The following is a 72089-nucleotide window of genomic DNA, read 5'->3' on the forward strand; positions in this document are numbered from 1 at the left end:
CTCATGATGGTTGCGGATTTATCAATCGATTGGTGCTGCTGCTACATAGAAACAGCACACAATCCAGCCTGTATGTGCCTACAAGGCAGTCCACAGGCATTTCTCTCCCTCACATACATATTCACATACATTCAGTGTGCTGATATTGAATTTTACTGACTGAAATCTGCAACGCATATTTTCTGCCTGCATTTCACAGAGAAAAAGAGAGAGATGAAGACTGCTCGATTAGTATTCAAATGCTAATATCACTCACATTCACATTTAGTATTCAAAAGCTCATTTTTAGCCATGCATAATCCTCTATCTGTGGTAGCATTTACAGAATCATTTCAGCTGTGCGTGATTGTTTACAGCTGGAACGGGATGAGAAGACCTTCGGGGTCCTGCAGAAACAAACAGGTTCATGTAAACGTAACATGCTTTATTTTACTGAATGATGTTCTGTTATTGACGATGTGAAACATGTTTTTAACAGCAGAAATTCCCAGGATTACCACACTGTTTGAGGCCGTCAATATCAGGAAAACAAAAGTCACAATTACAGATTCCTGTTGCATGTCGGACACTAATGATGCTGAGTCTGAACGGTTGAGCTTGCCCCTGAATTTCTTACACAGTGAGTAGATGTCATGACATCTCAGCTGAGACCTTCAGTGTATGTGAACATGATTGTAGCTTTAGACTCACTTGTGCTGCAGATGGTTACCAAGCTACAGTCTACTCCATGTAGGGGAGTAACTAGTTACATGTAATGCCGTTATGTAATTAAATTAAACACAGTTACTGAGAAAACATAATGTAATTAAATTACAATTACTAATCAAAATGTTGGTGGTTACAAAGAGGGTTGCATCGGTACATATTCAGATTTGTGTGTGTGTGTGAAAAGCTTAAAGTATAACATACATGATGTTGCTTTGCATCTTTTGAGAAGATGAGAGAGAAGGCAGAGATGCCTTCTGTTGGCACATGTCTTGACAATGTGGGTCAGCAAAACCACTGGGACAAATTAGGTTGGCTCTCAAGGCTCCACAATTCAAATCAATGTGCATTGCTCCAGGTATCTGGAGTCCAGATGTCTGCGACCACCCGGCCACATCAAGGCGGGGGGCCACGTCGTTGGACAGAACACCTTTTAGTGCTGAACATTCAACAATGTTTTGCATGCGACACCAGAAAAGGGCTCTAACATTAGTGAAAATGCTGTCAACATGGAAATGTTCAATGTCAAACCTGTGTAAACATCTATAGGTAATGAGATTGTTCAAATAGGTATATTACTTACTACATTTTTACTACATTTAAGGTAGCTGGTAACTGTAACCTATTACATTTCAAAAGTAACCCCCCAATACTGAGTACTGGGCTTCTCAAAGTCCAGGCCGAATGGTAAGTCAATCTGGACCCAGCTCATATCATCACCTGGTGGCCTGTGGGTCACATCCAGCCCACAGAAATGTTAATGAGTTCAGACAATGTGTGGATCTGACGCTGCTCACCAGAGGACAAGAGGTCCAGTCTGTCCTGAGAGTGGTCATCTTTTAGCTTGCCAACCCCTGGCACAGGCCCAAAAGTTTGCAACTGCTGTTGTATTTGAGCCTGTAACTGAGTATTTGTGTTTGCTTCTGGAGATCCTGAATAGGAGTTTTTGTTGGGATCAGGACTCATTCATCGGTAGTTGAACTGGGGGGGTTTGTATCGAGCACTGACTACCTCCTTGGTGGAGGCCTGAGAGCATTTTCTAGTTCAGTATCTAGTTATCATTATGGATTTTCAGTGTTTGTCTGTTCACACTGATCCCACCTTATAAAAAAACATTAATTGTGCAAGACTAAAATTATGATACAATGATGCAAATAAAAATAAATGCATTTATTTCGGCCTTGCGTAGGTCCGGCCCCCACACTGTCTGCTTATAAAAATCCTGGCCCTTGGTCAAATGCGGCTGAGTGGCCCTGCCACAGTGTCATGAATAGGCTACGATACAGTTTCTATTTTGAAATCAGTTGTCTAGTGATCAATAAATGGTCAGTGACATTGAATACTCAGTGTCCCTGTACCCAGATGAATGTGGCTTATTCCCCTATAGTTGACACGGTTGTCATGGTGACTTTAACTGCTGGAGAGAATGTTGTGTGTTGTTGCTGTTGAGTTCACACATTAACGTTACACCAGAGATATTTGCTCCTAAATCACAGATGCATGTCTCCTTTTCTCCACTGCAGAGTTTCTACAACTAGTATAAATGTAGCTGTAAGAATCTGAGTCAGAAATAAATCTGTCTGACTGTCTGAGCCTCGTCTGCGCCAGTTTCATGCTGCCCAATCACAAGAGATGTGACATTAATTCACTGATGAAATATCGTTATCTTATCACCAATCATTACAGACCTCTGACCTCAGATAATAATCAGATGCGAGTCCTTCAGTAATAACTGAGAATCCCTGGTGTACATAGTGCATGTGTGTCTTTTTGTTTGACTGTCATAACCCATTGTAACACAGCGCGTGTTTGCTGTCACAATAAAAAAATAAACCCATATTTTTCTGTCACCCTGTGAAAATGAGAGCATTGTATCAAAACATAAACAGAGCTTGTGGGTGGATGTCAGTGCTTCAGCAGCACAAAGCATGCTGCAATTCAGATGGCTTATTTTCAGAGTCTTGACTCTGATACAAACATGGCTTATTTCGTTGTGTCTGTCTGACCCTCACAAAACCAGATGTAACTGACCAACAGTCCTGGCCAGTTACATTTGGTATGTTTATTCCGTTCAAACCTCGAAGCCCGGATCTGAGAAACCTGAGGACAGTTTGACGTTTGTTGTTACTTGAATGATGATCGCTCCAGGACCAGATGATGAACCATTTTCATGAATCACATTTTTGGATGTTGCAGAGCCGCAACTATCATTTTTAAAATCTGTGATAATGTGTCATTGCATTTATCATCACAACATTCACAGCGCTCCATCATAACGACTTGTTTGCTTTGTTTTGTATGTCACATTGAGGGACTACAGCTTGCATTTATACAACCCTGTCTTGTAGATTGATGAGTTAATGAACCTTGAACTACCACTTGGCCAATTATTCTAACCATTTCATTACATCTGAGCAGCGGGGGCAGTGTGGATGCTTGTTCCCTACCCCTGAGCTTTGAGTAGAAAAACCCAGAACTTATATTTTTTCTGAGTTGCTTTGACTAAATTCTTGAACGACAGTTGAAGTCATCAGAAAGTATGATGTCATCACATGCAGAATAGTCCACCTATTGTCAAAATGCAGAGGCCACTAATTCATTCAGTGGAGTGACCATGAAGTCTGCTAAAATGATGAATCTGTTGTCAGGTGAAACTCAAACATGACTAACGAATGGAGAGTTCTCACATCTTAGATCAACGAGTGACACTTTATTATTAATTTATCATTTTGCTGTGGCCCGTGCAACCTAAAAAATAAAGAAAACAGCACTTGTGGATAAAACTTCTGAAAGTGATAGCATTATTGTCACGCCCTCCACCTCTGCCCTCTCCTCATTTCCCTCACACTCCTCCCTCAGGTGGGTGTGTACAGACAGGTGCAGACAATCCGCTGATGATCAACTCAACTCACCTGCATGTGGGCGTGGTCTACCCCAGCTCCACTGTTCTCCCTCTGCCATAAATACCGGCGTCAGTCCACAGCTCGATGCCGGACTGTAAACTACCCTCAGTTAGTTTATGTCCAGCTGCTTGAAATCTTTAAGTCTGCTCTTTGTCTTTTTGGTGCTTGAAACAAATTGTGTTTTGCTCCACCTCAGTTTGGACCACCCCGCTACCTTCTGCCTGGTTCGCCTCTGGTTTCTGATGATTCTGCTTCCCAAATCCCCTGCTCCTTCTCCAGTCGATCCACATCTTCTGCCTCACTGTCCCAGCCTTTCCCCTCAGTCTCCGTCAGTAACCCTTCGCTCTAGTTGTTCCTGTAGTGTTAGTTTTGTTTGTAGCTTTAGTTTGTGCCTGTCACAACTTGATACTGAGTTCTGCTCCTGTAGTAATCTGTCTAGTCTGCAATTAGTTCCCCGAACCCTTTGTGTCCTAGTCAGCATTTAGTGCTCATTTGTCTTATTCCCTGCTTTTGTTCCTGCCCAGTAACGTTGCTATTGAGCCTAGACTTTGGATTTTGTGTAAATATTTGCCCAGAGTATTTGGTTAATTGGTTGCACTTCACTGTATATACTATAGCACTCGTGGGTTTTTGTACATACACTTTATTGTAAAATAATTCTGGTGTGAACTTGAGTTGTGTACTGTGACCTTCATCTGCACTTGGGCCTCTGCCCTCTGAATCATGACAATTATATCCGGCTCCATTTTAGCTTATACTATGGTTTGTAATAGTAACGCTATAGTAAGGCATAAGCTGGTCTCTGTGACACTGTTTGCTTACCTTGTGATTGGTTTTGACAGCATTTTTATCACATGCAGGTTTCCTTCTTACAGATATACGGTCATTTTAACCTATGCAGCTGTCTGCACCGGCCCTGTGCAGGCTCATGTTTCTGTAGTGTCTCATGGGCGAAAACGCGACCTCGAGTGTTTATTTACGCTTCAGGTCTATTTTTAAGTGCAATGCAAGGTCTGCGCCCAATAAGAAGGCACTGAATAAATATATTTATCTACATTTTGCAACCTAGGTGGAGCAGAGTGTTCTGGTCTCGGGACAGAGCCATTCACACACACACACACACACACACAAACATGTTAAATTTGCATTTGCAACATTAGTGTTTGTACAATATTTCTTTGCGCTGCAGCACAATTTGCCTTTGCTCTCATTCCAGTTTTCTTCTGCACATTGATGCTTTCTGACGCCTTACGGTTTTCATCTTTATTCATTGTATTTCCTCTATCACTGAAAGTCTAATCTCAAAGCGAGCTCATCCGTCAGAGCGCAAACCACAACACAACTGTTATGTCCGTATTAAAAGATCACATTCATGTGATGGTTCCTAACTTTTTGTTTACCCACTCCAGTTATATTCAGTCCAGCTGAGGCACGGATAGAGGACTGCCTTTCCACACATGTGAGGTGAGGGTTGTGAAAATGATGCTGCAGCTCAGCATCAGGAACATGTCCTTACTGTTCTGTTCCTTCCATAAATTGGGCCTTTCACAAAGCGGCCACCGACAGGTCATTTGGCAGAGAAAATAGACTGGTGGTTGTCCAAGCATGGCTGCGCACACACTGGTCACATTATGGAACTGTGTCCTTTTTGTTTAGGTTTCTCAGCTGTCTGTTCTGTAGCATAATGGCAGAGCGGAGAGTCTATTTCCTGTGCAAGAGAATGCAGTTTAAAAATTCCCACAAAACACACCTTCAGCTGCTTGAAAAGATGTGGGAGCAGAGCATCCTTGCCACACTTCTTATTTTCTCCTCCTCTTATTACCTTTTCTCTTCCCTATCATTCACATCTCTTCTCCATTCCCTCGCTCCCTTCCCCTCTCGCCTTCTTATCTCTCATGCTCTCTCTTATTTTTCATCATTGCTCCCGCTCTCTCTTTCTTTACTTCTCTCTCTAAGGAACCAGATGTGTTCCTTGTATGATTTATTCAGATGCAGAGATTGGGGCTGAGAGAGTGTGCTGCAGGCAGAATGCACTCTGCCTGAGTTCAAACGGTTGAGTATACTTCCTACCCTCATTCCTGATGCAAATGAGTTTTCCTCATTTATGTGAGTCATGCTGTTTACTTTTTTTTTTTTTTGGCTGAAGAAATTGCATCATCAGTGTGGATATGACATAATTTTCCTGCATTTGCTGGCTTATGCCGAAAAAAGGCAAACAATGCAGTAACCAAGGTGATGGTGAAATTGAGAAAACTGACTTTTACACATGGAGATGTGAATATATTGTTTTTGACATAACAGTGTGCAGTGATTTTTAGGCTCACAGTATCACAGTCAGACCACAGCCACTATCTTTATGCATTTCTATAGTGAAATCATGCTGCTGCTCTTAATGGCCCCTTGCATTAAATATTTTACAAGTAATGGCAAGTCTGCAGTCATTTGAACTCTCAAAGATGTCTCAAAATATAACTAATGTGCTTTAAGAGCCCCAAATGAATAAGCTTGTAATGCACAAATTCTACAAGTGCTTTAGGTTAGCTTATAATTGCACAGTTTAGGTACTCTTTGAGAGCTAGAATGGGACATGGAATGGAAAAGGAAAGATGAACATAAATATAATGTCTTGGCTTAAAAAAAAACATGTAGCTTTTAAGGTTAAAGGGACTTTGAATTCCAACCAACATTAGACATGTGTCCCTGATTTGTAGATTGCATTTAGATTGAAAATGTTTCTGTAGTGCACTGTTCTACTGTGAACTGTCACCTGCCCAAATATGACCTTCATGAAAGAGTCATGAGGAGAAAACCTTTCCTGTGTCACGCAGCATCAGAAGTTTGCAGAGGAACATCTAAACAAGCCTGATGCGTTTTGGAAACAAGTCATGTGGGCTAAAGTTAAAACAGTACTTTCTGACTGCAATGAGAAAAGGTATGTTTGGAAAGAACACCTCTCCCCAACTGTCAAGCACGGGGGTGAATCGATCGTGCTTTGGGCTTCTGTTGCAGCCAGTGGTACGAACATTTGACTTGTGGAGGGAAGAGTGGATTCAAGTACATACCAGCAAATTCTGTAATCAAGCACCACACCGTCTGTTGATGGCTTCGACAACAGGATAATGATCCCAAACACACCTCAAAATCCACAATGGACTACCTCAGGAGCCACAGTCCCCCAACAGGAAAATCATGGAACACCTGTGGATAGACCTCAACAGAGCATCACCTGCAAGAGGGCCCAAGAATCTCACAGAACTGGAAACCTTTTAAAAGGAAAAATGAGCAAAAAATCCTCCAAACAGGAACTGAAAGACTCTCAGCTGGCTAAAAAAAAAAAAGGTTTACAAGCTGTGGTAGTTGCCAAAGGGGGTGTACTACGTACTAACCATGCAGGGTGCCCAAACTATTGCTTCAGGCCCTTTTCCTTTGTTTTGTTTTAATTTTTTAAACTTAAAAAGATAGAAATAAACAAGTAATCTTGTTTAAAACATTAACCATGGCTCATCTGTAATGTAGTGACTTTACTTGTAGTCACTGAGGTGGCAGTTAGGTTGACTTGAATCTGATGCGGTCCACTCCCTATGGAGGACAACCCACACAGTCATACCGACTCTCACAATAATCAAAACAAAGAAATCATATTTTGGCTCCAACATGTAACTTAATCGGAAATTATTTTACTTGCTTAATTATTCACAGAAAGAGACATTTTCTCCAGGAGTACCTTAACATTTGCATTTGTATGAATGTTGACACCTCATGCAGGTGCACAGGGTTCCCTTCAGACCCCCCGAGCAGCTGCTCCTGTCATCTCACACGCTCTCATCGCTTTCTTGCCAGAAAGCCTTTCTCTTTCTGACCCCTGGTTAATGTTGTGAAACAGTCACAGTTTGCTTAGGTTTTGGCACCAAAAGTACTCTCAGATTGCTGACCGACACTGCAGTAAAGGAGTAAAAAGAGTGTGGAGACCTCTGATTCTTGTTTTTTCATTCTTAATTTGTAGCCTATTATTATTATCAACTGGGCTATACTCTCCATTTTTTTAATATTCCATTAATTAATTCATAAATTAATTCAATCCTTGTTATTATGTCCATGCTGTCTTTTTTTTTTTTATCTGGTGCATGTGGTTTCTTTGTTGTCAAACACATTGAGCTGCATTTCTTGGAAATAAGGTGCTATACAAAAAAAATGTATTATTATTATCTTCATTTTTACTTTTGGTTTCTCACAGGACACAAACCCCCAGTTTGAAAGCTGTGTGTTTGTTTGACTCATCCATCTACCCCACCTTCCTCCATGTGTGGACTTTCTTGCTATTTATACTGTGTCACCTTGCTCTGAGTGTATCATATTGCTGCGGGGTCAGGTGAAAGCCTGGTGTGTCTCATACAGACCTTAAAGGATACCTTGTGTGTCTGTATGACACGCTGAGGGGCGTAACAAAGTGATGTGTTTGACGCTCTGGGAATGAGAACTGGCTAATGTGTACGAGTCGTCGATGCCACAAGTAGGATTTTTAGAGGGTGATGAAGATGAGATTTTACAGGCTGTAAAGAAACACATTAGTGAGCCTCACAGCGACTCTGTTTGATATGTTGCTTCATTCCCCCCCCAAAAAAAACACACACTGTAGTTTATTTTGACTCATTCTCACACACTGTCCTACTGCCCCAAATACTCACTAGAACACTGAATTTGTATCTGTGGCTAAAAATAGTCTCTTACACAAGCTGGGAATAAAACTAGCCTTAAAAAAAATGATGGTATATATTTATGACATTTGCAGCAGCATCAATAGACTCTGTTTGACTTACGATGGACAGTATTTAGCAGAGATGTCATCTAGTCTTATTCCATCCACTCTTCTTCCTTCTGCCTTCATTACCCACAATGCAACTTCTGGTCTGGTCATTTCTTTCAAACCAACTGATTTTTTCTGACTTCACTCAGCCCCCATCTGGACCCATGAAAGGTTTGATACATCTATCCACACTTCTCATATGCAGCAGGACTCCCTGACACTGAAACCAGACCTGGATGTGTCGAACAGAGTTCCCCTTTAGCATCATCTGATACTGATCAGCCAATATCCCCGATTTTAGTTCTCTTACTGAAATAAAATGATGCTCCATTTCTTTCATTTAATCCATTGAATGAATTAGACGGATAAAACTTACAGCCTGACGTCTCTTATCAGTCTAGTTGTGTTGTCGGATGTCACCGGTGCACCTGAAGGTACCACGCACCGATGGCAATCATTTGAGAAAGATTTGAAGCATTTTGACTTCTTCTGTCGCCATTCCCCCTCCTGTGCTCAGAAAGATAGTTTGACATTTGGGTTTATTCACAAAATTCTTACTTTTCACACAAGCTTGATAAAGAAATCTGGGAATTTTCAAAATGCTAATTGTTCATTACTATAGAATCTCAACAGTTTTTAGTGTTTAAAGCTTCTGCAGCATGTTGCACTGGACCCAGACTTTGTTGCTTCTTGATTATTAATAAGGATAGCTGTGAAACAATTAGTGTAATTCAGTAAATACAACAGTGGATTTAAAATTGTGGCAGTTTTCAGAGCTATTCATATTTTCCGTTTGTATTTTGTTTTGTTGTGTTTGGGTTGACATTGAACCCGTCTCAGGGTGTGCTCTTCAGCTCGCCTTGTGTGAAAGGAGGCACAGAAGCACCGTCAAGAATAATTGCCCCTTTTCAGGATGAGTTCCCCAATCTAAGAATGTGTGTTCAGGTCCTCTACATGTCCTCCAGCTCAATGTAAACAGCGCAGCAGTCCTTGGTTATGTGCTAATGTGGTGACATCTGCTGAACCCCACGGAGACAAACGGATATCCAGACTCTCAATAAACTGTCACCTTGATCAGTGACAAAATAAAGATGTGAACAGAATAGCAAGAGCACAAGCCCGAAATGAAAATGACCATGACTCCCTCTGTAATGAGAGGAGTTTCTCCTTGTGCGACTGTGACACTGCAACAATTATGTAGAGCCAATATCAATTTCTACAAGCCAGTTTGGAGGAGTGATGTCAGACCCTTTGCTATGTGAACAGGCTCAGCTTTTGAATTTTTGAAAAGCAGAAGAGGAAAGTGCTGAATGCAGGGATAACAATCACTGTGCCAGATGTTTTAGAGAGCGTTGTTTATTGAGCAGCTTTATTTCTGTACAGTACAAACACTTTTGAACGTCAAACAAAGTGGCTACATCTGTCCCTGTTGCCTCTCCTGACACTCTGTCTACATCCCAGTCTTTGAATTCTGGGTTGATGATTTAGAAAGTCTTTGAACTGCAAGTTGTAATTCCAACAACGCACATTTTACAGTGCTATTAAAACACATGTTTAAGATGAATAAACAATTTGAAATTTGGTCTCTTTTATCCTCTCTATCGACCGTATAAGCACATACTTAAAATTATTACAATTTTCTCTGAAATGTTTAACAGAAGTTGATATGATCATGCAGAAACCTCTGTAATTGGGAAGTCACAAGCTAAGGTTTTATCCAATCCGAATGAAATGTCCGAGCAAGCGTTCTGGATCACATGCAGAGAGATACACTGTTCAAAGCTTGCCTCTGAAGAGGCACAAAGGAACAGCACACTGATGATGTCAGAGGGCTGTGATTGGCGGATTGCAGAGCTGATCCAGGAACATGTCCTACTTGGCAAAATCATGTTCACCCAAAGCAAGCCCAATAACATAATGCTCAACAATCACATTTTGGTGGCTTATATATAGTATCGCAGTATTACAAACATTTTTTTTTTTTTTTTTACTGTTTATTGAATAATGCCTCTGCAGTCCACTCAGGGGTTAAACTCTGCTCTGTCAGCCCACAGTAGTGCTACGCATATGTGTTTGGTTTGGTTTTTATCTTCTTTACTGAGCAAACTAGCCTATTTTCTGCTTGCTCCCAACACATCACTATCAAATATTATAGCTCCGTCAGTCTACGGACTCGCCAAGGCATTAATGAAGCTATGAGTTGACCTGGCATTAAAATATACTGACTCCTTGTTCACAGGATGGTGAGAGAAGATCGGGAAGCTGGACAGCTGGAGCAGCTTTTTCACAGGGCAGGCCTTCTGGTTATCATTTCCTTCCAAAAATCAGCTTTTAGATGTTTTCCTGAAGCTGTTAAGATTTGTTTGTCAGCTGAAACCAGACAAGTTGCATGACAGCAGACAGGTGATGTCAGGATGGTGTGGACTAAGGGAGGACTATGGGGAGAACCCAGATGCAGACACACAAGGGGGCGCTTGACCCAAATTAATAAATTTATTAAACACAACGAAAAAACCACAACTAAGGAAACTATGATTAAACACAGACACACTAGGGGCAAGGGCTATGCATACAACGACGCAACACAGGGAAACAATGAATAAACACAGAGCAGGGGAAAGACTAAGACAACACAAGAAACTCACTTACATAAACAGTGGCAGGACTATAGACAAAGACAAGACTAACTAGAACAAATTATCAATGACTAAAATAAGGAATAGAAAATGCTCCGGTAGGAGGAAGAAACTATGAAAGTTGGATGAACTTGGACTTAACAAAACAACAGAAGCAAAATTCACTTCTGGAAACTAGGAGGAAAATAACACTACTATTAAATAAAACAAAACCAAAGAGCAATCTAACAAAGAACTGAAAATTGGCAATAACTAGCGAAAACAAAACAAGGCTTGACTATACAAATTATATGAAAGGAAAACCGAGGGACAACTCAGACCTGAACAGAAACACAGACATGAACAAAGACAAAGTAACAAAAAACACTCACTGAGGGACTATGGTAATGGCTATGGCAAGGGAATGCAGACAGCAATGAATCACAGACACGGACATGAACAAAGGTAACGCAACAAGAAACACTTACATGAAACACGACAAACACTCACTATGGCTAGCACTATGGCTGTGGCTGTGGCTGTGGCTAACGGCAAGGAAACAAGACAACGAGATAGCGCAGACAACAACCTGACCAAGACAGTGGAGACGACACGGACTTGAATACACAAGGAGGAAACACTAATGACACACAGGTGGAAACAATCAGACAATCACAAGGAAGGGAAAACACAGGAAGTAAAGTAAACCAAAACACATAAGATCAACCTTCAAAATAAAACAGGATGTGAGAAAACCCTTACAAAGACAACACACAATGGGATACTTAACAAAAACCGGCATGCAGAGCACGGGTCATGACAGGTGACATATTAATACAACACTGATTAAATGTTGTTATTTCAGTGTTTAACACATCTCGATTCAGTGATATTTTTTTCTACAGTTAAACTGTGACTGCTGCTGAAAATGTTGATTTAAAGATTTTTCAACTATACATCATATAGCAACCTTTCTGACCATGACTTAATGTTAAAACAACTACATTTGATATCAGATGTCCCCTTTGCACAGCACTGAATATTCTCTATAGCTATATTGTGTTCAGGCTTGGTGGTGGCACAGCCATGGGTAGCTTAGCTAAAGCTAAATTTACTTCCTTTTTCTTTTTGAATAATATCAATTTAACTGATCCAACAAATGGATAATTGAGAAATCAGGTCAAACCATTAGTGAATCTTTGAAGTGGAACTGCTCATTACACTTTGACTCCAGTGGATTTCATGCAGTTTGTTGTGGTTCTCATATTTAAATCTATTAAATTGTTGATCCATTATTTATTCCCATTTCAGTATGAATATTAATGATGGTTGGCGGACAAACAAACACAAAAAACACTGATTGATTAAATGTGATTATTTATTAGATTACAGATGTTTTTATTGAACGTATAGGTGTCTCTGAGCTTCTTGGCTTCTCAGAAACTGAAAACAGGTTTCCAAAGCAGAAAAAATTCTCTTCAGTTGCAGAAGCTGTACAATCATGCGATGTTGTATTGAGGCAAGGATCTTAGGCTGCGTTATCAGAAAGACACAGCAGTTCCTCTCTGCGATGGAGCAACAGGGCGAGGGCAGCAAAGCGTAGCGTGTAAACAGTGGAACTTGTGCGATGACATTAAGTTAAAAAGAAATCTGATTTGGCCTGCTGGTGTAAATCTGAGCACGGCTCCTATTTTTCTGTTATCTGACTGCAGTTTCTGGCTTTTGTTATCAGACGAGACCTACCCTATTTTAGGCTTCAGAGCCCCCGTGTCGTTTCCCACAGGCTGTTAGAGCACATATGGCACTACAGAAACACTGCTGAGGGCGAGATTATCAATTCATTGCTTTGTTGCTAAGGCTTCCCTTTGGGACACATGGCTTCCTCCCTCCTCTGCACAGGTATGTGTTTAAAAGAGGAACGCAGTCATGGAATACATGGCTGGTTTGGGGTTAATAATTCACCGCGTTGTTAAACTGTCTCCTTCAACGTTGCACAGCCGCCATGGAGCCTGGAATCAGGCCAGTCAGATGCAGTCGGTTAATGGATGACTGTCAAACACTCAACAGGGCGCCCGTGGAGTCCCCTTGGCAATCAGCTGAGCCAGTGAGTGACACACAGACATAATTGTTACACAGTTAACAGCAGGTGTGCCGGTGGGTTTATCAACTCTGTGCTTTCCATTATGAAGGAAACACGAGAGAGGCTCAATTATAAAATCATTGAACCTCTGGGAAGATTCTCACAACGTGACTCATCCTCTGTGCTCAGAGGAGCTGGCTGAGAAACATCACTGGAGGGAAGAGCTGATAGTCGGGGGCTAAGATTGTTAAAGCCGCATTAGGTACAGTAAATTGCACACTGGCGGCTGCAAAATGGCAGAACGACAACTATTTCCCCCCATGTTAGCCAAAATGTTACATCCTGCTATTGATTAGAGCCAAAACGAGTGAATCAGTTTGGCTTATTTATAGCATCTGCAGGATGAAGAGGGTCCAATTATGTATTGGAGGGGTGATCTGGGGGATCTGAAGAGGTCTGGTCTGGCTCTCATATTTCAGACTGAAGGCTGAGCACCTCAAACACACAGTAATCCTGTTACAGTCCATACCATGTTTGAGCAGGGAAATCAATCAATTCTCAAATATTATTGTTCATTCCTGTCACTTACTTACCTTTGCATACTTGTTATGAATGATCATAAAATATTTCATATCATACTTGTCATGAATATTATATCTCCCATTTTTCTATTCTTTATTAGTCTCCCCTTCACTCACTCAACATTTTTTATTTATTTCATTGTTTCATAGTTGTTCTATGTATTTTTCTTTCTCTCCCTCTCTGACACTCGTCCACACCATAATATTGTTAAGTTACATAAGAGCTGACGGGCCATGCTCCGTCCTGTGCCTGGCAGCTGGAGCTCCACCCGTGGAGCTGATGGCTCTCTTTGGAGCTGGCAGACTAGGTCAACTTTTTCCTCACTTCATCCAATTCCTCATGCAAATAAATTGACTGTCAGTCCTTAATAAGCTGGCACCTTCTTTAGAGTCTTGGGTTAGTTTGTTTTAAGGGATTCTCGCGAGATATAGTCATGACTAATAGGTATTTGGGTGTGTTTTGTGAAAGTTATTTATCGTAATTGCTGAATATACGGATCATGTACAAGTTGAAGAAGAATCATAATGTTTCAGTCATGAGTTTTTGCTTTTTGTTGTTGTTGTTTTATTTTTTTTTTCTCGATAAAACTGTAATAGTACTTTAGGAGTAGGGTTTAATAAGTTTACACTTCTTCCTACTCCCTTTCGCTCATGTAATCTGAGATCAGCATGCACTGAAGAAGGTGATTATTATTTTTTTTGTTTAATTAATTAATTAGTTAATTATTTTTTTCTCTTTCTTTTCTTCTTTATTCACTTTTGTCTGTTTGCTCTGTCTTTCTTTGTTTTTTTACATGTTCGAAATAAAGGAATCAATCAATCAATCAATCAAGGGATCAAGCCCACAGTGGGCCAACCCTGTTCTGTTAGTCCCTGATGACATTTTGTGAACTGGCCTGTATTCACTGTTCATGTCTTCCTCCTGTTGTTTGTCAGTGTTTGGTCTTTTGTCTTGCAATGAAACATAAAAAGAGTCCCATGTCATAGTCCTGTTGACAGCTACTGCCCACACTAGCACTTGAATAAATGTACTTAGTGAACTGAGTTTTTGTCCACTGGAATATAACTGATTTCAGGCTTTTTTTTTCTTTTCTTTTTTTTATGACGGTGTTTTCCTTAACCTCCCTTCAGCCTCCAAGATCAGTCATGGCTGTTGATGATCAAGTAGAGGTCAAACTCCCAAATGATGAGGTTGCTCCTGCTGGTAGGCCCTGCGCTGCACCAATATGTCATAAAAGCAAATTCAAAAATCAGCCCAAAATCTTGTGTGAGAACGGTATCAAAGCTGTTGTGTAGGAAAGCCTTGAGATGGTTGATAGAACTTTTATGTATGACACCGAAAGTCGATAAAGAAATGTTCCCAGTTTGGACCTCTAGCAGTTGGACAGCAAAATGCTTCCCACACAGCACAGGATGCTAGCTAATATGAACAGAATGACAGTCCCAACTTAACAGCCTTGTTTAATGCTTCTGCTTCTGTGGCGGATCTCAGAACAGAGGCAGCAGAGTTTGCTCTCTAACTGAATGATGGCGTTGATGTAAATGGATCAGGATTCACTGTGAGGAGTGGGGGCGAGCGTCACTCGGGCTCACAATGGTCATTATTTCAGGCTTCAACGGCAAAATTAGTTCATCAGTGACGCGGCCTGTGAGAAATCAGAAAGCAGCCTCCCTACTTCCTGCCATAACATTTGGAGCTCACTGCTGTTCTCTCTCTCCACCTATCGTACAAACATGGGGCTCTTCCTGATGGTGTGCGGTCGTGTCTAAATAAAGCTGAAAACAGCATTAACCAGAAAAGACAGTTATTATGTCTGAATGAGAAAAAGCCATCCAGAAATATACATCTGTTCATCTTATAGCAGTGATGCTGCTGAGATGTTTGGTACTGATGTATGTCATTGCTCTGGTGAGTTTAAAAAAGGCTTAAAAACAGTGGATCGAACAAAGAACTGAAGGAAGGTAGAGGATGAATAAAGGAAGGTTACCCTGACATGTCTGTGTTCATCTTAGCCTTTGGTGTCACCTTTAGACTGTCACCCTGTCCATAGGTGGCTTATTTCAGGTCTACAGCGAATAATTAGTCCTTTATCCACTTAAAGGTAGCACACTTTTATTCATTCATTGAAATATATAATATTATATTGTTTTAGTATGTCTATTTGTATATATATATATATATATATCATATTTGCACACAGAAAAAGGAGCGTTTATTTTTACTTGGTTGAAACTCACTTTTTTTTCCGACAGATTATTCAAATTACAATTGAGAGCAAAAACGTGTGAGTAAGTCCATTTAAAAGGTATCTGGCAATGAAACCCAGATGAACAGACAAATGATTGCACCTTCCAAAGCTTTCTTTACATCAGGCAGTTTTAGATCTCTTTTAATATTATCCTACAAGACAGATGCCAGTTTAGCCTTGTTGCTTCATGTACCTCGATCAAAGGTTCAATCTGATTATGGAGATATGGGTCAGATAAGTTTCAGGTTGTGAGGGTAATTATAGATAGTTATACAACAGGCTAGTTAATGCAGCTCAATTGCCAAATGCATAATACACGACCTCTTAAACCAGCTTGGGTTTATTTATTTTTTATTATGTATTTTTTTAGTTTTTTCTAACTTGTACGGCAATCTGTCAAATCAAAGTGGTCACATGACTGAATAAACCACTCAAGGAGAGTTTGCTGCAAATGTCATGTCAAGTGTTTCAGTTAAGATAACTGCAAGATTGACACATGCATAGGAGCTTCTGTGTCAGACATGACATAAGTAATGTAAAGCACTGCAGGATAAGATGTAAAAGACTAAAACTGTCCCTATGAGGCGCCTGGACTTTGACATGAAAGGAAGAGGCGGTTGACAGCAGGTATTCCCGTGTTCATACAAGAAAACTCCATCTAGAACAATGTTCACTGGGGCTGAGACACCCCCTCAGACTTGTTTGGGTTATCAGGAGAGCCACTGTTATCGCAGAGGCAGCACCAAGGTTTGCTCTCCTCTCACAGCCTTCCTCAGGAATTCATAACTGGTTTCAAAAGCCTGGACACGGTCACAGTATCCATGAACCGTGCCTTTTATCTGCAGCGGGACTGCGCTGCCAGGTGTAAAGGGGGCCATAATCACACATGATTGTGTCGTTAACTTAAAACCCTCAGACAGATGTTAAAGGAAATGAGGTTAAGAGCAGGTGCGTCTCTGGCATAATCGAGTAGGCAGCTTCCCACAAACGCAGCACCAGAGGCAAGATTATAAAATCCTCCCATCCGCGCTCCTCTGGGGCACTTTCCGCTCTTTCAGAACCGTGGATTGGGCACCGAGAAACAGAAAAAAAAAAGCAGCGAGCTGAGGGATGGATAGATGGTACGCAGGGTGAGGTTATTAATTCAGAGCTTTGTTGAAGCCGGCTCCCTCAGGACCACCTGGCTTCTTTTCAAAATGCCACAACCGAGGTACAGTCAAATATATTAAGTTGTTGAAGGACTAATGCAAAACAGCTCCGAGGATAGGCCCTCAGAAGTGGGCTAACTCACAAACCTGTTCAGGATGAAAGGGTCAAGTGCATGCTGTTCAGGGTTGTCGAATGGGCAACCTCCATTACACAGATAGCATCGGGGGCCCGATCATCAATTTATCACAGTGTTGAAAAAAGTTTCCCATGGGCGTACATGTTTTCCCTTCACAAGATAACTATTCAGCTGCAGTGGGGAAACGCAGTGACACAGAGAGCTGAATCCCCCTCAGGAATTATTGGTTGCATTTCAAAACCCTCGAGCCAGGTAAACACATCCAGCACGATCCTGCTGCCGAACCTCAGGTGTGCACTAACATACGAATAGGAATCAGAGATAATGCATTTACACGTATCTGGAAGGACACATTTGTATTGCGTTGCACACACCCCCGGAGAAGTTCAGGGGCCCTGGAAATCTGCCGTCTCCACTGGGATGCTGGTTTGTCTATGTACAGAGTCCTACAGCTTTACTGTAAATACACACATAAACCATATGGGAACAAAGTATGATTTTATGAATTCATCTGTTTATCCCTGCCTATAAAAATAAGTGGTGTCATGTTTAAGTGATCACAAGCTTGCCCTTTGGGATTCTGAGGATGACTGATGTAAAAATGTTCATTAGCTGTACTGAGTTTACTGAATAAAAGCTTTTTAAGAAATCTCTTGTATGGTTTTGCAGCAGAAACTGTGCAGCCGTGAACACAACACTGACCTCACCTCTAAAGCTGATGTGGCCAACTTTTCGACATGCAGTTGCTTATTTACACATCCAGCAGCTACATGCAACAAAATCAATCCTTTGGAGTTGTGTTGGTGTGCAGAATGTGTTGCCGAGCAGGTGTGGTATACAGTGGACTTTAAGAGCTTTTTCTCTGAAAACAGCTGCCCAGTGTGGCTGAAAATGACACTGTGAGAGCAGTGAGAGCGAACCAAAACAATAAAGTTGCAGCTCAACAGAGCTGAAACTCACTATAAAGCTCCATAAAGCAGAGGGGAGCTGCTGATTCAGGCGATAATTCTCTGCAGGTTCATCACTGTGTTTGACCCCTTTCACACTGTCACACTGTTCATTTGATTGATTGTCATTTGATGCATTAGAACGTGTCTGATGATCTACTGGTTAAGAGGCATGTAATATATGGCATTATATATATTCCATATCACACCATCCCCTCAACATCTCTCCTACATATATAACTGAAAACAAACAAACATCACTGCTAACATTTTGGTGGTGCTCGTTCAGTACACCACTATAAACTAGCATCAACATTTATTTTACTACAGAATTGCTACTTCCCAAAAAGGGATTAGTCCTGCTTTCAGCAAATAAATACACAATTTCCACTTTTATTCTTTAGCATTACATGAAAATATACAGCCCTGTCTGCAAGCATTTATGCTGATGTACGTGCCACTGAGATGCAGGGGTTAATGCATTATGGAGGGAAATACTGTGCGATTACATATGCAGTCATTGTTAGGAGTAGTGTGATGTGCTAATACTGTAGTTTCAATATTACATAAGGCTACAGTCTTTCCCTTATCTGAAATGCATTTAAGTGCAAAAAAATAAGAATAAAAGTGCTTTAACTGCCAGGAGGGGATAATGGAGGATCTCAGATGAAATAATTGACGCTTCACATTTAGCTGAATCAGCATGTATTCCACTTGAATAGTCTGTCCAGGCAGAAACTTTGTGTTTTTTATAAACATTTCGTTGTTGCTGTATTATGCTGTGAAAACACGTGCAGATGAAAAGAAAGGTCGGAAAGGTTTGAAAAATATGACACTAATGGTACTGCTGCCACAACATTAATGCATTTACCTTTTCATGAAACCACTCTGGAATAATCTGTTCAATCCAAAACGATAGATTAAGTGTGACCGGGCTGTCGCATGCGCATTCACCTACAACGTACAAGACACAGGGAACAGATGGCAGTTTACATATTTTCAGTTTAACAGGGACTCTAAGAAGACAGATCATCAGGCAGTGCACAAAACATCTTCTAGAAACTGTCCCCCCTTGTCGCGGGCATAAAAGAACTGTTTGTAGGTGTACCGTTGGGGCGCATCATGAATAAACATCAGAACCGATGAAATGACACAGATTTCAGTGTCTGATAAACAGGATCTCATATGAAAGATCTCATAATCCTAAGTGACTACTTGTGTTTTTCCTTTGTTACCGTTTTCCTGCCTGTCTGGCACATTGAAGACACTGCGCCCCAGCTGCTGCTGGGTATTTTGCTCAAAGACATCTGAGTGGAGACCTGGAACCGTGCGAGAGCAAAGATGAAACCCCCATCCTTTGGTTGAGACCGACGGAGGAGTTGGTGTGAGTGTTTTCGTTTGAACTGTAGCATTAAATGTCAAATGTTTGATGTTAGAAGGGCACACTCGGAAAGAAAGGCCTTCCTCAGTCTCTTCTTTTCTGTACTTGTGTTCTCGTGGGCCTCTGAATTAAATCAGCAGTTTTGCCTTGACTGGTGAAGTTTCAAAGTCCTCATTTAGCCAAATTCTTGAAATGTTCCTCCCATTTTATTGAGGATGCTTTGAAGACTGGTGTTGACTTGGATTAGTCAGATATCCCAGAATGAGTTTTGCACCAAGCTGAGGTGCTGGAGGGGATATGAGCGTGACGAAGCTGGAGCAACATTTGAGCTCTAAGATTTCAAATATGCAGCTGATTAATCAAAAAATAATTCCTACCTGAAAATGTGTATTGTAGTTTGCACAGGTGTGAGGAGCCACCAGCCAGGTAAATCTTTATTGATTGTTCATTTGGTCTGTTGTCACAGGTAAAATGATTTGTCTTTGGGTTTATGGGATTTAATTGCCGCAAAGCACTGTGACTGTACCAGCTACTGACAGACCACAATATACCCATGATGCCATGGCTACCAACAAACGAAAGCATGCAGGCATTACCTGAAACCCAGGTGACCTCGGCTGTCTTTCTGCCGTTGCACCAGCATGGTGGGGCCGCCCTGTTCACTGGTCACCATGAGAAGAGTCCCACTCCGGGGATGAGGGTTTTCATTCATTGTCCATCATGCTGCACACAAAAAGCAGCACGCCACACTCTTCTTCTGTCACTCTTGTCTTGACACGCCCTCATGAGATTGACATCCCATCTCACCATGGTTACTCACATGTTAATGACAGCCTGGAGCTCCTCCAAATGAATGAATGCCTCTTTTGCTTCTCACCATTGCCAACAGTTCTCAGACTAAATTGATTAGTCAATCTAGTTTTCATGTGCTGTTTTAAATGTGTGGTTTTTGCCTCAGGGTTTGGCCTCGTGCTCACAGGAAGCGATGTATCTAACGATTATTATGGGTGTCTTTGAAATATGGAGAATGATAATATCTCCATGAACAGTTTACATTAAAAACAAAAATAAATCAATCAAATTGATAGTTCAATAGACGAGTTTGAAGAACTGGAGAAAAACACAATATCTGGGTGTGGTTGACTTTTTTTTTGTTTTATTTTATTTTATGTTTTATTTTAACAAAAGAATTAAGCACCTCTTATTGAACAGACACACACGCACACACACATTCCTCCATGAGCAAAAGTATAACTTATTTGAAAAGGTTTAAAGTGAACAAGCACGGTTGGCCCTGATTAAAAATTTAAACTTTCTTACTACTTGTGAAATTATGCTTTATCTTCATGGTATTTCAATGTGGATATAAATAAAGCATTTTTTCCATTCTCCAGCAAGGAAGGCCTCCATTTCCTCCTGTTATATAAGAGAGGGTGCTGGGTCCGTCTGCTTGACCATGAATGGGCCTTTGTGCTCACCAGCCAGTCTGTGGCATTGATTTAACACATGCCTGCGGCTGGAATAGTGACTAAAAACGAATCAATTATATTTTCTTAAATGGGATTTAATGAATGGATTAGCTGACAGCCATAACATATGCCAATGTTGAAATCACAATTTCCCTTTAAGGTTATTTCTTCTTGCGACAAAAGGCTTTCTTTGTCTCGCTGCCAAGCCAAGGGCACTCAGTTTTCATTTAGCATATTTATTTTGTGCAACACAGTGGGATGAGGGGGAAGAAAAAAGTGCTTGTTTTTGTCTTCCTACAGAAAGTCCCAAACCGCTTCCCATCTGGCTTTCGCAGTAATTGAAGCATTTTCTGTTTGACCCCAAGCTTGTTAGGCACTCATCTGATAACCTTCAGGAAGAGGCCCAGTATGAGCCTCATGCTATGAGGGCTTTTTTTTTTTTTTGAATTGCTGATGTATTCTTTCACTAAAGCTTCTGATATTTTCGGTTGATAATCTTTCAAACTAAACACGTTTATGCTGAAAAATAGAATAATTAAGTCTTTTTCCTGTATATGTTCTTGTCCTCTTGAGTGGAAAAGCATTTAAGCCATCACAGGACATTGTCATGCAACTCGAATGCAAGTCTGTAGTGTACACAGCTCTTTAACCACCAGCATTTCCACCAGTGCTCTGAAATAATTCAGTCCATTCAAAGCACCACTTTCTAAAGCACATGTTGCAACAATAAATGCAGAAATAATGTGGTCAGAAAAGCTCATTGTATATAAGAGATCGTGGCAAGAGATGAATATGGGGTGCTTTACACTCATTGAATTTTAGGATTTAATACGATGCATATCATGATTTGTATCAGTAAGATGAATTCATTTGTAAAGATAGTTCGAATTCAAAATCCTTTGTGTTGTGGAACAACACAAATTGCTATAAAGGAAGCAGCCGCACTTGTTTCCCGCTCTACTGTGAGAAAGGTGCTGCGCTGCCGTGGCTGCAATGCATCTGTGCTGCAGATGTAACAGTACAACATAACTGTGCTCGGCAGTGTTGCTGTTGTGCAGTCCTCTCAATGCAGAATGTTTATATTCTAATATATCTAACATTTATATTGCTGCCTAGCTATCATCTAAATTTACTGAACAGCAGGGATTAAAGATAAAAATGTAACAACTGCAAATGGCATCAGATGAGGTTGATGGTGATTATAATGGAGAAAACAGCAGCGGAGTACGCTGTGGATCCGGGCGTGTCATGCTAGGAGAAGCGAATGTCTCGTGGCTGCAGCCTGCACACAGATGACGAGTGGGCTGCAGAGGTCTCGTAAGCTCACTTTCACTTTCAAACTTGTAGTCTTCAGCCACAACCGGCCACCGCCTCAACTGACATCACTTGAGGACATTAATCAGACCTCTGGAGACAGTAAAGGCTTTACACAACCTTTTACACATAGGTGCAGTAGCACTCCCCATCACCTGGAAACAGACTGTGATGCATAAGATCTCAACTCATGCAACTCATGCATGATCATGAAGTAAGACGTGCTTTGATTGGTCGGGATTGGCTCTTGCCAGTCACCAGAGTTTCTGGCCCTGTGATCGTCAGATCTGACCTGGTGACCATCATCGAAGACAAAAAAATTGTGTAGTCTGCTCCCGGCAATACATTGAATGATTTAAAATTGCTAGCTGGCTTGTTAGTTTGTTTGCCAGTAACCTTGTTTGCTAATAGTAGTATTTTGTATCAAGTATTTATCTTTGGACAAGTACAGTTTTAGTAATGATCGTCCTGACATTTTGAAAACACAGCCACCTGTTCTGACCGGTCTGTACCTAGTACAGAACTGATAAGACCTGGTGATGACATGTCCATGCACTGTACTGTGGGATGGCTCTGACGTTTCTGAGCAAACCTATAGGACACTGTTTCTCAAGCCTGGTCCTGGAGTACCACTGCCCTTTTAGATGTATCCCTGCTCCAGCACACCTGATTCAAATGAATGGCTCGTTATCAGGCCTCAGCAGAGCCCAGTAACGAGCTGAGCATTTGAATCAGGTGTGTTGGAACACGGAAACATCTAAAACATGCAGGGCAGTGGTGCTCCAGGACCAGGCTTGACAAACACTGCTATAGGACATCAAGCTGTATGTAGGAATCTCTTCTGTTATACTCCAGACTGGACCATCTGAAGGCACGGTGCAGCAACAGTTGTCTTCCTGCCTATGTGGACATCCAAACATAAAATAGGTCCTCAGTGTTTAATTTACATGAGGTAAAAATTAGAAATAGGCAACAATATATTTTCCCACTGGAAATTAAGACTGATCTGGACGCACTAACAAGGACGCACTGTACAGCATGCTACGCTACATACTGCAGAAATCAATGTATGCTAATACCCATTGTAAACTACATCATTCCAATGTGCGCGCCCCCCACCCCACTTATCCATGTGTGTGGGCACCCACACGCCCGCGCTCGCCATGCCTTGTTAGCCAATCTCATAAAGGCTGTCTTGGGACATTGGCGCTGGGTGTCACAGCTTCACACCTCAGAGGAGCACTAATGATTCCGCTGATTCAATTTAACGGCCCTCCTCAGCCACAGTGCATGATCAGTGACAATATGTAAGAGTGGAGCGGCAGAGGACTTTCATTCAACGGAGGGCAAAGGGACGGGGAGAAGAAGAGGAGGCTGATGGAGAAAGAGGAGAGAGAAAGGAAGATGGAGGCACTGAGGAAGCAGAGCATGAGGAGGAAAGTGGAATTCTGAACAGGGTGGAGGGGACGGATGTGTAGACAGCAAAGGACTTCTATTCATTAGAGGGCATGGCAAGTCAGAGAAAGAGCAGGAAGGGAAGATAAAATGTGTGGAGGTGTGGGACGACACTTACAAACTCATGAATACAGGACAGAAAAGGTCGATTCAAGGAGGCACAAGACCAATGAAATAAAAGTGATGGATTTTAAATGAATTGAATGTGTAGTCAGAAAAAAAAATATGTAGAGGTTGTTTGTGTTATGTTAAAGGTTAAACCATGTTAAAGGAATAGTTTGATCATTCAGAAATGCAATGGACATGACTCTTGTGTCTGTAGGATAAAAGTAAAGCTATTTTAGGAAGCCTGTTAGCTTAGCTTAGCATAAAGGCCGACACATATCACCCTTTGAAATCAAGAGTCAGTTCAGAGGTGCCGTAGGTGGATCTGTCACCTGACCGTGATGTGCTGAGTGCTGCAGCAAATTCACTGAGACTTGCAGCTCACATTTGCACCGTGCCACTTCCTCAGTATGTCAGAAACTCTGTCCACTGACTCTCTTTTTTTTTTTTTTTGTGCACAAGTGTTTTTGACAGACTTCATGAGTGCTGATAGGTGCAACACCAGCTGCTCTCCAGTCTCCAGCTCACAGCTGCAATACGCCCTCCTGCTGGTGCATGCGACTGAACCACAAAGCCACCGTGTTACGCATCACAGTCACATGTTGTCATCAGTGGCAGAAAAAAAATTGCTTTTCCACCCTGTGCTTTTACAGCACATGCAAATGTTTGATTTGAAAAGCTGAAATAATGACTCGTTCTCTTTCAAGGTTGAGTGAAACGTGTGGACAAATGCAGACCCCCAGAACGGTGACCTCGACTCTGCAAAGGCTCAGTAAAACCAGACATGACCTGCCACACGGCTCACGGCTTCAAGGTAAACACACCAGCTCCGGTTGTGCCCTGTTGTTTCATTCATCTACAGCGTGTCACGTTACATGTAAGCTGAGAAATGAATCTCCATCTCCACCCTTTTTTTTTTTTTTCTGTCTCCCCTTTGAGTAATGGATTGTGCGGAGGAAGACAGTGGGCGTCATACTGAGTGCAGGCTGTGCCCTTTGACTTCATTCATCCACACTTCCATGTGAGCTGAGCATTAGATCTGCACTGTTGCCGAAAGCCAACCTGGTGATGTGTTTTCTCCTTTCATTTAGTAGATGAGGCAGCAGGCCCGGAGCCAGGGTGAAGTGACTGAGAAGGCTTTTTAAAACTGTGAGGGGGCAATGTTTTTTTTTCTGAAAATAAAATTCATTCATTTAACCATGCAGTAGTCTCAGAAAGGCTAAATAACCACCACCACCAACACAACAACAACAACATAAGGGTACTTTCTCAAAATCCTTACACAAAACAAACAGTGCTGTCCGTGGTTCTGAAACGACAACTAGGCAATAGTCACATGTATCTCTGGCCAATAATTTGGTGGGTTTTTTTGCCATTTTTTCTTATAGTTACATAAACTATCTCACCTGTCTGACCCCCCTTCAGCCCCCTCGTGGTGCCGGGCCTGTGATGCAGGCAGATTCAGCAGCAGAGCGAGAGCAAAGGCAGCTAGCTTGCTTGCACTGCATTAAACCTTGGTAGAGCTCTTGTACTCCATTCAACAACACATGCTGCATGCACTCACAGGAGCGAAGAAAAAGCCTGCTGAGCCATGCCCCCAGGATACTGACAGGATGTTTATATACTTTTTTTTCCCCCCTTTACAACACTGAATGGAAAAGCCTACTGTACTCGCTGTACATGCTGCACAGAACTTACTATCACTACCATCATTTTAATGAGTGTAAAAGCAGTCTCCCTGCCCCAACTCACTCCTTTCTCCATCATTCATTATTCACTGTCCTTGCACATGGGCTACTGAATAAAACAGTCATCTGGAGGTAAAGGTGCTTATCATTGTTGTAGTTGGTAGTTTTTTTGTGTGTGTGTGTTGTTTTTTTGCATTCACACAGTCGATGTTTGGTACTATGAAGCATTTCGCCTTGAACTTGTGTTTATAAATTCTGATTTTATGTAGAGTAACTGACACAATTTGTCTGTTCTGCCATGCTGACGGCCCATTGACATGTTCAGGGAACACAGTACAATGCTATAAGATACTGTCAGAAGCTGTTATAAGAAAGAGATCCAAGGTCTAAAGAAAAAACAAATGTTTTGTGTACCTTTTTATATTGTGTGTTGTTTATCTGCAATATGGATTTCCTATACTGTTGATGTTATATGTAGTTTTTCTGTCTATTAATGAGTAGTGAATGCAGTGAATGCTTTGTAGCCTCAGTGGGAAGCACATTGTAATATAATAAAACAACATATTGTTGACAATAATGTCATTAAACTCAATAAAAATGTAGAAAAAGATACATTATAGATTTAAAATACATCATCAAAGTATCCTCTAAAATCTACTGGGTTCACAGATCAGTTTCAGAGTCATGGATGGTTCCATAGAAAAGCTCAGGGAGGCAGCTGTTGCTGCTCTTTAACAGAGGTGGGGAAGTTAACCAGAAGTACATTTGCCAATGCAGCCAGTTAGTCTTCATCCTTGAACTCTTTTCCTCTTGTAAAACCTGACCTTTTCTCTGGGAATCATCCAGGACTGTGTCCCATGCAGTGTCCGAAGTGGGACAACAGCATGTGACACGTGCCCCATTCTGAGTCACTATGCATTTTCCTTTTATTTTCAGCAACACACACCGATATCTGGCAGAAGCTGGGTGAGTGTACCTGTGGAAGCCCAGCATTCATATTATCATCAGGCCCTGAGTACCAGGATGTGCCATCATTAATGTAGTGAGGCCTCTGAGAGGACGCCATTCTCTACCCTGACCTGACCAGTCTTTAAGCTGCCTTTGAATCCCACTCTTATCCAAACAAGAAGCAGATACTTTACCCAGTCGTATATCTGCTTATCTGCTTAGGCCATATGCTTTAATATGGTGGAATATATATAGTCCTGGCTTTAGGCATTGTTGCCATATTTTGCTTATTATAAGAGCATATGAAAGTTCCTTATGAGAACAGCCCTTCTTGTTATGACAGGAGAGGTTTCTTGTTTATGGGCTGATTTGTTGTTATGAATAGAAAAGTTGCAACAGCATGTCTGTGTCTTGTAATGATAATTCTCGTGTTTGCAGCAACACATTTCCTGAAGTGCAAACAGCGCGTACAGTGCATGCTCTATGACTCACATGGTGACATTCTTAGCACACAGGTTCAAATGTAGTTCAAGTCAGCCTTTTGGGCGTGTGACACGTGTCACTCCCTCTGCTTTTGCTGCTGTCACTTCGCTCATTATGCGAGGGGCAAAAACAAGCGCCTCTGTAACAAACATAATTCTTGCATATGAGGAGGTAATGAAAGCGAATGCATGCTTTTGCCCAAGGAGTTTTAGGTGCAGGAACGCTGCACATCTACCTCTAATCACCAAACTGGCGGAATGATTGGAGTAGCAGTGCAATCATGAATAAAATATATTCATTCAGCAAAGGTCGGCCATCTTCCAGTAATTTTCTAGCAAGGTTCCTGGAGAGAACTGTGTAATTTGGTACTAATTACGGTAAAAATAGACTGAGGCAGTGTTAAGATGGTACACTGCAAATTGACTAATTCTAATTAGTGTATCCTAACGAGGCTTTTAGTCAGTGCAGAGCAGGTCAGGAGGACATGCAAAAATATAAAATTAGTCTACAGGCAAGCATACCATTCAATGTATATGAAGAAATTCCTATTTTCCTTGTCATTGGTATAAAAATGACAGAAAATAACAGGAGTGTGCAACAGTCAGATGTACTGGGCTGATATTGACCCTTCATTCAAATCACCAATCACTGAATCTCACATGAAGTGTAGTTATTTTTTTTACCTGGCCTTTTCTCATGTCTGACCTGTATTTGTTTGTGCTGACCATGCCTCCTGCTATTTTTATCATATTATAGTAATTTAGCTGTGAATTCTAGCTGTTTTAATTTACTGCCAATACATACTCAACACTTGTCTGTTGTCTTTGTAAATTTAGTACGATGCCTATTCCACAGGGAAATGCCTGCAGGAGTTTCAATACGCATAAAACAAACCCCAGAAAGACACTGGACTAAACTAGTGAATGTAAAGAGTACTTCTGTTGTAAAGAGAACTTAAGTGAATGACCGCAATCTGTTGTGCTAATAAAATAAATGGTATATTGAAGATAGACCACACACACACACACACACACACACTAACTCTGTGGGAGAAGCAGCCGAACACCCCCTGCTTCACCACTGTGGCCTCTATTCTCTTGGCTATTGAGGTGAGCGCGACGCAGCGATGGAGCGACGCTCCCTCGGCCTCTCTTCCTCTCCATCTCCAGCTCTGTGACTAAACAGGCCATGAGAACAGGAGCAGAGGGAGCACAAAGTCCCTTAAGCACTGCGTGGAATCAGGTACCGGGAAAATACAGGGACAGGACTGTATGCTTTGAAGGGAAACATCAAGTCATTTAAAATATAGATGCATGGTTGTCAGTTTAGCTGCCCATTAAATAAATCTGACGATGAAGAGTGAGAGTGAGATGATATCACTCTTAAATCTGTGCATTAAACCTGAAGCAACTGCAGAAATTGACACATCATCACCTTTTAAGTCAATATGACAAACTTAAGCCATTGGTTATTTAAACATGCAGCAGACACAAAGCAACATAATCCTAAACATGATAGGAAGGATAAGCACGACCTGACGTCAGCCCTGCAGCTAGTGCACAAACATGAGATTGATTGATCAGTTTCTCTTTTACATATGAAAAAAAAGACATGTCCTAAAAAGCTGTGTTTTGTGTTCTCCCCCTCTTCTTTACAGAGCATTAAGGACGTCAGCCAAGACCTGCCCTTGATTCAACAGCTCATAGCATTCAGACCAGGTCGGCCTAAAGCTAGCATCCTGTCTTCCATCTGATGTGACCGTCCAGTCATTCAAAATGAAGTCAACCCAATATAAACATGATCAGGCTTCAATTAAGCCAAGAGTGAAGCAGATACAGTTTTACAGTGTGGGGAAGCTTTAGCTTTCTCGGAAGATCTAAAGTCTACAGACGTCGGCGTGAAAAGAGCTGAGAAACAAAAACAACAACAGACCTTGTGATCTCCTCTCAAGGCAACTTACCGCACTATCCGAGGGATGGAGCACCCAAATCTCCGAATATCGAAAAACTCAGCCTCTGGCCGACACTTGAGGGGAGTAAAGCCCCCGGCTTTACAGCGGGGATCCGGCAGATTGTGAAATCTCGGTTTTAACTTGTGGCTGGACAGTTGTACGGATGGAGCAAACAATGTTTACACAAGCTGAGTGCAGCCGGATGCTTTTACATCGCAATCCAAAGGTGCATCCTGTGGTCAGGGAGTTTAGACGGCACACAGATCAGCGCTCAGCTTCAGAATACATAAGCAGTGCTTTTGACTCATACATATACGCTAAGCCGCAGACTTAGAGTGCGTCACCAGAGCCTGCATCCAGAATTCCCCTCTGCGTTTGCAGCCACACTGTTCTGAAGGGGAACACCAGATTAAAGTGAGGAAGGCTATTTGTTTAAAGATGGGTGTGATACTACTCTCTAATCTCTTTTTTCTGTTACTGTGTCGTGTGGACTAATTACTAAGTTGTGCTCATTAGTAAGCACACCATGCGTGCACTGTGTCTATGCATCAACCTAATTAATCTGACATTTGGTCTACTTTTACCCAGACTTTGTCAGATGCTGCCAAATGCTCTATCTGCAAACAGCAGATCCACTCCAAGCGGAGACACTTGCAGTCCACCCAGCTGTTCAGTTGCATCTGTAAAAAAAAAAAAAAAAAAAATCACCACAAGCAACTTCCTCAGGAGATCAGGCTCAGACGAGCTCGACAGGTGCTGACAGCAGACGGGGCACTGCTAAAACAAAATCCAGCACTGCTACAGCTAATCCTTCAACATCAGCTGCTCCTGCTGTGAGATCAAGATGTTACAGCCAGAAGCCTGTATCCAGATTCACAGGCCGAGAGGTCAGACGGAAGAAAGTGGGTGAGGACTCAGCAAAGATGAAATTTACAGCTTTTTTTTTGTTGTTGTTGTTGTTGCTGAAGATGAAAGATGACCTGGACCCATTGTATGTTCCTCCCACAGAAGGAGCTCTTCTTCACAGACTGATACCTCAGGTAATGTCGATGAAGAGGTTATTAAAAAGGTCAAGGATGCTACAGCGCTTCAAATAATAACTGACTCTTGGACCTCCACTGGCGCAACCACATCTACGACCATTAGCAGCCCTTTTCTCCCCACTGACCTCTTATGTGCTGGGTTATTTTGACTTTGACTTCACAAGGCACACTGCTGAGACCTGAAAGATGACCCGCTCAGGATGAGACCGGCGTGGGATACAACCAAAAGCACGGCTGCAATCAGTGACAATAGCAGTTATGTCACAGCTGCGGTGACACAGATTGGACAGAGTCCATGTTCTCGCTTTGCAGATACAATCAGCCTCGTGGTTAGGGCGAGCCTGAAATTCATCAGTCCCACGAGGACAGAGCAAAAGCAGTGGTAGAGTTTGTAAACAGAAGCACATGATTTATGCATCTGATAGATCAAGAGCAGCTTCTAAAAAAATGGGCATACCAGCCAGAGCTTTAGTAAACACTAATGTGACTACAGCACAACAACCTCAGCTCACACTTCCCATGAAATCTTCATACATGTGTGATTATGTCTCCCTCATGGATCAAAGGACACGCTACATGCTACAGGGGAGGGAGGTATATTAAAACTTTTGGCTTTGAGAACTGCTTTGCAATATAAACAAATATTTGATAGAGGTTATATAGTTCAAGAGTTTTCTCAGTAAACAGAGGTTGGAACCTTTAGATGTATTGACCTTGCAAGTTTTTCATGGTCAGCGTTAGTAACTTTGAGACCAGCAGCATCCGAGGCCAGTCAGGTCATGTCCACCCGCCAACGAGGGGGAGAAGCTAATGATTGCAATCTGCAGCTTAAATGAATTTTCTTTTGCATTTTAAGATCACATTTTGGGTCAGTTTTGGATGAATTCAGTGACTGCGAAACTGTGATTTGTTAAGAGATAAGTGGCAACTAGCCTTTGCATGGACTGATTTTAACTGTTACCACTGAAGCACCAGGGGGTTTGCAAAGTCACAGATATTCTGGTGGCCTTCATTTAAAGATTCCCTCCTGACATGGTTTAAGATGTATAAAGCACTCTAATAATGTGTTTCTGACATGTTTTTTCCACAAAAAAACATTCAGTTATCTTGCTAAGATTCTTAAATTGATTAAATCTACTCCTTCTCCCTCATTTAAATTCCAACAATCTATGAATACATAATTATTTTTCATTTCCAAAGTTTAACGGTTGGACACAAGGTGTCTCCTGCCTCACTGAAAAGTCGCGTTCAAGTGTTTGTGCACTAGAGGCCTTCAGTGTCCACATCACATCACAGTTGAATGTTGGGCCAGAATTGGCTTCCAGACTAGCTGTGATGTCACAAACCCTGCTCATAGGCTTTTAAAACTGGCTTTTCAATGAGAACAGACAAACCATTTTCAGCAGGTGAAAGTGGAAACAGCCTCCTGGTGTCAAACTCTGCACATACATCAATCCTGCATAGTGAAGCTCAATGGCTCAACTCTGGGAACTAGAAGAAAAATACATTTTTGAGTGGAGGGGGGCTTTCAAATATATCCCCAATAAGCCTTTTTCACAAAAGAGCACCACTGCTTGTTTCATCGTTCTGTTACAGTGACAGCATCTTCTCATCCAGACACAGGTGACATGAAGAAAGACGAGTGTATTGGATCCATCACTCAATGAGGGATGAAGTGTTTACCCTATAACATACATTTGGGTCTAATTCCCTCATTTTATTCAGCTTAAACAACATAAAACCATGTTTTTTCACAGTTTTACACATACAAGATGTGCATTGAATGTGTCTCTCTGTGTATTTAATTGTGTGCTGCTGTGGCCTTTACATTAATCTGCCAGCGTTCAGTTCAGATTACTTCGGCAGCGATGGATTGAAATGTTTCAGAGCAGGTGAGATTGTCGTTGTGACCTTTGCTTTAAGGTATCTTCGGTGGTTACTCAGATAAGAGACCAACATGTAAAACTGCCAACAGATTTATGTGAGCAGGATAATGGCTGAAAGGGGCTGCAGACAAAAACTGATTAACAAAATTCCTTTTGCCGGTTTTATCATTTGAAGTGCAGTTTAATAGATATTTAAATCTTTTAAGTATTACATATTTATACATTCATGCATTTTTGTACTTTGGAAGACTTAATCCTCTTTCCCTCATACTCGACGTCCTTGAGATGATTCACTTTTACTTTCCCTGCTTCCTGCCAAATCCCAAACAGGTGTCGGCAGAGTAATAGAGGACAACTGGATGGACAAAAGCAGAAAAAACAATCAAAGAGGTCACTCTCCGGTTATCCTCATAGGTTATTCTCCTGCTTCTGTTGGGCCATGAAGGCACTCTGCTAACCCTTTACGCAAACCCAGTGGTGCCTTTTCCATTCCAACATTCGTGGATTAGCCTGAAGTGTCCCCGTCTCTGTTTCTGCAGTTTTTCAAGCTCAGCACAAAAAAAGTAAAGCATTGCAGCTTTCCTATTTCATTCATGGGCGAGCTGACAAAGCATTATAAGTTAAAGTAGCCCTGAGCTGATCGTAACAAACATGCCTATACATGGAAACTAAAAATCATCAGTGGGTCTGTGGGACTGTTTTCAGTTTTAACATTTCCTAGATACAGTCAGTTTTATATAAGTAACCAAAGTTGAAAAAGAGTTTAAATTAAAAAATGGTAAGTGTGCTCTGGATCAATGCATTTCCTTGAATAAAACCTTTAGAATTAGTAAAGATAAAGTAACAGCAAATGTAGACCCAGTCATTCAGAGTGTAAGGCTGCCTTTGAGATTGGTCTGCACACTCATTTTACAGCCTGCAAGTGAGACTTTCATTCCCTGATATAAATAATTTATTTGCCACTGTAATTACTTTCCTGTTTATTGAGTTTATCCAATTGTATACAAATGAGAAAATGACTTAAACGTTGTTTTATCTCAACATGAAACTGTATTTTTGTCTGACAGAGGTGAGCTTGTTATGGCTCGTTATCAATAAAATGCTTTTAGAGATCAGAAGGATGCAAGTTTATTTATTCACACCTTACTTTGCTTTTCACACTTCAGTCAGACAGTTATCAAGCTCTTACAAAAAGGCCGTGTGATGGATTTATATCACAGCTGTGATAGCGTGGGAGATGGAGAGCACTGCAAGCAAACATTAGAGAGATGGATGGAAAAAGAGGGGTGAATTCATTTATGGTGACTTTTAATAACTTTGGCGACCCCTTAACTTTTTATCTTGCGGCTTTCAATTTGTCCATTTCTTTGGTTTATAACCTGCAAAATTGATGACCGTCCCATTAGCCCCAGCTATGCTTTGGGTTTGGAGCAAATGTTATCATGTTAACACACTTAACTAAGATGGTGACAAAGGTAAAAATGGTACCTGTTAACAATCCTTACAGAGCTGCTAATACAGCTATTAGTCTTCTTTATTGTCTACAGATGATTCATTTTTTTCTTCCAGACATCAGCAGAAAGGTTCATAATATCACTTCGATTCAGTTTGAATTCACTGCATGATGTTCAGCACTGTTCACTTATCTATGGTTTACTCACAGTCTGTGACCAACATCGAGAAGCTGAGTTAAATCCATGATTGCCAAAATCTGCTCACAGCACGGCCTCTCATTGGCACACCTTTATTTAAATCCTCTGCAACAGCCATGGAGGAGGACGCCCCATTCCAAATCAAATTCCTGTAAGTCCCTCGGGTCCAAACTGCCCCGCTGCTACAGCTGCTTCTCCACCTAGAATAAGACATGGAGGTATTGTTTGAGGCTGCCCACTCCTGTGCCATTTGCTTTCAAAATGGCACACAAAGTACCAAATTGTGGAGGTATAAAGGCACAGAGCTGCCTTTCAGGCAGGGAGTTCCTGGAGAGTGTTGTAGGATTCCAGCTAATATGCAACAGCAGAACTTGTCCCCAGCTGTACTGCTTTTGTTACTGTACACTGGAGAAGCCTGAGGTGGATAAGAAAGAAGGTTTATGATATTCAGGATGATTTAAAAATGAAGTAGCACATGTCAGCAATAGAGCAGGTTGCCTTTGAACTGAGTGGTCCCCATTTCTGATTTCGCAGGTGGGCAGAATGGTTGCATTGTGAATGTTGCTAATTCTTAGTTGCTAATAGTGAATGTGAGAAATTCTTTGGTTGTAAGTCAGTGGCTCTAGATCAAAATTGTAACTGTGGCAGAAATTTAGAAACAAATTGTCACTCTTTCAAAGTGACAGCTTTTATAAGCTATGTCTTCAAACGCACCACCTGGGAAAAATACTGCTCCCACCTGAGCTGCTGCGACCCTGAAAGCACCATTCCTGAATGAAGTTCAAATCAAACAACAACCCCTTAAAACCAAAATGAAAGCAAAGTGGAAAATACATCAGTGGGACTTTGTGGAGTATATAAGTACTATTGTTACGGCACTTAAACTGACACACATTGCCATTGTGGCATGGTATAGCAGTAAAAGTTCAGGTGTAATTGATAACATTCAAAATGATTGTATTCCACTTAGGTGAGCTCGTTCCAGGTTTCTGGTTTTGAGCATCCTGGCTCACTGTCATGGCTGACTGGGCCACTTGATGGAACTGAGCTATCGTTAACTAAATTTGATTCCTCCTATGACACGTCAGACTGACTGAAGTCACGCAGTGTGAAACAGACTGTGATGTTGTGAAGCTGTGGCTCAAATCACACCACACACTAATTCTATGCAGTATATTCAGTCGTAATAAAAATCCCTCTTATATTCTTCAAATACTTTATTTTACACAAAAGGAAATGATGCAACATGTTTGACATCAGACGTTTTTCAAAATGTGACTGTCCACAATTGATTGTAATAGTTTCCAGCTGTGAGCAGCTCGTCCATTTCCCGTCTGCAAGGCATTGTGGGAGAATGGTGACCAGCACACTGAAAAGCCGCCTCTATTAAACATGTATGCTGTCCACCTCGATTATTGTAGCCTTGGCTAAAGAGTCATTTAGACATTAAAATATAAATCATTTGCATACCATGTTCATTATATGGTTAACAATATACATGGTTAAAAAAAGTTCGTATTAAAACGTTAGAGTTCATGTGGCATAGTTTGTTTCTCATGTATTTGAGCCAGCACGTGAAATCAGAAAAAAAATCTAACTTGGGTAGCAGCCTTATGTGTCAATCATGCTTTTCTTTATTGTGATTGAATGTCATGAGGCTAATCAGCCAACCCAATTTCATTCTCGGGTAGAGGGGTGGGGCTTAGCGGTAAGATGCTGGTACATGTGCAACTGTCGCCGCTGAGTGAATATCTGTGCAAGAACAAAAATGTTCTTCTATCAGGTTTTGGACTGTTGTGACCTGCAAGGAGGTAAATAAGAATGTGTGTGTTGTTTTGATGAACTGTGACTAATTGTTGTAGTGAAAAACGATACCTGTTGCTAATTGTGAGTAGCCTTTAGCATACTGGTCATTAGCTGGTCATTATAGGCCTCCACGCTCTCAAGCTTCGTCTCAGGCCTCATCTGCAGACTGTGTGAGTGTGTGTGTGAGTCGTTTTTTTAATTATAAAATAAAGATCAATCCAGACTCATTTTCCTTTTGCATCAATTTACCAGTGACCTTAAGAAATACTGTTATATTTGAAGAAAATATGAACTAAACTTGTTCATATTGCATTTAAATTACTCTTGTTGTGTTGTTTTTCATTATAGGTCATTCATATTATATTCAAAATTGACTTAAAAGAGTGAAAGTTAAAAACAGATACACGTTTAAAAAGGAAGGTATAAAAACATTTGCTCTTGCATACTTAATTTTATTGGAGGCACCGCTAGTTCATTCTTTTATTTAAAAAACAAGGGAGTAATAGATCATTATATGAAAACTGTACCCAGCCCCCGCCCATAGTATAACTACACATATCAGAGTCACATAATTTCATACCAATACATGGGATGGGTGTTACATTATATATTATTTTGTCACTTCCTCAATGTACATAGTAAAAAACCTGCTTAGAATCAGTATTTAGTAAGGAAAGGACACAGTGTAAGATGTTCGTATCTCCATCATGCACAGTACCAGGCAGTGAACCTGCAACAGCACAACACGTCCCTGTGCACAGATACACCAGCGTTTTCACTCTGGCTGATTAGACTTTTAGTCACATAGAAACAGGGAGCTGGAATTACACGTGGTCGCCAAACATAATAGACCAATAAGAGTGATAAAGGTGTAGCCTCTCCATCCAAACCAGCCAGCTAACAGGAGGGTCGGGGACATGAACATCAGGGCTTGAGTGAAATGAGCTGTGTGGGTGTGGAGGGCTTTTAATACTCAAACACAGAGACAGAACAACGGTTACAATCATCAAGATAATAAAGAAACAAAGAAGAAGTGAAACATTTCTCTGTCCTTTCATTATTCAAAGGTGCTGAGAAGTCTTATGCAATAATAACACTTTTTTTGTGAGTAATGAACTTTTAAATGTGCTTTTTAAAGTACATGTCAGCACCAGTCGCTTCGGTGACGACTTCGGTAAAATGTCAAAAGCATTAGATTGAAATTGATTCGTGCATTTTGGAACCCTTCTGTGTTTGCACATACTGTTTAAGAAAACAGGCTGGGATGAAAATCACCAGGGTGTAAGAGCCTGACCTAATGTTCCCTTAGCTCGGCTTGTTTTTAACACAACGAGTCAAAGCAGGCGTGCTTTGGTCCTCAGAGGAAGCCTCGTCCTCCACCAGCACAAACATCTCCATTGTTTATGTTGCTTAGCTCACAGATTAGACGTCCGTGTTCAGACGATTGTTAGCCACCAGTATATCCTCTTCAATTTATTTTGGATATTGAATAACTGCTGATCTTTGCGGTTGGTGTTGTTTCTGCTTTCACTGAGTGGTTATCTGATTCCTCCTCTCCTTATCTCCTGCCATCTTCTTGTTTTCCTCTCTTTTTGTCCAATTTCTGCCTCTATGCCTGACTCCCCCCACATTACTGTATCTAATAAAAATCACGAAGACCAGTGAGAGCTGGCCAGTGGGCAACACGTCTCGGTTCAATCTTTTTCTTCCACCTTATAAGGCCCACAGTGGTCGAAGCTGATCATCCTGAGCTATCTACGAGACAGCAGTGCAGAATGTGTCCATAATCTCACTGTCTGTTGTGTATTTCTGAAAAATATACATATCACTGAATGGCATGGATTAGAATTATGGGATGCACTCCTGGACTCAAAAAAAAAAAAAAAAAACTTACAGTAACCTCACGAGAGAGAGGCTGTATTCAGGCACAGCCATGCGCTAAGCTAAATGCTAACATGCTCATGAGGATAAAGGGAACATGCTGATGTTTAGCAGGTAGAATATTTACCATGTTTATCATCATAGATTTAGCATGGTAATGTTAGCTAATTAGCACCTAACACAGTGTACAGCTGAGGCTGATGGGAGTTAGTGTTAATTTTGTCACCTATTAGTCTTAGTCCTGGTTTACTTTTTATCATATTTAATCAACCTCATTGTGTTTTCCTTTTTTCTTTTATTCATTCAAGGTCTAGTTGACTGGAGGTCTGGATATTTTAGTCTCAGTCAAAGAAAACCTCAACCATAACCTTGTATTTTGTATTGTATTTTTGCCACTTACTTGAAAGTCGTTCTTTACTTGAAAGTAGTTCTTGTTCTTATTTTGCATACCCTTGTGTTCCACCCTTTAAGCTGCTGGAACTGCAAATTTCTCTTTGGAGATGAATAATACCCGTCCATAATGCCAGGTCTGTCACAAACTACATGTCCCAGTATGCATTGCTGATACGGCTCTGCTTGGTGAACAGACTGTGGATTATCCATGCTTACCTGACTGTGAAGACCCTGGTGGCTCTCAGCTGCTCAGTCTTCACTGCCATCATCCCTGTCGCTGATTCCCTCAGCAGTGGAGTCTAACAGTGTCGACACTTGAATGTTTGAGTATGACAACATGTTAGAAAATGGGAAGTTATTCACAATTTCCTCTGTGCAGATATTCTGAGACGTCATTTTGGCTGACTGAAATGCTGCTCAGCTACAATAGCTGACTGAGGTCTTGTGCACAACATCCCCGGCTCCCTGGAGGCCGACAGATGCCAACAAGTAGTTGTCATTGTAGTCTCAACGAGGCTGCCACAGGTGGCTCTAAACGTAAAGAAACCCTGGCAAGCGTTGTGGAGAAAATGTTGTAAACAGCAAAACGCCAAGCTCTGTATCACTCTGCAAACCTAAACTTTAAATGTGTTGTAACCTGTGAGAGAATTGAGGATGAACTGAATTTAAGACTCAGTCAACACTACCTCTGGCTGTAAGTGTTCAGCATTTTGAGTCTAAGACATTGCAGACATGAGCTACCCTGACTGAAACAAATGTCGGTAAAAACATGACCGAGTCATTCCAAAGCAGCTCGCTGCATCAAAAATCCATCGCTGGCTCATGATTTTTTGCTCTTTTTTAAACAGCAGACATGCCTCCTAGCAGCATTTCCACTCACTTAAAATAAGAATTCTAACTCTCATCATATAATTAAGGACAAATGATTAAACAACTTTGAGAAATAAGCACAAATGAAAAACAACCTGGGTATACTAGAAGTGATTTACAGTCTCCTTCCTAATTAATGATTTATTGCTGTAGAGACAAAATAAACATTAAAAAAAAAAGCTTGTTTCTCAATACTAAGAAAAGGCTGACAAGCATGGACCATTATTCACTTCTAATTAGTTCAGTTCTCCCACACAGCTGGTCTGACATGTGACTGCTGTGAATATTTATAACAATATGATCATAACGGAAGTTGTCTGAGTGCAACCTGAATATTCAGAATCAGACCATTAATAAAATTAATTAAACAACAAACAAAGAAACAAAGCAACAATCAGCTGATTTAGTCACAGTGGAAATAACTTATTAATAAATATGAATAAATTAATAATCGGTATCATTGCACTGATAAGTAGGCAGCAGTTACAGCAATACAAATACACAAGAGTGCATAGAAAAAGAGGCCGATGCCATCTTCATCCTAAGCACTGCGATGTGCCCCCCTTATTGATGACACTAATATTAGACCTCATTTCTTCTTTTGTGTTTTTAAGTTTAGTTTAGTTTCTGCATTTTGAGAACCACTTAACGGGGAATCATGTATCCCTTAAATTGTACTTAATTTGTGCATTAAGGGCTTGTTTAAAAGTGTTTGTGTTTGTCCTTTCAAATGGAAAAAATAAGGGATCTCTGGCTACTGTTAACACCTTGATCCAATATTAAGGGGTCTGGTGTGCTTTCAGGGTAAAGTAAGGAGGAATTCAAGGTCTCCCTCTATGACATTAATTTTAATTTTTATTATTATTATTATGTATGTATTTATTTATTTGTTTTGGAATCCCGAATACAATATTCCTAATAAAATTTGACTTCCCCAAAACCAGAGGTTGGTTGCCTCAGGTTAACAATGTATGACATCAGTGAATGTGTCATATACTCTTATTCATCCACTGACAGGCATGCAAACTAACACACACACACACACACGCACACGCACACACACACACACACACACACACACACACACACACACACACACACACACACACACACACACACACACCAACCAGCAAGTCAAAAGGAAGATCAGTTTATTTGAACAGTACACTATTTGATACAGTGTAGATTTAAATAAAACATCAGTCCTGGCCCCTGACCCAGCCCGAGCTCTCTAAGAAGACGAGGAAAAACTCCCCAAAGTCTTGAGTCTGTGAGGAAATCTGTAACTCAACCTGAGTTCCCCTCTACATGGACGGCTGAGGGATCAGCAGGATCAAAGGAGGGGAAAGCTCAAGTGTTAATGCAGAACATCATAACTCCAATTGACTACCTTCATTTTATTAGTGTTTGTTTTTTGTCCAGGTTCCTTGCAGTGATTTCTGTGATGGAGGGGATCCTGCAGGGCACCCAGCAGACAGAAGTCAGGAGAGCTCTGCAGTATCTCAGCAGCATGATATACAGAGTTAACAGGATCCAGAGCAAACAATGGACACTACAGACAAAATAGGCATGCTAACAGACACATTACAGATGCTGTTTCATTTTTCCCCAACAGCCCTCGTTCCACTGTTCCGACCGAGTGTCTTGCTTATGGAGGTGACCTCAGGTAGGTGGAGGGCTGAGTTTGAGCTGTAGCTGCTCCAGAGTGGCTCGCCCCATAGGGTTCCTGGCCAGACACATACAGCAAAGTCTTGACCTCTGAAAAGCCGGAGAGAAATCAGGAGATCAAAGGTGGAAGTGGGCAGCTGCAGTGATCCGACAGAAAAAATCTGAACAATAGAATTTCTTTACTGCATGTGTGTGTGCGTGGGTATCGTACCTGTAGACGGTGCACCGCTGACTTCAGTTTCCCCTTGGATGAAGTTCATGGTGGTAAAGGGCTTATGTCCCTGCAGCAATGAGAAGGAGAGTGCGTCCAGCTGCCAAGCAGTGGTGGGATGGGCACAGTATGCCCGATGATCAAACCACTCTGGAGGAAGAATTCAGGCGTAGACTATGACATGCTGCTGATGTGGACTACACAGCAAGCTGTCTTCCTGATCTTTGAGAGAACAGAGAGCTGGAGAGTCTAAGTGGGAGGACGCCATCGTAGCTTGTTAGCTGTTTTGCACCACTTTTATTTCACTGTAATAAAGGGTGTACACAAACATGCACACACACACACACACATTACTCTGCTGACTGACCCCTGACCTCCTCGCTGTCTCTCAAACCTGATTCTCCTCAAGCTCACTGTCCTCACTGTCAGAGTGACTGACCCTGACTGCTCAGTCATGGTCCCTCCACCCATAAAATGGCCTTGTGTCCATTTCCTGTAACTATCAGTAGATTGTAAAACAATTTATTTCATCAAAAAGGCTTCTTCGTCTTTAAATACTTGTGCATAAGCACATATTTTTCATATAAAGTTATTTAAACATGTTAAAAATAGATTTTTAGTTTAGGATTTTATGCAGCTTTGCTTTCTTAAAGGACTGCTCCACTCCCACACAAAGAAAAAATGTCATTTTTTTTTTTCTTGTTGGTGTGGGAAAAGCAGGCAGCGGTATTGTAGTGGAGCGTGCAGCATGTTAGGGATGTGACAATAGGAGATGTTTTCAGTTTCACACCTGCACACCAGCAGAACAGGTGCTGACATGCCGCCTTACTGCCAAACACGACCTGCTGCCTGCAGGTGATGGGACAGTGTGACATGTGCCCATTTCTGTGACTGTGTCTGCATATATGAATTAACAACACCTTGAAAAGCAGTATCAGCAATTTTGTTCAGAGGTGTATTAAATGCCCAGAATGTATGCTCTCATGAGCAAAAAGTCCAAAGAGTTGGTAGTTTTTGGTTTGTTTTTCTTTTTACTTTCCAATATGTTCCTTGAGCTGTGTCAACACGGCCTGCTTTTTTGTTCCCTCCATCAGCTCTGCTTCCACCTCTTGTACCGAGCTAGCCTACAGACGTCATGCATTTACTCCAGTATTGAACTGAGGTGCAAACTTGAAATTAATATTGACCCTTTTCTGAGTAAAAAGAGGGGAAAAGTAGGGGAGAAGAGGTGAGGGGATGAGAGAGGTCACATTATGGTGAGAGAGAAAAATGAAAAAAAAGAAGAAAAGGAGACAGAGATGTGGATAGATTAATAGGTTTAGAGACAGAAAAAAAGAGAGAAAGAGGATTGTCGGTAATGGAAGAGGGTGATACCAGCAGAGAAGGTGTCTGTACTCTCCGCCTGAGAGAGTAATCGATTTCAGGCTCCCAGGCTCTTTTGTTGCCCCTCAGACTGGATGACTGGCACTGAAATAACTCCATAGTGCAGAGAGAAACGGATAAGAGAGGCAAAGAAAGAGAGAGGAGCGAAGATACTGTATATAATACAAGGAGGGGAAAAAAAGATGGGCCCAAAGAAAGGTGTGAGGACAAAAAAATAGACCCAGTAAAGGAGAGATTTGGTGCAGGGAGACGTCTTATTTCTAAGGTTATGGGGCAAGAGAGGAAGAGCGGTAGAGCAAAAACCTGAGACGGGCTAAATATGACAGGCAGGAAAAGTGTTTCCACACAGACTAATTGTTCCTGAAAGTTGCCTCTTGTAGCATTTGAAAATCAATTAATCACCACTCTCATTAGCGCACCGACATATTTACTCTGCACTAATGCCTGCCAAGGAGTCGACTTTGGCAGGAAGTCTGCCTTTCTTTATGATACAAAAACAGATTGTTTCATAGCTCAAATCAGAAAGGTTCCTTCTGTGCACATAATTTAACCTTTATTCCACTGCAGGGTTTCAAAGAAACTGACTTGAATGCGTGCCGGCTGTTTTCAAGAGCACTTATTACGTCTTAGGTTGATGCCAAGGAAAGGGAGGACATCAGAAAGATCTTCTTTGTGACAGGAAACTGGGCTGTATGGGATATGTGGTATCATATTATACACCTGTGTATCCTGTCAGGTGTTGCTGTTAGTTTGAGTGTATCCCAGCTGAGGTTGGGTCAGAGGCGGGGACATCCCGGACAGGAAACGAGCTTCTCCAGGCTTCACATAGGGGAATGTGCACAGGGTTGTTCAAGGGGCTTTTTCTTTCAGGTTTCTTTCGAACCTGCTCTCAGTCATCTTGCTTGATTCACAGGTCCATACTACACGTTGGCTCCTTTGTAAGCCTCTGTGAGTTACCCAGAACACCCTTCTCTGCGTAGTTTTGCGGTAATGGTTAGGTGTATCTTGGGAGAAGCATAGGCAGCCTTTCAGGCTAAAAGCCGTCGTGCAAAGCAACAAAGCAACAGATCCAAAAGTTTGAAGGCTTATCAGGGACCAAAACACTGCACACCACTTTGTGATAGTCTGAAATAGGATTTCACAACTCTGGAAATAAAAAAAAAAAAAGCACAGTAACAGCCAACCTGCACCAAGCATTGTGCCACTTCTATATATGGGCTAATTCTAACCAAGTGCAAAAGAGCACAATTCGGAGCTGAGGGAACTACTGACCAAGGCCGACTGTGCAGGATGCAGCATGCAAGTAACGGCGGAGACAGGTGCCAGGCATGCAGAGGGAAAGGAACAGAGAATTACATGCACATGTAAGACACACTGTTCCCATGGACGAACCTGTATCGGCCCATTCAAGCCCATTCACCTGCTAATCCGAACCCTCCAGTGACATTCAGGTAGCCAAGTACTAGATAATCATGCTGTCAGTCAGCACTGTGTTAGGATGCTCACTGTTATTCAGGGTGGCAAATTACAGCTCTTGAATAAAAAAAAAAAACACATTTCTCCAAGTTGGCCTGTTCAAAAAGGAGAAAGGTCTCAGTTATTTTGTGGTGGTTTGTTTGTGGGTGGGACTTCATTCTGTTTGGCAGGCTAGATTACACTTTTTGTTCCAAGTGTGCACTTTTTATCAGTGTGCTCGCAGTCAACTTAAATAAACCTGATGATTCATCTGTATCTTGAAGACCAGTCGACTCTGCTGGAGCCATTTTCAGTAATTATAATAGTTACGCAAAAGTTTTAAATGACTTTTTCATTATTCAAATCATTACTTTCGTGAAGTAACTGCTGCTCAGACACGAATATGCTCCTAATTGTGAGGATTCTGTGACGGCGGGTGCAGAGAGAGACCCAGGAGCGGAAACGGAGAAGGTTAACAAAAGTTTATTTTGCAACAACAGGCAATAACTGAAACAATCGCTGGCAGCGTGAGGTCCAAACAAAACACGAACTCAGAGAGGTCCCGAGAGTGCTGGGCTGTGTGGGCAAGGGAGGCACTGGAACAAAAAGAGAAGAGACAAACAATAAATCAAAAAGGTTCAGCAAGCTATCAAAACGTACTATACCACAGGAGACTGAGACCAACTGATACCACGGTACGTGGAAGTATACTCTGGCGTCGAGGAGCGTCTCCGCAGAGGTTAAATAGGCGTCCTAATTTCAGGAAGTGAACTCAGGTGTGCCCAATCACTCCTCGACGCATCGGGGGGAAGGGAGCCTCAGGAAAACAAAACGTAAAGTTACAGCCCACAAAACAGAACACAGGAAATGGACCTTCAAAATAACAGCACAGACAATACCAACCGCCACAGTACCCCCCCCTCAACGAACGCCTCCAGGCGTTCTACCCGGCTTGTCCGGGTGAGCGGCATAAAAGTCCCGAAGGAGAGAGTCATCCAGAATGAGTCCCCTGGAGACCCAGGAACGCTCCTCTGGACCGTAACCCTCCCAATCCACCAAGAACTGGAAACCACGGCCGCGTGGACGGACATCCAAGATCCGTGACACCGTGTAGGCGGGATGACCATCAATGAGGCGGGGGGGAGGTGGGGCGGCGGCCGGCGGGCTGAGCTCGCTGGAATGCACCGGCTTCAACAGGGAAACATGGAAGGTGGGGTGGACCTTCATAGAGTCTGGTAGCTTGAGCCTGACGGCAGACGGATTAATGATCTTCAACACCTCGAAAGGACCGACAAAACGGGGAGAGAGCTTACGTGACTCGACATCCAACGGAAGATCCCGTGACGACAACCACACCTGCTGACCCGGTCGGTACTCGGGGGCGGAGACGCGGCGAGCGTCGGCCAGCCGTCGGTTCCTCTCCGTGGAGCGGGTGAGAGCAGCTCTGGCAGACTGCCATACCTCCTTAATCCTCCGGAGGTGCTCCTTCACAGAAGGGACGGATACCGCAGTCTCCTGCTCGGGAAACAAGGGAGGTTGATAACCCAAACAGCACTGAAACGGTGACATACCTGTGGCCGAACAGGAGAGGGAGTTGTGGGCATATTCTATCCAAGGCAGGTGTGTACTCCAAGAGACGGGATGATGAGCAGCCACGCAGCGAAGAGCGGACTCCAGATGTTGATTAGCTCGCTCTGTCTGGCCGTTACTCTGGGGATGGTAACCAGAGGACAGACTTGCCGTGGCCCCCACCGCCTTACAGAACTCCTGCCACACCTGGGAAGCGAACTGTGGACCCCGGTCCGAGACCACGTCGAGGGGAATTCCGTGAAGCTTGAACACATGAGTCACGAGTAGACTAGCAGTCTCGAGGGCAGAAGGCAGTTTAGGCAGGGGAACATAATGCACAGACTTGGAAAAGCGATCAATAATAGTTAAGATGACAGTGTTACCTTCAGATGGAGGAAGACCAGTAACAAAGTCCACGGCGATGTGAGACCATGGGCGGCTTGGGACGGGCAAGGGGTGCAGTAACCCCGCAGGGGGATGATGAGAAGCTTTTCCCCTGGCACAGACAGAGCAAGCGGCAATAAATGCACGGGTGTCGCGGTACATCCTCGGCCACCAGAAGCTCTGACGGAGGAACTGGAGTGTGCGGTGGAAACCAGGGTGACAGGTAAGTCTAGAGGAGTGAGCCCACTGGAGAACTTGCGACCGGACCGAATCCGGGACAAACTTGCGATCGGGGGGACCGGAACCAGGGTCCGGTTGTTGCTTCTGCGCCTGGAGCACGAGGGATTCGATCTCCCATGTAGCCATGCCCACGATGCAAGCCGGCGGGAGGATGACATCCTGATGTTCCGAGTCCAGGGGAGGGGCATAGAGACGGGACAGGGCGTCGGGCTTAGTGTTACGGAAGCCGGGGCGATAGGAGAGGGTGAAATTGAACCGGCTCAAAAACAAAGCCCATCTGGCTTGGCGGGGATTAAGCCTCTTCGCGGTGCGTAAGTAGGCGAGGTTTTTATGATCAGTCCAGATCAAAAAGGGAACCGTAGCGCCCTCCAGCCAGTGCCTCCATTCTTGAAGCGCCCAAACCACAGCCAGCAACTCTCTATTCCCGACGTCGTAATTCCGCTCGGCCTGGGATAAGCGGCGGGAAAAGAAAGCACAGGGATGCAGTTTATGAGTCTGAGGGTCTCTCTGGGAGAGGATGGCACCAGCACCGGAGTCGGAAGCGTCCACCTCGACCACGAACTGACGAGTGGGATCGGGGTGTTTGAGCACCGGGGCAGAGGTAAACAGTGCTTTCAGCTGGGCGAAAGCCTGTTGGGAATCGGGAGACCACTGGAAGGGGATTTTCACAGAAGTAAGTCTAGTGAGGGGAAGAGCTACCTTACTGTAGTCACGGATAAATCTGCGGTAGAAGTTAGCGAAGCCGAGAAACCTCTGCAACTCCTTCCGGGTGGTGGGAACGGGCCAATCCGTGACAGCTTGGATCTTGGCAGGATCGGGTCTTAGCTGACCCTTGGCGATGATATAGCCGAGGAAACCCACTGAGTCAGAGTGAAACTCGCACTTCTCCGCTTTAACAAACAATTTATTCTCAAGAAGTCTCTGAAGCACTAGTCTTACATGCTGTCTATGTTCCTCTAGATCTCGAGAGAAAATCAATATGTCATCTAAATAAACGAAAACAAACCGGTTTAACATGTCTCTGAGGACATCGTTAATGAGAGCCTGGAAGACAGCGGGGGCGTTGGTGAGACCAAAAGGCATGACTAAATATTCGAAATGACCTAACGGTGTGTTGAAAGCTGTCTTCCACTCATCACCCTCCTTTATCCGGACGAGGTGATAAGCGTTACGCAGATCAAGCTTGGAGAAGATGGTGGCGGAGCAGAGTGGTTCGAAGGAGGGGTCGATGAGAGGGAGAGCGTACCTGTTCTTAACGGTGATGTCGTTAAGTCCACGGAAGTCGATGCAGGGGCGAAGGGAGGCGTCCTTCTTCTTAACAAAAAAGAAGCCAGCCCCTAACGGAGAGGATGAGGGGCGGATGAGTCCAGAGGCTAGAGAATCCTGGATGTATGTCTCCATGGCTTCCCTCTCGGGGCGTGACAGGTTATACAGCCGACTAGAAGGGAGAGGAGCACCAGGGAGGAGGTCTATGGAGCAATCGTAGGGGCGATGAGGAGGCAGGGACAGGGCTAACTCTTTACTGAACACAGGGGCTAGGTCATGGTACTCGGGAGGAACGGAGGTAAGGACAGGGGGCGTGGGAGGTGGTGGAGAAACACGGGAAGAAAAGGGGTTGGCCGAACGAAGACAGTGGGCATGACAGAATGGGCTCCAGGTGGAGATACTAGCTGTAGTCCAGTCTATCTGGGGGTTATGTTTTAGCAACCAGGGGAGGCCCAACACCAGGGGAATCTGAGGGGAAGGAATGACGAAGAATTGGATGTCTTCTCTATGATTCCCAGAGATTATGAGCGTGACCGGGACCGTACGTTGAGTGACCTGAGCTATACGTCGGCCGTCTAAGGCGGTTACATTTCTGGGCACCGGGAGGGATTCAAGGGGGAGCTTAAGCTGGGTGGCTAGTTCGGTGTGGATGAAGCTCTCGTCTGCCCCTGAGTCAATCAGAACCCTCATGGGAAGCGACTCACGACCCCAAAGCAGACAGGAGGGCACGGTAATACGGGAGGGAGAGCTGGGATTAGGGGATGTCTGACTCACCAGTGCGCTCTCCGTCACGGGTGAGCCTGCCCTTTTGGCGTCTGCGGGCAGTTAGCGAGAAAATGACCTCCCTGGCCACAGTAGATACAGAGCCGCTGGCTGAAACGTCGCTGCCGCTCGCTGGGGTGGAGACGGGTCCGACCCAACTGCATGGGCTCCGAAGGGTGAGAGGAGGACGTGGAGGGAGCAGCGGAGTGGCCGGAGGATCCGCCACTGGCTGAAGGGGGAGCGAGGGAAGCTGGCTCGTGAACATGAGAGAGGCGAGTCTGGGCTTTCTCTCTCTGTCTTTCTCTCAAGCGGTTATCTATGCGTATGGCGAGGGAGATTAATGACTCTAAGGAATCGGGTTCATCTCTGGAAGCTAATTCGTCCTTTAACTCACTAGAAAGACTCCGTAAGAAAACACCTCGTAGCTCTAACTCCCCCCACCCGCTCTCTGAAGCTGCGATACGGAAGTCAATAGAGTAATCTGCCACTGATCTCGCTCCCTGCGCCAAGGAGAATAGGCGTTTAGCAGTTTCCTGCCCCTGTCGTGAATTATCAAAAATACGACTAAGTTCCCTCGAGAAACTGTCGAAAGACGAGAGAATGGGGGAGTGCTGTTCCCATAACGCTGTAGCCCACTGCGCTGCCCTGCCCCGTAACAAATTAACTGTATAAGCTATCTTAGCTCTATCAGAAGGATAACTAAGGGGTTGTTGATCAAATACTAGTGAACAGCGCAAGATAAACCCCCCAGCATTACCAACTTCACCTGAAAAGGGTTCGGGGGCCGGCACATACGGCTCACGCTGAGAGACAGACAGAGAGGTAGATTGGGCTGCAGCGGTTGCCGGTGGGGGTGGCGCTGGTGTGGGACTTGGGGAGGAAGGAGAGCCACGGGTGTCCGTGCGGCTGAGGTAAGCGGTGAGGTCACGGACTTGGACGCTGAGACCTTGTACTGCCTCCATTACTCCCCGCAGCATGTCCTCGTGCTGGCCGAGACGTAGTCCTTGATGGGCGAGCGCCGCTCGAAAGGGGTCCGAATCCGCTGGGTCCATGTTTGGCCAGAGTATTCTGTGACGGCGGGTGCAGAGAGAGACCCAGGAGCGGAAACGGAGAAGGTTAACAAAAGTTTATTTTGCAACAACAGGCAATAACTGAAACAATCGCTGGCAGCGTGAGGTCCAAACAAAACACGAACTCAGAGAGGTCCCGAGAGTGCTGGGCTGTGTGGGCAAGGGAGGCACTGGAACAAAAAGAGAAGAGACAAACAATAAATCAAAAAGGTTCAGCAAGCTATCAAAACGTACTATACCACAGGAGACTGAGACCAACTGATACCACGGTACGTGGAAGTATACTCTGGCGTCGAGGAGCGTCTCCGCAGAGGTTAAATAGGCGTCCTAATTTCAGGAAGTGAACTCAGGTGTGCCCAATCACTCCTCGACGCATCGGGGGGAAGGGAGCCTCAGGAAAACAAAACGTAAAGTTACAGCCCACAAAACAGAACACAGGAAATGGACCTTCAAAATAACAGCACAGACAATACCAACCGCCACAGATTCAAATATTTATGTGATGTGCTGAAAATATAATTGAGAAATTCCGAATATTGTTTTCTATTCGTTAGAGCTAAATGTCAGCCAGTGCTCAACTGCTATTTAGCTGCAATGTCCGGCACTGGAAAATGATGTTCAGAGTAAGCTAACACTAGATAATCCATTTACTGATTCAAAAGATGAATCACTCTGTTGCTTTTTCTGAACAGCAGAAATATGCAATCCTCAGCAACTTTTTAAACATCAGACTGGAGTCTCTCTCCACCAAACCATCTTTGACTGATTGCACAACCATCACTTTGCAATGCAGTTTCAGCAGCTAAAACCAAACTGTTTGATTTTGTAGTACTCATGAAATAAATGTTGATAGAGCATAAACCCTAAAAATGGGTCATCTGCTAACAGCATTGATCCTGCCCTTGACTTTATGGCCAGTGAAATTGTATGGACAGTTTATGTTTTAAGGCGCTGTCGTTAAGCCCCACTTTGGCTAAAACTCAGCATAATGTCCTGTGCTGCTTTGCGGTCCAGTTTCCCCTAAGTATCCCCTAAAATCGGTGATAGGTTATTTTATTCATGCTGTAAAGGTTTAACTTACATTTTCAGACAAATGACTGTAAGCCTTTTTAAGATAAATCAACAGAGAAGATTTTCAAATCATGAATACCTGCAGCAAGTTGGCAGTGAAGGCTTGAAGTCTGCCTTTGCGTGACAGACATGGACGTGGTTATGATAGCCTTCTCACTCCTCCACACGCGATCACATCTCTTATATTGCCTCCTGTCATGCCTGTCTTTCTGCACTTTAAGTCAGTGGTTACTGAAGAGGGCAGGACCCCTGTGGAAATTCAAGGTGCGGGCACATGGGAAGGGAAACAGATTAATACAACCTGGTCAAAAGCCAACTTAACAAGGCTGTCAGGGTGAAGTGCCAGTTTGCCAACAATGACTCAGGATCAGCATGGTTGGCTGGCAGCCAACACAATCACAGGGAAAGAAACTTCCTAGAAAACCCCTCCTTCCTTTAGTCATGTCAACAACCACAAAGCCCTTTGACTGCCAGTTTGGACTGCGGACTCACCACACATCTTAAAGACGCTAAGTGCAATATTTAAGCATTGATAATTCTTTGCCACTGTGAGATATGTATTCATTTTTGAGACACTATAATCACAGCAAAACACCACTGGAAGTCGAAACATTCAATTTCTCATTATGTGTCGGGATAATTGGTAGGGAAAACTGCTGCATTGTTCAAAGATAGATGGGGTATGTGGCACAAAACAGAGGAAAAGTGGTATACCTCCAGTTAAAGACATTTCAGACTTTTTTTGCAATGACAATGACACATGTTAGATGGAAGAAGTAAAAAAAATAAAATAAAAAAAATAACTGCAAACTCACGAGTTGAGGAAAAACAAACAGAAATCGAGTGGGCAAACAGGCAAAGGAAAAGAGGTCACTCAAAAAACAAGCAGGCGCAAATGGACACAGACTGAGACACACAGCTGAGTTGGAAATGCTTCGATTTGAAGTAAACTTTTGCACAAATCTGAGGACTGTATGACTCCGGCTCATGGACACAGACCAGAGGCTGGTGGTACAGGACAGAAAGAGCTGCTGGTCAGCTGGAGCCTGAGCCGACACATTAGCACTGAAAATATCTGACCTCAGCAGCAGCTCTGAAGGGTTAACTTAACGTTCGGAGTGTTACGTGGCCAGGGAACACTGTTCACCTGAAGTTCAACCCCTTTAATGATAAGGAATTTATGCCCATCCAGAAGTGCACTGTATATACATGCACATAGGGAGCTAACTACTAACAAACTAAATGTATTTTTCTTTATTTTAATGAGGGAAACATGAATTAGGCTGTTATACAGACACTTAGAAGTTCAGTCTGATTTATGGCTGTGCATGTCAGGAAGGGGGGACTTAAGGGGATCTATGAGGGGAACTATGGGTAGAACCCAGGTGCAGACACTACAGGGAACATAGACTAACACGCAATACAATGAAGCTAGAGACAAGACTCTGGACAATACAATAAAAGGAAAACTCAATCAGGACATGAACACAGACAAACCAAGGGATAAGCTAGATTCAAATTAATAAATTTGAGACACAACGAAAATCCACAACTAAGGAAACTATAATTAACACACTGGCATGGATGAAACAGGGACAGCACAAGAACTAACTTAGAACAAGACAACTTAAGACAGAGACTGGCAAATGGAGTTAACAGAACATGGCACGACTAAGACAAGGCAAGAAACACACATACATGAAACATGGCAAAACTAAAACACTACGGCTACAAAACTAGAAAACCAAAAACGCTCCCGAAGGAGGAAAACACAAAGGGCTATGAAACGGAACTGACCAACTGAAAGAACTAGATATGAAAATATGAAAAACAACTCAAAATACACTCCTAGCAAACGGAGGAATAGGAATCTTAATAATGAAAGAAAACAGAAAATCGCTCAAACGAGGAGAATAAATCGGCTAAGCTATGACTATGACAAGAAAACAGAAACCAAATTATAACGTTGCAAACAAATAACACTATGGAAGAAACGGCATGGAGCATAAACTAATTAGAACTGTGGACAATAAAAGACAAAGACGAAACAAGGAACAACTCAGACCTGAACAGAAACACGGACATGAACAAAGGAAACGCAACAAGAAACACTTACACAAAACATGACAAACACTTACTAAGGGACTATGGCTTGAACTATGACTGTGGTGGAGAACGTAGACAGCAAGGTTACACAGACAACACTAAAGAAACACGCATACTTAGACTATTAGAACGACAAGAGACAATGACAAAACTAGAACCAAACTTACATGGAACACGACGCGGACATGACAAAGAAATCACACGACAAACACTTACAATGGACACTAAGGCTAGGACAAGGACAAGGACAAGGACTGTGGCTGTGGCTGACGGCAAGGGGACAAGACAAGGTAATGCAGACGACGACCCGACAAGGACAAAGGGGAAGACACGGACTTAAATACACAAAGGGGGAACACTAATGACACACAGGTGGAAACGATCAGACAATCACACAGGAGGGAAAACACAGGAAGTAAAGCAATACAAAGACAGATAGCATGAACCTTCAAAATAAAACCGGAAGTAACCAAAACCAGGCAAAGACAAGACACAATGGGGAACTTAACCAATATACAAAAAAGACAGGGCAAGGGTAGAGACTAAGACAATACAAAAACTCTCTTACATAAAACGTGGCATGACTTAGAAGACATTAGGAAAACACAGACTTGAACAGAGAAACGAACATGAACTAAGAAAACAATACAATGAACACTTACAAACTGAATAAGGCAAAAGATCAAGAGGAAAACTAAACAAAACCGGCGTGCATGGCACGGGTCATGACAGTGCATCCTTTTTTGCTTTCATATACTGCATCAAAATGAGAATTGTTATTATTATTATTTTAACATGGTTAAATAAAATTATTTAAATTGTTGATATAGGTATGTAATACCTTCAAAGAATAAAGAAATAATTTATTGAAAGTGTATTTTTTCCACCATACTTTAGGAATAATGCAATTCAGTAGAGAAAAGGGTTCAAACCTGCAACACTTCCAATGTCCAGGTCTTAAAAACTTGCTGCTGTAAATTTGTCCAAAATATTCTGGAATGATATAAAATGGTCAACTAATACTCATTACTTATGTATAAGCACCAATACATACACCGTTGTAGAGCAGATAATGGAGATGTTAGCAACAGATAGATAATTCAACAAAAGGAAGGAGGAGATTATAGCTGTAGAAACAGAACAGGGAAGATAAAAGAGCAGGGTTAAAGCAGAGGAGAAGACAGGAGAGGAGAATATATGAACAGGGACAAACGAAACTAGTCAAGAAGATAAAGCTTCAGATGGAAAAAAAGAAAAGAAATTAGACACGTAAAAGAAAAAGAAATCTGTAGCATCAATCTTTTTCGAGCTGTAATTCAGAGTTCTGGAGAGTTGGTCTCAGAGGGAGCAAACAAAGATGAAGAAACTCATCTCAGACGTGCACTGTTTCATTGAACACTCACCACTGAATGCTAATGGCTGTAAATATTAATGTGCAGTGATAATGCAATTTTCTCCCAATTATTACACTTGTAATATATTTTAATCAATGTAGAAATGTTTTTAGTGTATTTGTTTATATGATATTGTGCACACAGACCACATGGCTGTCTTCTGATTCTCATTTCATTAAGTGAAAATCAATCATGGACATGATCCACTTCTAAATGCAATCAAAGACACAATAATTAAATGTAAGTTTCATATAACTGAGCCGTACTCAACTCTGGAAAACTTGGTGGCCTGTTTGCAGATGAGGAATGTGTGTTTTTCCACCTGGATGTATGAAGCTCAGCTCTTTTGCACCATTTAATTCCCACTTAGCTGAAATGAAAATCCATTTTAAGTGTGAAAGAAAAAACAACGGTATAGCTACAATTATAGCTATAGTTACAACAGTCCATATTAATCACTTGTATGAAACAGGACGCAAACATTGGATGATAATGCTCATGCACCTGTTTACCACTGCAAACTCCACATCTTTAATTTTAACTGCAAGATATTTGTGCATTGGCACTGACTGATTTTTAGGAAGTTGAGGTGCAAGTCACCATTAAATTACCTTTTTACTTCCTTATTATGATCAAATTCCTCTGGAAATATGGTGTTGTGTGGGACCACTTCAAAGGATGGAGGATCACTAAAGGAAAGAAGGACCGTCTGATTTGATAGACCTTAAAAGATTCAGAGTTTTTGTATTTTTTATAGAGCTGCTAGCATGGCTGTAGACCAGAGGTGGGGATCCTGGGGTCAGATGGTAGTGATGATGATGATGATGATGTTACTCGCAGGTGGTTTTCCAGGTTTGGGTCAGTCAGTCTTGAGCAGAACAGTCTTTGCAAGAGTCAGTTTTGAGCTGCTCACAGTAGCAGGTTGCTGCTTTGCAGCTAAATGATTTCATGTCATAGGTCATCAGACAAATCAGCTGGTTCCACATTAACCAGCGTAGCAAATATGTTTTCCACACTCAGCAGAATATTCATATTCACCACTTTCAGCAGCTTTAATTTCACTTCAAATGATTTCACATTTGAAAGCAGAGAGCTGAGAAGCTGCTGGGGCTCGAGGTTCAGCTCTGAGAGGTTTTGGTAATGTCCACCATGAAGGAGTTCTTCGAGACAAACAGACACTTTGGAACAATTTTACTTTGCCCAGTGCTATCAGCTCCTCCCAATTCTCCCTCTGAATGAGGTTTCAGCTTCTTAGTTGTTTGCTCATCCCCCACCAAACACCATCCAACTTTAACCAAGCACATTTGTCCTTGCAGCTCATTCAGTTTAGCAGGTTTTAATCTGCAACGATGCTCAAGATTGGCACACAAACTCCGGCACACTGGCTGTTTACTTCAACAACAACAACAGCAACAGAAACATCAAAAAGTTTGTCCGTTTCTCATGGAAAGTGAAAAATTCTGCACCTACCTTTTTTTTCCTTGACCATTGCCATAATGCATGTGATGGGTGTTACAATCATGGACCACCCAGGGAGAAATTTTTATTTATTTATTTATTTTTTTTAATGTTGTTATTTTCTTTATTATTGAACAAAGTATAATAAAAGTAATTACTGCAGTTGTAATTCTGAGTTGCCTTTTCTTGTATTTATGTATTTATGAATCGCCTCATGGACGGGATCAAACAGTCTTGCAGGCTGCAAACGTAGCGATTTAATTAAAGTAAATAGCACATGTAACTCAAACATCTAGTTTCGCAAGGTGTGTATTTAGTTTCCATCTACAGGACTGTACTTTTCTATGACCTACAATTGTCAATAATTTTGCAGATATGTTATATTATGAGCCATAAAAACTTGCTTTTGCCTTTAAGTTGCCAATGGTGTGTTCCTCCTCTCTTTGTCTCTTTATTTTGAGAAAACTCTGTGAAAAACAATTCATAACTTCACAGGAATGATCTCTCCCCTCTCTGTCTCTGGAATAATAAATGCTTAACTTGATGCTAATTCTTTAACCCCCACTATCTCCTCCTGCCTCACTCTTTTCCCTCATTCTAAGTCATCATTCACTCTTCCTGTCTCAGTGATATATGTCCCTTCCTCCCCCTCTAAATATCCACTCTTATATTCAGCTGCTGTATACAGTAACCTTTTACATTCAGCTCTTGTATTGCGGCTTTGTAATCTCTGTTGGTATTCAATGCTTGTCTCCGTAGTCTGTCTCTCTGAAGCTTAAGTTCCTCTTTCTACTCTATTGCCCAGTCTATTTACAAAGGGGAGGCGTAGCATATGTTTTCATCTAGAGGCAGGACAAATTAAGTCCTATCTGGCCCAGCCACGCTTGCAGGGAACTGAGGAGAAAGGTGGGAGTGTGTGTGCACTCCAGTGTGTGTGTGGAAAAAAAATCACATGGAAAAAGCTAAAGCAGGAGAGAGGTGTGTGTGACTGCAAGGGGAAGAGTGTGTGTGTGTGCAAGGAAGCATTTGCGAGTGTGTGTGTTTGTGTGTGTGTGTGTGTGTGTGTGTGTGTGTGTATGCACTTGTGCAGCTATCTTTGTGAGAACCAATTTGAGTTTTACACCTTAGGAGTGAAGACATTGTTTGAAAGAGGATATTTTGGCCACTCCCCACTTTCAGACAGACCTTCAAAGGGCTGCTCGAGGTTTCAGATTTGGTTTTAAATGCTAGGATTAGATTTTGTTGAGGGGTTAGAGTTAGGCATTTAGAAGTAATGGTTATGTTTAGGGTAGGTGCAAGGGAACGCATTACGTCAATGAGGGTCCTCACAACCATAGAAGTACAAGGTCTTGTGTGTGTGTGTGTGTGTGAGAGAGAGAGAGAGAGAGAAAGACGTGTCATGAAAGAAAGAGACATTAAGGTGTTTGTGTGTGTGTGTGTTGCACAGCAGGGTTCATTGCTTTAATAGACCCTGGTAGTGAATTAAACAGTTGGAAGCTTTGTGTTGTTTATGCATGCAGGCTGAAATGCTGTGGATCAGCAACCTGGGATGAAGAAGTTTTTTTCCCCCTCCTGCTAAGATGAACAAAGTTTGTACTTGGGGCTGTAAGACGAGAATCGAACAAAACGATTAAAGGTCTTGCGTTTGGCTCAGATAGGTGCAAGAAATGGACACAGTGGCACTGTGTGAAATAAAACGTCTGCTTCTTATGTATTCTGTTGGAGTGCACACACAATAAGAACCACTGCAGGGAGGTGATGGGGCTTTGGTTTTAAATTAAAAAAGTAATTGTAAGAGAGCTTGCAACGCGGTTTTCTGCTTTGAATTAAAATGTAAAATACAGTATGTATGAAGCTGGGCTTCTTGAATTAAGGGTGTAATTATGTTATGCAAAGTGCCATAAAAGTGGGCCACAAAGCTACAAGTTTGAATTAATAAGTAGAGCACTTCAGAGTTGCTATAGCAAACATGGTGTTATACCTTCATGATTACATTTTGTTTTTCCAGCTTTTATACAAAACAAAAAGGGAAGGGGGAAAAAGATGCATACAGTGAAACAAAAGACAAATATAACGCTTTACACACAGTGAGCCCTACAGGAAGTGAGAAATGAACTGTGGTTCCCACAAAACAGAAAACATCAGCAGGGGTTAAAAGCACAGAAAGGTCATTTTAAAAAGAAATCATTTAGGTTTTCATACATGTTAGCGTGTATGAAAATCCTGCTGTTTCCTCAAAATATACCATGCAGACACTTAATGCATTACTGATGGGTTACATTAGTGCAAAAACTAATATAGATAGATAATAAAGGACTAACAGCTACACTCTGAGCTGACCAGAAGGTTTCCTTTTTCATATAATGAAAATGTTCCACCCATTACTACAGTCATTCCTGGTGATGCCGTTTGTTGCTAACTGTCCAGCTCTTCTCAGTTAAACACACTGTTGCAGCAGTAGGGGGGGGGACACGTTCAGCAGCAGACATTTGCATATTCGATTAGGTTATCCCAGCTGAAGGTGTGTTCAGACGCTACAGTGATGATCAAGCAGTCACTGCCGGGAGTAAAATGTAAATGGCACGCATATTTGTGTAAGTCACTGCATGGGTTCAAGATAAATAATCACATACTGCAGATCCAACAGCAACCATTATTTGTAATGAGAGGTCTCATAAATCAGAGAAGTCAGATTTAGCTATCTCTGAGTCATCATGTACTCTGAGTAACAAGATTAGGTTCAGCTCCAAGCTCATCGAGACAGCAACAAATATCCACTATGAAAGACTTATAATGTGGTACAAGCAGAGATAATACCAATTTGAGTTTCCAAATCAACTAACGTAGGAAACCCGTATTACAGAACCTCTGTTCCATCACTGTCACTGTTAGGGCCTGGTGAAGAAAGTATTTCCTTTCATAACAGCAAAAACAAAGGTGTTAGTAGTAGCATTAAAGATGGCTCTCTTCAATTTAAGTGTCCAAGTAAACTGTGACAGTGATCCATGATGCACAACACCAAGACTCTGAAACTGAAGCAGCTAAATGGAATTCAGCCATCTTTTATTTTCCTAACCAGAAGTCTCACCATGCCACCTGGCTTTTAACCTAAGCCTAACCAAGGATCTTCCCACTGTGACATGTCAAAATGTCTTCTGTTAGAAAAGGCCTATTAAGGCAACGGGCAGGAAAATGCAAAGAAGGCTGGAAGATTATGGCTAATGTGGCACGATCGAGCAGAATGCCAGTGGCAGTGGACAGATATATTTACTGAGAATGACATGCTGAGTAGAAAAAGATATCAGGAGTCTAAACAGGATGAATTGTATGTGGCAGCACGGACAAGGGGCAGAAAAATAAGAGTTTATGAAGACTGCAGCCGTACCATCTCAGACAATGAGAATAGGTGCAAACGTCATTACAAACCATGTAAAATGTACAAGAAATGTAAATGCAGCGCTGCAGTCTGCTTTGGATTCACCTAAGATTAACCACACAAAATGCAAAACTGAAGGCTTTGTTCTCCTGGATGTCTGCTTCGGACTGAATCTGAACTCTGACACACCAGAACAGGTATCAGTTATGAGAAGAATTGGCACACGCCAAGGATGCTGAGACGTGATGACGAAAAAGCATGGATTGAGCCAAGTCCACCGTTGCACTGTTTGCAATCATGACATGCCTTCTTTGTTTCCTGTTCAAGCATTCCCACTCTCTCTAAGGATGTGCCTGACTGTGGAGATGAAGTTTAGTATAGCCTTTCAATAATATTGGATTTTCTGAAAAAAACTGACCCACTTCAGTAGGTTCGAGAGTCCAGAAGAGACTGCACACAGCACATACTGTGGATTTTTTATGCCTGCAGAGACATTCACTGACTCAGAGTCTGCTCAAACAAACTATATGATGCCAATTCATTGCTCGTTCTAAATATGTATGTGGCAGAAGGTGAGGCCCAATCAGCAGTCCCCAATCTTTGCATAATTCTAAAGCTCAGCTGAAGCTTATGAGGTTTCAGCAGTCCGGGTCAGTGGTATCTGCTCCAGTTACTCTGGTTATCGTCTTAAATTCCATCTTTGTGGTGACATGAACAGTGTTTCTTTGCTGAGCCACAGTGGAGAGGATATACCCTGTTAGTTACATGTGTTTTTGCCAGGACCAAACTTGACTGTCAGGCAGTAGACACTCACTTGTTTTGGCCCACTCAGACCGATTTGCATTTTGTCGCTCATTTCTTACTCTTTTACAATGTACATCAGTACTCACAAACAAATAAATAAATAAAAAGTAAGAGTAAATCACAGTGTATGCAGATAACTAATGAGATAACATGACTTGACGGACAATTTTTTCAGGAAGGATGCATGACTGAAAATAAGTCGCCATCATCATGTAAGTAATCACGTTTCTAATCTAATTAATCCATTTCACAACCCATCTGTTGTGCTGTCTGCAGTTGAAAATAACATAATATATAATAATAACATCTTTTCTTCATTCTCATCGTGTGTGGCAAGCCACCGTGTGTGTTGTAGCTATAAGCTAGCTGTTAATATTGTAAGCACAATGCGCTGTGTTTGGACAGTAGTAAGGGCGGTGGAAAACTAGGTATAAACAAATAGGTATAAACAAATTACATAGAATGCATAAAAAAAAGTGAAATACTACATTTTAGAGGAAGTACAGCAGTGCAGCAGTGCATCAGCGCGAGGCAATGCACACAAGTTTCAGATCTGCATCAGGAAGCAACAGCTGGTTAGTTGAAGGCTGAAGTTAAGAGGTAAGTTTTCATCTTTCTTTTGAAAATATTCAGCGAGCTGCCTCCCTGACATCCATAGATAGTTTGTTCCAGAGCTTTGGGCCGTAATGAACGAGGACTGCATCCACAATTTTCTTTTGACTGCTGCTGGAAACCTCCAGTAGACCAGCAGCAGATGATGATAGGACAGCATTAAATTGAGTTAAGGTAGGCAGAAATTGGCCCAAAACAGCGACTGCAGAAAGTCGTTAAGGTCATCTTGAAAAATGAGAACCTTTGATTTATCTGCATTGATTTCAATCGTTGTCATGAGACTTAAAGGTAACATTTGGCTTGATTAAGATGTGACATGTTTTGTCTTTTGAAATTCCCTTTCAGTCTGTTCAGTTTAGTTGAAAAGACTTGCAACAAAGTTGTAAGATTTATAGTCAATGGTTGGTGGAATTACTAACAACAATGTTTTTATTCTGTTTTGGAAAAAAAAAAGACACTTCAGTAACTTCAGGGTAAAAAATGAGATAAATCAAACCTCCCATCCGTTCTGTCTCTCTGTGATTCCCTGTCTATGTCGTACAGCCAAACAAATGTGGTCTTTATCTCTCTCCCTCTCTCCCCTTCTCTCTTACTGGCAAGGCTATTAATTTTAATATGATTGGAAATTTCCCCTGAAAAACTCCAGGGACTCTTGCAGCCAGACCAGGCTGTGAACAAGAGATGAAACTTCAACTAGTTTCAACACTCCAGGCACTTGAACATCAACAGTGCTGTCATCGCTCATAATGCCCGATATATCCAACTACACAGCCGTCCCATCTCTCTCAAAATCAGGATCAAAAGCAATCAAGTCGCCCTCCCTCCCACCCCTCACCAAACCCTCCCTTCTTAAATTGTATTTCAAGTGAGTTAAATTACTGTCAAAATAAGTGGGGAGAGCTGATGAAATGTTAGGTAAGACCTGGCAGGAAATTCAAGAGACATGATTATTTTCAACCTCGCCAGACACTTTGAAAGGCCTCCAAATGAGAAACATCACAGTGCTTTCACTAATTTCAATGCAAAATAAGCAGCGCTTCTGACACTTGAAAAGCCACAAATAGATAGAGCTATCCGGCTTTCTGCAATCTGACAGTTACTGACACAGCCATATACTATATTCACCTCTTTGCTAACAAACTGCGCAGCGCCAGTTTATGAATATCAGCAAAAAAATGCTCATTTGATATAAAGACAGGTTTGTTAAGTGGCTCCAGCCCCTCTTTTACTCCTCATGGTTGCTTCCATTGTCTTTTGTGTACGGAACCTTTACATGCTTCTATTTGCGCTCAGTAAATTTTCACGACTCTTGAATGTGCAGCCAAGCTGGCAATTCAAGCAGTTATTGATTAAAAATGATAAAGTACCTCTCATGAAAGCAGATGCAGTTTATTTATGGCTGCATGTAGCCTCAGCTGGACGGTGTACAGTAGTGTTTAGCTCAGCTGTCATGCTATGATACAATGGAATGCTACACTTCGCTCTCTGATTCAGCGTTTTTCATGCAGTGCTTCTGCAGATGCGTTCATACATGAATCCTTCAATTGTTTATAGCTTTTCCTAATAAAATAGGGATTGCTACACTGCAAGAAAATCTACGAATCTTGCAATATTATTGAAAAATTAAAACCAGTAACAAGTGATAGATGAGTCTTCTGTATCAAATGTTGTTGTAAATGTAAGAAAAGTGGAATGTCTCACTCAACTGAATGACGTTTCCACTTACTCATCCTGAAATCCTCATACTGTTTGTTGCAATTTCATTCCCAGAAATAATATACAGATATTCAAGAAATTTTAGCCATGCTAGTTGCTTGGCTGCAGGTATGGCAATGTCTGCTGGATGATAGGTCCATCATTTTGGTCATTTGGACATTCATGGTGCCCTGAGTTGAAGGTTTAACCATGCTAACCATGGATGCACAATTAAATGCGAGCTGTAGTTCTTTTATGCTGGACATTCAGTTTTTTGGTGGATGAGTTGAGGACTCACAGCGTGAGGAAAGAAGACGGAAGATGGAAGCTGACCCCTCTGGAGGAGGAGAGAGACAAGCTCATCTTTGGGAAAAGGGATCCAGATGGCAGAGAAGAGTCAGACAGTGTGGCTGCATCCATCTTGAGCTCTCCTCCCGCTTCTACCATGTCTCTGAAGGAAGACCTAACGTCTGATTACGAGGATGGAGCTCCATATATGTGGTTTTCCCCGTCCCCACTGTGACTATAAGCTCCCCCAAAGCAGCACTCTTCTACCTGTGCTTCTCCTGCCAAGGAGAACAATACCTGTATAATCGGCTACCATTCAGCTATTCTCTGGCTCAGCACACTTTCCCAAAGTGTATGGAAACAGCGTTGGAGCCAGTAAGCAGGCAAGGAACCAGGGTTTGTTCTACTAAGATGACTGAATCCTTGTGGCCCCCTCCCAGGAGAGAGCTGCACTCTACACAGTGGAATTTGTACAGCATCTGCAAACACCGGGTTTCACCATAAACTGACATAGAGCTCTCTGCTTCCCACCTGGGTGTGGAACTGCACCCCGTCGCCATGAGAGCAAAGCTGTTCCCAGCCAGGCTGGAGGAACTAAAGTCTCTGCTGTCACACATCGCACCCAACAGAGTGGTGCTGGTATGATGTCAGCAAGCCATGTGATTGTGCCCTTAGGGCTCCTACAAATAAGGGAAATCCAGAGGTGGTTTGGCTGTCTGCACCTCCACCCACGTCAGCACCGGAGGATGCTGACCATTCCTCTCACACTGCAGTCAGACCTGACATATTGGAAAACTCTGTTTCTGCCGATGGGAGACTGTGTTGAATGCTGAGCTGAAATCAATTAATTCTCCAAAGTCTGTGAAGACTGAGTGTAGGGCAGTTGAATTGGCATCCTCTGTTGATGTGTTGGTTCTGAATGCAAACTAGTGAGGGTCCAGAATGGCTGGGATGTTGTCTTTGATATGCTGGAGAACCAGTTTGTCAAAGCATTTCATCAGACTTGGGGTGAGTGCCACAGGGCGGGAGTCGTCTAGACCAGATGATGTAGACTTTTTATGAACAGGGATGAAGCAGGTGAGAGCGCTCTCCTGTGGTTGTGATAAGTTACTGATGTCAGTCATGACACTGACTAGCTGGTTGTATACAGACAGGGATATCATCAGGGCAGGCAGCTTTACTCACGTTCACTCTCACCACTGTTTTTCTTACATGCACTGCGGACACTGGCAGTGGCAGGAATCGACTTGACAGCACTCCTGCCTTCGTATCCAGTGAGGGCCTGGATGCCACATATCTGCTGCTGTTGCTGTAGTTTCATCTGTCCAGAGAAAAATGTGGTCTGATTGAACAAATGGGGATAGGGAAGGGCTTTATAGCTGCCAGGAATGTGCAAACACACAAACACTGGTGAACTATCAGGGCAGATAATGTGGCCGACATCTTAAAAAAAAAGGAAAACTGACATCTGGGAAATATTGTGTATGCAGGGGACATGGTCCACCCATCAAGTGCCATAGGTTAATCCAGGGTGTTATGACGTCTGATTCCCTATTGCTGAGTTAGCCCGGGTCTTAATTCATCCATTTTATTTTCCTGCAACCTGACATTAACCAGGAGTAGGACGGGTTGTAGAGTAGCCTTAGGTCCAAGCTCAGTTAGCTAAGCTCCTACCCCGGCTCACTTCCCCCTCTTCCTGGTGTAGTCTCACCACTTGCAAAGTCATTCGGTCTGATTGACCTGGCTGGGTGGTTGGAAGATGTGGACAGTGATCGTCTCAAGGTCGGCTGCTGAACCCTAACCCTTCTGTCATAGGCAATACTTATAGGCCTGCAATGGGTTGAGATCTGGTGACTGCAAACGCCCCAGCATATGATTTGCATCATTTTCACACTCATCAAACCATTCAGTGACCCCATCGTCATCATGGAAGAGACCACTCTCATCGGCATAGAAATGTTTTATCAAAGGATAAAGGTTGATTTGCAGTCGCCCTTCCCTCTAAGAGGACACATGGACACAAACCATACCAGCACAATGCCCCCCCGCCCCACAGTATAAGGGTCACTGAATCTCCTCGCTGTCAAGCACTCAGGCCCGTACCATTCAGGGAACTCCACACATGCATTCGCCCACTTGTGGAGAATCTCATGAAGAATGACTCATATGACCACATCACTTTTTTCTACATCAGTAGATGAGTGCCTGTGGGTTGTGCTCAGCTGAACTCTCAAATGTACTTTCATCTTTGTAATGAGGGGTTTATGCACTGCAACCCTACCATAATATCCCTCTCCATGTAAATGTCAATGGCCTTGCCGGCACAATCTCATCACATCCTGCATCAACATTCACCCGAGGAACTCTTCCTCAGCTCCTATGTTTTTCCTTACATATTTCACTGATGTAAATAATGACCGTCATCAAATGTATGCTGTTGACCCCAATTTCCAACCCTATTTAAGGATGCCATTACCATAGATCTAAATGCAGATGTCACTTTAGTCACCTGCCATCAGTGCCCCAACAATAAACCCTCTTCCAAAGTCACTTAGATCATTTCCTCTTGCCATTTTGATACAAAATCAGAATCAACTGGGCCTGCTGAACATTTTTATGCATGCCACAGAGCATGACTGGATGTTAATTGGTTAATTTTACCATGCAGTGCACCTGTGCGGAAGCATCTGCATTCGTTATGTTTCTGCACTCCTTTATTCAGGTTTTCCTTTACTTTGGCTCCTGCCTGCTGTATGTATCCCATAGATGCAGATGTATTGCTCTATATTTTATATTTGCCATTCTTTATGGAAGAAAAAACATTCTCATGAAGAAAAGAAAATCAACTAACTTAATTTACGCTATGCCTCTTTTATAAACTGTATATCTAAAACATAAACCTATAGAAAACTCCTTGAAGCTTTTTTATTTTTTATCAGCAGGTGTGAAATCCAGTAAATCCAAGAAGTTCACTCTTCAGTCAACCCTGCCTCCACATCGAGAGGAATATTTGATGACTCTGCCAAACCCCAGATTATGTTCAACCACGACATTTTTAAACATTCAAAATCGAAATTATTCAAGTGATTTATTTCCACAATGTTTGTTCAAGTAGCTACTGTTTGGTTTAAGGTGCAGATAAGGTTAAGGAACTAAAACTCCTTGGTTACAGTAATGTTAAAGCTCATGCTTATGGTAATTTGTTTGTGTGACGCAGGACCTTGTGTAGCTGTTTCTGTGCAAAAGAACAGATGGAATCTCACCACAGTGTTGCTGTCAGTGTACTTTCATTTTAGTTTCCAGAGGTCCGTTTCACAAAGCAGGTTTACTGAAAACTCCGAGTATGTTAACCCTGAAATGAGGGAAACTCTGAGTTTTCCGTTTCACATAGGAAGGTAAGTCAAACCAGAGAAAGAGGGGTAACTCAAGCCTGTTTCACAGACAGAGGTAAGTTAAACTCCGAGTCAGTTACCGCAGTAACTGACTCTATGAACCTAACCTGGTCGGGACCAGGTTTTACTCAAGGAACCTCGAGTTTCTGTGTCTCCGCCCTCTTTCAACCGCACACCGCATTCATTTCCTCATTCATTCATTCAGTCGGCAGACGAGTTTTGGCATAGTTCTGCCGTCTGTTATTTTAAAAAAATCATTAAAAATATCAGTCAGTGAGAAGTCCATTAGGCACAGTAGGTGGTGACTTTTTTCGTTAACATGGCATGTTAACGTCTTTTGATCATGATCCCGTGGATGAAGGTGCAGCGATACTGCGCAGAGAATGAAATATTCGTCGGGAGATAGTTATCAGACCACGATGTTCTTGCTTTTCCAGACAGTTATTGATTATCGGCCACCACCCATTCTTCGTGAATCTGCCTTCTTTCTGTTGGCTGAGTAAAAGTCTGTGTTAGTTTAAATATAGGCTTAATTATTTAACATAACATGATATAGATGAGAACACTTTTTTCATTTTTAAATTTTATTTCATTCGTTAACAAAAAACAAAACATTATATGAACACAATATAACCAATTTTACAATGAAAGGGAGCCACTTAATATTTACTTTACAATGTAAAACATGATCAAAATGAGGTAGCTACCTCCATGAGATCATGCAGAGGTCGTACCTGTTTGAACCATGTTTTTATATTTGAATTTAAGCTGCTGCCAAGTGCGCTTCTCCCCCGCGGGATTGCACCTAAATGAAATAAATTAATAGGCAACCATTCAAGCAGTTTTGCCCTGTAATATTATTGTGATTTCAAAGGACTACATTTATACTCACGCATTGACCCGAGCAGCAAGGTTCTCCCACGCCGTCTCCCTCTCCTTCGCAGCTGCAGCGGTGTTGGACTTCCGTCTAAAAACGTGTTCATATTCGCTGTATGAGCGCATTAAAATGTCTAATTTCCAGTGGCGTGAAGTACGCAGCCTTCCGCTTCCCCGTTGCCATGGTGAATCCTTAAATCGGGGTTCCATTGATGCTGTCTTTTTAAAGTTGCGGTGCACGCGCTTAACTCGAGGTGAACCTACTCTGAGTTAATCAAACTAACTCAAATCTGCTGTTGTGGAATCGTAAACTCAGAGTTTCCTATCTCAGAGTAGATCAACTCAGAGTTCAGGGTTACACTCAGAGTTTGTTGAACCTGCTTTGTGAAACGGACCCCTGGACCTGTGTTCAAAGAAGTGAGGATGTTGAGCTGGTTCTTCAATAGCGAACCACGTAGCAACATATCAGCAAAACTTCAATTGTTGCAGGGTGGTATTTACACTGAAAGGATGCAGTGTGGGGGTTTTAAGGCACGCCGTGTGTGACTTTGCATCCCTCTGTGTGTGTGGGAGAGTGTGTGTGTGTAGCTAAGGATGAGGCATAAAAAGACTGGAGTGAGTTGTAGGCCACCTGGGAAGGCAATCCACAGGAGACATCACACACACAAATCCGTGTGCGCGCGCACACACACACACACACAGACAAACAGAGATACAGCATTGTACTTTCCAGGTGGTCATAGAATTAAAACTCAGCAGTTACTTTGTCACACACATGCACAAACACACACACACACATAGATAGACACACACTGTTATCCTTGTGAGGACACTCATTGACATAGTGTATTCAATCGACTCTAACCCTACCTTAACCCTGGCCTAAACCTAATCCTAACATAACCCTTGAAACCAAATCTTAACCCTCAAACAGCCCTTTGAAGGTCTGTCCAAGATGTCATCACTTTCCAAAAATGTCACTCATTCACTTCCAAGGTCTAAAACTTCGATTGGTTCTTGTAAAGATGGCTGTACAGGTCTCCCAGACACACATACACGCTCACAACAGAAACAAGGATACCGTGTCAACTATACAAAACGTGAACACTTTGTTTTTTTTGTTTTTTTTGTTTGTTTTTTTTCAGTGTTGTTATTGGGAAAGTTGGGATTTTGTCTGAAAATATCAACATCCATCCAGTGACCAGCCACGGGCTGAGGTCAAAGTGTAATCTATTGACTGAGACAGGGGGTATATATCATATTTGGGACTGATATTGGCTCAAAAGTGGGCTGTCGTGCGTGGCTCTCTCACCACCACGGCAGATAATACTGTAAATTGAGTGTTTGCTGACACCATTCATTTCTGAACTGCTGAGCCAACTGTTTCATCCAGTCAGGTCAGACGTCTCATCGGCACATTGTTGCATATTGTATAGGAGTCTTTGAATATTCTCGACAATAGCTCCTATCGCGATCCAAAGGCTCAGTGTGTGAATGAAATGTACCACGCCACGCCGTGACATCAATCTATGAAGATGAGATACAACGTGCTGTGATTTACCAGCAGGTTGCATACTACAGCTTTGCCTCTCGAGCCACCATTTTGTTTGTGTGCTGCTGCAACATAAATCCTCTCCAGCGAAAGCTGCGGTGTTGACAGTCTGAGATGGAGGGCAGTCTCTGTGACACTGGGGATACGTGATATTCTCAGTATAAACCATATCAAGCAGTTGTGGACCTGAGTGAATTACTGAATGTGAGAAGAGGACCTGGAGCAGCAGAGCTAGCTGCTGTCGGTCTGTTTGCTAAACAGCCTAATTTCCATCGAGTTTGGAAAAGACTTGCAGCTATTAAAACTGTGTCATGAGTAAATGGAGAATTTGTAACCAGACTTTGAGTTACCTAAAGAGAACATTAATGATCTTCTTGTAGCTGGTCTCAACAATCAATGTAAACCTTCTATCTGTAGTTAGCTAGATATTTATCTGTAGTTTCTATAGTCCTTACTTTCGCTTTTTTTTTTTTTTTTTTTTACCTTTACTTCTTTCGACTCCCTTATCAAAGACACCTCAAGCTAGCTCATGCACACACACACCTACACACCTACACACACAGGGACATTTCCAATTTCACATTAATTACACATCAGCTCCCTTAGCTGAGCCTCAGGTGCTCAACATGTGGTCGATGTGCGTTCTTGTGTGTGTGTGTGTGTACTGTGTGCGTTCGTAACGTCAGTAGTAAAACTGAACCCCGACCCAATTAAAGGCTGCTGCATCAGCAGCAGCAGCAGAGCTCCCAGGCCTGTTGAGCAGTGCGCTGCACAGCCATGGGTTCCACCCCTCCTCCATTTCTGCAAGGCGTCAACTGTGCTGACATATTTTTCTCTGTCGAATGAAGGCATAAAGCACACGAGAGCATTGAAATATCACAATTTGAGTGCACAAATGAACGCCTTATTAGAATTGATGTGTCGTAAATTGATGCATTAAAAATGTGTTAAGCACATCAAGCTGCTTAATTAGAAAAGCTTTGAGTACACTGGGGGGAAAACACAACCCTGTCATGAAACTAAAGACCAAATTGCTTGTCACACTTTTTGCAATTTCACTTCTGGTATACATTAAAGCTGCAAAGGTACTGACCAATGAAATTTCATTATATAGACATATGTTTCTGTGGTTCCTATACAGATGAAAATAGACTGGCCCTTGACTTCCTACATATATCTTAGGAAAGTAATCAAAACCTCGGCTTGAGTTTTTCTGGTCAGATTAGAGATATTTTTGGGTCTGGAACTATAAGGAGATCATTATTCAAAACCTAGATTTACTGAGTTTTACTCTTACTCTTACTCTTACTACTTCCTGAGAAATCAGGGACTTATTGATGGAAAATAACAGTTCTCAGTTTCTGAAAGTTCAAACCTTGGATTTCACTCCGGAGTCATGTGATGACATAAGTCTAAGTCTATTTCTAGTGACACCCACACCTCTTCTCCATTCCAGGAATCACAGATATGTCACATAGATGAAAGCAGACAATTCACAGAACCAGATACCGTAGAAGGATCTAGTCTGCAGAGCAATCCGATTTATTCATTCATTAGGCGTAAGGTAAGCGTGTAGGCTTGCAGACACAGAGGGATCACTGTACAGCAGCCAGTCTTATTTAATTATACAAGTGAGAGAGCAGAGATCCGTTTCCAGACTCTGAGGTATGTGGTATTATCTGTCTCCTCTGCCACAGAATCAATCCTTTCACTGTGAGCTTCCAACATGAGGTCTGTGAGCTGGCCCTGGAGTCAGGAACACGTGCTGGTTAATCCAAAGCCAAATGTTCCCTGAATGTGTTTGGCCAGTTTACTTGGAAATATCTCCATACAGAGGCTGGGAGTCATTCGCTGGCTCGTGCTGGTTTGATAGTCAACCCTGGGGAAAATAAACAAGCTGGCAAACTGCATTCCAAACGTTTTATTTCCCAGCCGACTTTACACCACGGATTCTCCAAACTCTTCCTTGTACCACCACTGTAGAAAATGGGTAGAAATGGAACCAACTGCTTGGTATTAGTGCTTGTGATCTGCAACTCAATGGACCAGACCACAAACCCCACAATTAACAGCTTAACTCTCTACCTCATCAGTTACTCTAAAAGTGGTCATCTGCTGTGGTCCAATGGTTGAAGTTCACTGGAAAGTAGCGGTTTCAACAAAACATGTGAGGAGACGCTGACATTTGTAAAGTGGTCTACATGGAACTGAAGGTTTTTCTGAACATCTCCTCATGTTTGACATTGAAAGGGTTTGATGTAGACCTGCTTTTCTGGTTCTTCGTGAAGAGCCCTTATGGTGTGGGAATAGTCTAATAGCATCTAGCTCTTTTGAAGCATACACAGCCCTTTAGGGTGCCTCGAAAAGACACTTGAGACGTAAATCAGAATTTTCCTAACAAATGAACGCACATATTTTTTTGCAATAGAAACGGACACTAAACAATAAGTTTCAATCAAGCAGAAACTCAAATGTAAAAACATTTAAAGATTTAAAGACTCACAATGGCAACAAACGAAATGCAACAAGTTACAGAGAAATTCAACAAAGATCACCTTTTGGAGGGTGAAAACTGCATGCAGAGCTTTGGTTTCTAAGGTCACATCAGAGTGATATTTGACCTAATTTAAGTAAACTACAGTGCATCCCATGTTACTCTCTCACACACTCAACAAAGAAATTATAAACACTAGGAAGCCAAAGTGAGGAACCCAGATGTGGCTCAACAAAATGCCTTGATTCTTTAGTTATATAAACAAAAGGATACCAATCTGCAATCAATCTTGATTGCTTGTTTTCTCATTTTTGATGTGCGAGTCTTAGTGTTTCGCCTTATAAAACTGAACTGGATTTGTTTTTTTTCTCTAACCCTGACTCGCTGGCCTTGCATTTCAGTTAGAAATGGGACTCCTGCTCCTCCACAATCACCGGCATCATCATCAGTCTGACAGCGGGCCTCTGGAGATCGAGTCACATGCTGATTCCTCCTTCTGCCAAATTCCACTCAGCTTATTGGCTGTAGACAGCTGGTTTTCTCATATGGGACTAATGTTCACAGGGTTATGTGATTTGAAATAATTACAGAGACTATCTGTGAATTTAACTTCATTTATAAAAGCGAGGATTTCGTCACACCATTCAGACATAGGGGAGCAAAGCAGCATGCTGATGTGTTCTTGGCTATTTTGATGCATAAGTTCATCTATGGATTTTTTTCTGAAATTTCTTCTGACTTTGCTGACTTGAAAGGTGACAGATCTTGCAATTGCATACCCATTGGCGAGTTTTACATCCATTAAACCTTGTGAATTGTCTTTCAGGCGATGCATAAAGTTAATAATGCATGTAGAAATAGTAAAGACTGACAGTTGGTAAAATTCCTCTTCACATTGGTGGACCACTAAGAACAATAATGGTAGATTGTTGATTTGTGTGCCCTCAAACATTTGATCATTTCAAAGAAATGGGCTCATTAGACCTAAATTGGATGTGATAGTCTCATATTGCGAAGTGAAGCTAAATGAGGTCTCATAATGGGTACCCAGGGACTGTTGCACATGGAGCTTTGTCCAGTGCCAAGTTTTTTGAAGCTGCATCTTTGCAGAGAAGCCATTTGGTCACTATATTCATCAAGAGTCTCCAGAGGTAGGTGGCTTCTAACTCCCACTGAGCAGCATCTCCACAAACACGTCACAGCGCCAAAAGATCATATGTCAGTCAAATAATGTAGCTACTGAAATGCCTTCCTCCATGGGTTGTGTGTAGCTTAAAAACCAACATTTCCACTTGTTCCACTTCTGATTTTACATTTTAGAAAGCAGTGTGAGGAGCAGAGCAACCATATATTTCAGTTTAGATCAATGTCCTTGCACCACTTTTTTTTTTTAGTTTTTAATGAAAATATGCACTTTTCAGAGGGGAGACAAGCAGAAGTGTGGAAGGAAGGAAGCAGCTGACAGTAATGCTATCCAGAGTTGAGCCATGATGCGCTTCCTTGGGATGAATAAATACACTCCAAAGTCATGTCTCTTAAAGCAAAGATGTGAAATAGTTTAGCCGTGGAACCAGCTTGTCCAGCCACCAGAGGAAAGGCTGACCAAGAAGATCTTTCCTGGGATACAGCCCACAGCTACCCTTCAAGAGAGGTCTCTGAATTATTTTCTCCTTCTCACTTACAGTTTCTTGTCAGGTACAATTTGCAGTGTAATATAAATATAGTGAAAGAAAAAACATGCACAAACACACACATGAAAAACTGGCTTAAGTGCTCATTCTGTTTATTACCTGCACTCCTTATCTTAATCACATTATTGAACATCACGGCCAAATGGCTACATATTGCAGCTCTGTCGCACATCTTGTTTAAGATGCAGCTAAACAACATTGAAGCATCATCAACTATCCAGTGTTGCTTACCTTAAAATATGACTTACTTGTTTGTGCAACAGTATGAACAGAAACCAGTGCCAGACTCTCAATTGCTGCCTTCTAGCCATTAACTTGGTCATAATTCTAAAAGCCAGCTTTAGATTTCCACTGAGAGGAACGAGGTGTGATGATGAAGCAAGCTACGCAGAGGCATTAACCTCCTGTTTTTGTATTGAAATGCTTGGTTGTGGTGATATAGAGCCCTTGACACACATACAGGCACACACACACACACACACACCTCCACAGACAGAGGATGCAGTTGTCACCTGCATTCTGTCAGGGAGTTGGCAGATAAAGAGCGTATCACTGTTTTGTTGTCACTGAATGAAATGAAATATGACTTTTATCAGCCTATTTAACCGCTGTATAAATATGCTGTCCAACGTCCAGAAGTTTCTCTTCTCCTACCCCAACAAAGAGAGGCACTTCATACCTGAGACAAACCTTTAGACTTAATAAAATACCCAAGAGAGAAGCATGATTCACTCAGTGCACAGTGAAGATGACAAACACAGATAGAAATGAGTAATTT

The sequence above is a fragment of the Chelmon rostratus genome, chromosome 9 (genome assembly GCF_017976325.1).
Source record: "Chelmon rostratus isolate fCheRos1 chromosome 9, fCheRos1.pri, whole genome shotgun sequence".
NCBI classification, from domain to species: domain Eukaryota; kingdom Metazoa; phylum Chordata; class Actinopteri; order Chaetodontiformes; family Chaetodontidae; genus Chelmon; species Chelmon rostratus.